The sequence below is a fragment of the Myotis nattereri genome (assembly GCF_964212035.1).
Source record: "Myotis nattereri genome assembly, chromosome: 19".
NCBI classification, from domain to species: domain Eukaryota; kingdom Metazoa; phylum Chordata; class Mammalia; order Chiroptera; family Vespertilionidae; genus Myotis; species Myotis nattereri.
The window spans coordinates 14472108-14540317 of record NC_138095.1 but is presented as its reverse complement, the minus strand read 5'-3'; the positions used below and the strand labels follow the sequence as shown (position 1 = coordinate 14540317).

At 46.0% G+C, this 68210-nt stretch overlaps 2 protein-coding genes across 4 annotated transcripts; one reads left to right on the top strand and one right to left on the bottom strand.

Annotated features, from left to right (window-relative positions):
* Nucleotides 1-27714: 27714 nt before the first annotated feature.
* On the top strand, nt 27715-65543 carry MSANTD2 (Myb/SANT DNA binding domain containing 2; the record flags this gene model as incomplete). Of its 3 annotated transcripts, none has more annotated exons than XM_081113643.1 (4): nt 27715-28194; nt 57548-57647; nt 59402-59462; nt 63170-65543. In XM_081113643.1, 4 exons carry the CDS (start codon nt 27730-27732, stop codon nt 64002-64004), a joined length of 1461 nt encoding a protein of 486 aa, XP_080969769.1. In that variant the 3' UTR covers nt 64005-65543. The 3 variants fall into 3 exon arrangements, with proteins under 3 accessions (XP_080969769.1, XP_080969768.1, XP_080969770.1); XM_081113642.1 differs by having other exon boundaries at nt 57392-57647; XM_081113644.1 differs by lacking the exons at nt 57548-57647; nt 59402-59462; nt 63170-65543 and adding an exon at nt 53738-53873 and having other exon boundaries at nt 27730-28194.
* LOC308534988 (endothelial cell-selective adhesion molecule-like) lies at nt 37468-39037 on the bottom strand (the record flags this gene model as incomplete). Its single annotated transcript, XM_081113709.1, has 3 exons — nt 37468-37697; nt 37874-38084; nt 39002-39037. 3 exons carry the CDS (start codon nt 39035-39037, stop codon nt 37468-37470), a joined length of 477 nt encoding a protein of 158 aa, XP_080969835.1.
* Nucleotides 65544-68210: the final 2667 nt, after the last annotated feature.

Genomic DNA, 68210 nt, shown 5'->3' with positions numbered 1-68210 from the left:
CCAGGGCCCTCCAGCTACATGCACTGTGACTGCAGGGCCCTTACTCTGGCTGGGGTTCCATCCAATTGATTTGAAGTTTCCTCGGGCTGAAGAAAGAATCAGAGTTGAGTTCAGGAGTCCCCTCCTCTCCCCCTGCCTTCTGCTGCCCGGGAAACTGCTTCCTTTCAAGGGTTTTATCCATAACAGTCCGCACTTTAGAAAGGGGAGAAAGGAGAAAAGGAGGGTGTGAAGGGGGGTTGGCAGAAAAAGGAGAGAGTAGCAGGAGGCAGGGTGGCTGGGGAGAGTTGAGTGTGTGGAGGTAGAGGGTAAGTTCATTCTGATAGTGTTATGGCATCTGGGAGGAAGTGTCTGCATGTATGTGTGTGTGTCTTTGTGTGTGTCTGTGTGTGTCTGTGTATGTGCTGGGGGAGAGAACAGTCACCCACCAGGCCAACTTTCCTGTCCCAGTGCCAGCACCCTGGCCAGGGAATGTAGCTGGGAATTTTCAGTGCCCAGGCTGGAGGCTGTGTGGGAGGCTTCTTGGTGGTCCCAAGCCCGCATGCCAGCTGGTAGTGGCTGAAGCTGTTGGCATGTAATTTCCCCAGAGGGCAGTCTGAAGACAATCCTGCCCCCATCTCGTACTGATTACTGCCACTGTCTCTCCCCAACACACACACACACACACACACACACACACACACACACCGCCTAGTCCATTTACATCCCCCTAGACTAGAGCCTGCAGCTTCCCATCACTCTCCCTGCCTGGACCCCTTCCCAGGGCACTGATACACACTGAGCATATGTGTGTATTTTGGTGGGGGCGGGGAGACAAGAAACTAACATCTGTCCCCCACCCTCACTGGGCCATGCCTGTGAATGGGCAGCAGGGTCGCTGGCTTCAGAGTTCTGATGCCAGGGGGCCGTGACCAGCCAGCAAGGGCCAGAGGGCCACACAGGAGGGGGAGTCAGAAAGCAAACAGCATCGGCAGGAAAGCAGACAGCAGGAGCCCGCCCCTGGCCGGAGCCAGGGTCTGTTGGCTCACCCCCTGTAGCTGCTGAGATAAGCAGCCAGCCCTCCCGGCCTAAGAGTTCCCCTGGCCCCACAGGGTTCCGTGGGGGAGCCTCTGGGGAGATACTTTGCAGCTCACTCCAGCAAGTCTGGAAATCTGGAGGCAACTGGGCGGAAGTGTGCACATCCTCGTGCAAACCGAACAGCGGCTGGGAAACAAGAGTGTGCTGGTTCCTTATATAAAACTTGGTACAGAGCAAGCCCTCCATGAAGACTGGTTTAGTGAAAACATCTATGCACTTGTTAGTCCTTACAGCGGGCCCCTCGGAGCCCACTGCCTTCTCTGCCTCTCTCCACCTCCCTGTGAGCACGCCCCTCCAGTCAGTTTCTGGAAGGTGTTCCATCAGCTCTGTGGCCCCTGCCACCTCCCTTGCCACTGCCTTAGTCCAGGTTCTCACCGTCTTTCACTCTGACTATTGCAAACTAACTCTCTGCATCCAGTCTCCCCCGAGAATCCACCCTCTACGCTGCTGCTTTGGGGAGTTGTCCTGTTGTTTGTTCAACCCTGTTTAGGAAGCACCTACTAAGTGCCAGACACTCAGCTACATGCTTATCTCTAATGTTCAGAGCTGATCATGTCACTGACCCACTTAAAATATACTGGCGCCTCAATTCCTGCAGGGTAGACCCCACACATGTGGCAACAAGGATCACCATAGTCTGCATGCTGTCTGCCCTCCCAAGATCTCCTTTCCCCCTCCCCCCTCCCCTCTGGCCATCTATATCCCACCACCAAACAACTTTCTATTATTAATGTGCAGTGCTCTCTCTACTTTTATGCCTTTGCTCATGCCCTTCCCTCTTCCTGAAATCCCTCTCCCTTCCATTCTCCACCCGCTGGCTCCTTCCATCCTGGCAATCCCACTCATGTCACCCGATTAGTGAGTCCTCCCCGACTCTCCCAGACTGTGGGGTCCTCCCAAACCACTTGGTTTATTCCTCTGCTGCATAATTTAGGACGTTTTAATTTTTTGCTTACATGTCTATCTTTCCCATAAGCTGCAACTTCCCCTTCGAGAGCAGAAACGACATCTTATTCCCCATCTGAGGACAACCCTGCCCCTCATCTCATACTAATTACTGCCTGTGGGGGAGCTTGTGGGGGAGCCACTTTGCAACTCACTCCAGCAAATATATATATATTTTTAAATATTTCTATTGATTTCAGAGAGGAAGGGAGAGGGAAAGAGCGACAGAAACATCAATGATGAGAGAGAATCATTGATCGGTTGCCTCCTGCATGCCCCCTGCTGGAGATTGAGCCCCCACAACCAGGGCATTGTGCCCTGACCGGAAATTGAACCGTGACCTCCTGGTTCCTATGTTGATGTTCAACCCCTGAGCCACGCTGGCCAGGCTCTTATTCATCTTTGTACCCCTGGTGCCTGACATGATGTGTAGCATAGAGTCGGTATTCATTTCATGTTAATGAAGATATGAGTTATAGTAGATAACATCTCCTGTGAACTTACTATTGCCAAGGCTGTTCTAACTGGGTTACTCATTTAATTCTCCTAAAAACTCTATGAATAGCTACTGTGGTTACCTTCATTTTACACATGGGGAGAGGGGTGCAGAGTGGTTAAGTAACTAACCCAAAATCACTTGGCTAGTAAATAGGGGGTCCAGAATTTAAATGCAGGCTGACCCTATACCTGTAGGCCTTGTATACCGCATATCTGTGAAAGACCTGCATCTGGGGGTAGCAGAAGGAAGCCTCCCCCTGCTCCCCTCCTCTCCACAACGTTACTCACATATATATAATTCTAGTAACAGAATGACTTCTAGAGTCCTCTGCTGAGTATAATCCACTAAGACCGCCAGATCTTTTTCTATCATTCTGTTTTTAGTTCCTAAATCCCTTAGTCCCTGCTACCCATCAATAATTAAACCTGCTGCTCTTTGCATTTGCTCATTTCTGTGATTGCCGGCACTTTTGTAGTTAGTCAGAAGCGGACTCTATTCTTTATCACTCTCCGTCTCAATTTGTCTGTCTTCATGCCCCCCTTCCTCCCCCTCTCTCTCTATGTAGGTGAGCACCAACTTCACAAAGGAAGAGATGCATTAATATATTCAAATCCCCTACATCCAAAGAAAGATGTCCCCTTCTTCAATTAAAAAGGATATTCCCTCTCCTCCAATGATTTACATTCAAAGGAAGATGCATTTGCATTTAATACATATGTGAAAGGCTTTCCACCCTACACCACTGAGTCTTTAGTCTGTGTTTTTTGGGTTGCTTGTGTGGCTGTTGGAAGATGTATTTGTATTCCTGAACACTGGGCCTATCTCCAGTATCTGCAGGGACCCCTCCGCCCTGGAGTCCCCCTTCCCACATTGACCTTCTTACATCATCAAGGGCTTCCTTACATCATCAAGGGCCTTCTTACATCATCAAGGGCATTGTTTCAACAAAATATCCTGGAGCTAAATTCCTTGAAGTAAAGATGACTCCAAGATATCTCTGGGTTTCCCCAGAGAAGTGCAGTCTGACCTGGAAAAGTTCAGCCTCACTGTGACCTCACCCCCATCAGGACACAACTAGATTTTAGGGTCATGCAGAGGAGTCACTCCTCTGACAAGTCATGGGAACGTGCTTTTCCTTTCCTCCCTTTCTTGTGTCCCTCTCCTTTCCCCATTGCGTCCCTTTCATGTCTCTCCTTCCATCCTCCCTACCCCCATCCTGCTGCCTGTTCATGTTTAAAGCCTTACCTCCTAGGCCCTGATTGCATCGCTCATACATATTCAACATTTCCTAGAAGCAACCTCGGAGTGCTACTTCACCATTCGGTGTGTTCCCCCAACTAATCAGAAACGGGGCTGGGCTTTTCTCAGGGTCGCTTGCCCCCACCCCCTGAGCCCTGCACTCATCAGCGTGGGGCCTTATTTCCTCCCCACGGTCTTAATCATAAAGGGACTGCCCACTGTGGCTTTGGTGCCCCTATGGATTCCCGTCTTGATAGGCCCCGAGACCCTGTCTCTAAATGTGAGAATTTTCAAATATTCTGTGATGAGAAGGTTTACCTACTCCGTGGCAATAACCTGGCGTCTGGAGAGGAGAAAGAAAGCTAGGAATGGATCTGGAGTTATGATTCAGGTAGAAAAATTGTAAGCACTGTACCTGGCACACAGAAGGCATTTAATACACACTTTAGTTGTGCTGAGTGATTTCCTATCTATACTAATAAAAGTGTAATATGCTAATTAGACTGGACGTCTTTCGGACAACCATCTGGACGTCCTTCCTGATAAAGCTGGGCCTGGGCGAAGCCATCCGCCTATGGTCCGGGTGCCAGCGGCTGCAGCTGCAGCCAGGGAGAGGGAGAAGCCGCCCACCCCATGATTCCCTGTGGCTGTGGCCGGCCCGGGCTAAGCTGACCAGAGGGAAGGAAGCCTAGGTCCCGGGTGCCTGTGGCTGGCCGGAGGAGGGAATCCTGGGTCCCAGGTGTGGGGCCGAGGCAGAGGCAGTTAGGGGCGATCAGACAGGCAGGTAGAGAGGTTAGGGGTGATCAGGCAGGCAGGCAGGCGAGCAGTTAGGAGCCAGTGGTCCCGGATTGCGAGAGGCATGTCCGATTGGTCCTAAACTGGCAGTCGGACATCCCCCGTGGGGTCCCAGATTGGAGAGGGTACAGGTCTGGCTGAGGGGCCCCTCCCTTCCTGTGCACAAATTTCATGCACCAGGCCTCTAGTATGCATATAAAAGTGGAAAATACAACCAAAGTGTAATCAGTGGTTGAATTAGATGTGAAGGTATATGTATAATTTTTCCATCTTTCTTTCCCCCATTTAAAAATAGTTTGTTATTAATAATGAAAAATATAAAAGTATCTATTTTAAAGGGTTAATTAGAGAAAGCCGGCAGGCAGCTTATGGGTGGAGGGGTCTCTCTTCAGTACACAGAGCTCGCGCCTCGATGGGCACCTGGAGCAGCTCCAGCCCAGGCAGCACCCAGTCTCTCTGTTCCTCCTTTGGGTTGGAAGAAGGACCAGCAAAGCTGTTTGTGTTGGCGGGGGGCGGGGGAGGCGGGGCGGGGAGGCACAGCGAGGTGGGAACAGGAAGTAAGTGCAGGGCATCAGAGAGTAGAGGTCCCTTTGCAAATATCCTCCCCAAACTCTCTCCTAAGATATTGGAAACAGATCTTAGCTGGGCTGGGCTTGAATCCTTGCAGAGACAGGGAGCTCATACGCTGATGGGGAAGCGGGTACAAGATGAGGCAGCACCAGCGCAGGGAACGGCTCTTGTCCCGGATACCTGTCTCATTTGGGGGGCGTGGTTCTAGTTCTGTCTCTGAGTACAGAATTGGTTGGGAAGTGGGTAGGAGCAGAAGTCAGATCAAGAAACAGAGATGGAGTCCAAGAATGAAGGAAAGGAAAACCTCTTGGTAAGATTCCAATGTGAGTTGAAACATTGGAGACTGAGGACCCAGCGCGTCTTTTAACGCTGCCTTCAGCCAACCCACAGGGGACTTCGACCGGCAGAGGTTGGGGAGGGGTGGGCAGCAATGACTTGGGCCCTTGTCCAAAGGAGCAGCTTCACAACCCCCATGTAGGTCCCATTTCGGCACAGCTTAGGTAGGAGGTGGGCGTGAGGGATATTCCATGGGCTATTTCCAAAGGCCAGGGCTGCTGGCAGAGGAAGCTGCGAAAGTGTGTGTGTGTGTGTGTGTGTGTGTGTGTGTGTGTGTGTTGGAGGGTCGGGGTGGGGACAGGGCCCATGTGTTTTTGGCTCTATTAACTAACTCCCTCCCATCCATCACAGCCTCCCCCCTGGGCTGCTGCAGCCCTGGCAGCTGGGTCACCCCGGGGAGGCTGGGCTGGAGGTCCCTAAAGGGAGCCAGGCTTCGGGCAGAGCAGCGGAGACACATGTGTGCCTGGCTGAGTTGGGGCTGGCGCCTCATTGAGAAGGGGGCTCTCCAAGCTGGGCTTCATTAGGGCAGTGGCACTAATAGGGGAAGGGGTGCAGGGGGCTGGGCTGACAGCCAATTACTTGCTCGTCTGCATTATGGATTAACCCATCTGGGCCTGGGAGATTGGCTCTGAAAGGGGCACAAAAGGGGGGGCGTGACCACAATCACACACTGAATTATCGCGTCTGAGCGCGATTGTCCACCAACAAATGGGCCTCAGGATGGGTGACCCCCTTGGGTTCTGTCCGCGCCCCCCCCCCCCTGCAACCCACCCCTCATCCCACAGGAAGAGCCAGAGATAATCTGCCGCCTGGTTAAGAGGCCAAGGGACAGGGAGAACCAGGATGCCAATTCAGGGGACTCAGGGGAGGGGCTGGCTTGGAGGTGAAGCCAGAGGAGCCAGGAACCAAGACAAAGTTCTTCCAACAGACTTACTACCTCCGCCCTCTTCAGAGGCAGAGCGGTCACGTGAAACTGACCTTCTGGAGAAACTCCTGGGCTGCCCAGCCCAGCCCAGCCCAGCCCAGCCCAGCCCAGCCCAGCCCAGCCCAGCCCAGCCGAGGGGAAAGCAACGGAGGCCCTCAGAGTCAGGGGCTCCTAGCTCACCCACCACCCGCCCGCCCGGGACTAATTGATTCCAGGCATGAGTAAGGGGCCTTGGAGGACCCCTGCCCTGCGCTGGCATCTCTGATGCTCTCCCAGTAGGAGTGCCCGCACCCTCCCCCACACCTCCTCCTTCAGGAATAAGCCCACTGAAGGGCGATGGAGGGGGCGCCAGGGAGCGGGCTCTCTCCTCTGGCTAATCCCCTCATTACCATCTCATAATCAGAGCCACGCTTTCAATGTAAATGGGGATGTTAAATATTGGTTTCTCTAGACACAAGCTCCTTCTCGGAGAAATTATTGATGTGCCCCGTGGTGCCAGCGCTGGCGGCTCCCCCAGGGAGGGGGTGGGCGGTGGGAGTCACTAGTGAGGCCTGGAGACTTCGGAGTTCTGTTGGTGGGGGAGGCGGTGGGGTCTGACAAGAGGCGGGCAGACGGCTGTGTTCTGAGTGGGCCTAGGCAGCCTCGGTTTCCCTGATTCAGCAGGAGGAACTCAGCCAGAGGAAACTGGCTCATTTCGAGCTCATCAAGACATCGTTGGAGCTGATTGGCTTCTGGCCTCAAATGGCTCTTGACTGGAGGTCAATAAATTGTTGCAGATCCTAAAATCAGGGCACTGGGCAGTGTGTGGCGGGGAGGAGATGCGGGGATTGACTGGGCAGCCCAGGCACCTCGCCCTCTCGCCTGTTGGTGGAAACCCCTGGCACACCCCAGGGAAGGGCCCTGGACTGCCCTGCCAACCATTTCTAGACCCAAAGCACAACATCAAGTTACAGTGGCTTTTCACACGCAAAGCTTCATGTTGGACCTTCTGCAGCAGCCGGGGAAGCAGGGATGCAGGTACTCCCAGCCGCCCGGTGAGGCTCAGCCTCATCAAGCGACTCACCAGGTGCACACAGCTGGCCAATCGCTGATCCCATCGGAACACGGTTGGTTCTGGGCCCACACTCGGCCCCATCCCTTGGCACCGAGCTCTATCCTTTCAAATTGAGGCCACTGCTCCTATGGGGACGTGGAGGCTGTTTGGTGTGTCCATAGTCTGACCAGAGGTGTGTGCACGGAGGGTGCATATGGGGGCTCAGGCCGAGGTCATTTTCTGCTTGGATCCCCGACTCGGGTTAGGACACAGCCACAGACTGCCGGAGGGGCACCCTGCTTGTTCTCTCTCTGTTCAGGGCTGGATCCCCCACTGCCTTGGCTAAACACTGGGAATGAAATAAAAGAAGACTGGCTTCTCACATTTACTTAGCATTTACAATTTGCAAAGTCCATTTGGTGGGTTATATGATGAGATCCTTGAAACCTCCTTGTGAAGTAGCACCATGGCTTAAGGATACAAGTTCTGGGGTCACTTCGAGCCCCACTGCTTAGCTGCTGGGTCCCCCAGGCCAGTAGCTGAGTGACTTCATGCAGGTTATGTCACATTCCCTGCCGCAATGTGCTTATCCATGGAATAAAGATGATAATAATACACCCTACCACCTAGACTTTTGGGGAACAGTAAATGAGATTATATGCCAAACGCCTAGAGTAATGTCTGGGACACACTAAGTGGGGTAAGGAGTATGAGCCCATCTGACAGGTGCAGAAACTGAGGCTCAAAGTACTGATAACTTGTCTAAGGTTACTCAGTACCGACAGAGCTGGTTCTTAGTTCAGGTGGGAATGAAATCTGCAGGTGATCTGGGAGCCCTGCCCAGCTTCCTCCAGGTGGAAAGAGGAGGGTGGTCCTGTGCTGTGTCTTCCATGGCAAGGGCATGTTCTTTCTCTGTTTACCCGGGTTAGGCGCTCACGGGGGAAGAAAAGGCGAGTCCCCGCTGCAGCCAGTGCGAGGCGGCACCCCTTCTCTGCTGGGCCAGGGCCTCGCAGAACCAGCGCACCATGTGGCTGCGCTCAGCCTCCCTGAAAAGAAAGGGCGGAGATGCCTTCGGAGCCCCCCAACCCCCCCCTGCTCAGCTCCCTCCGTTTAGCTTTCTCCTCATTAACTCCCTGGCCTCATTAATCAACCCCATGAAACGCACCCCAGGGAACACTGCCTGCCAGCTCTGCAGCTTGGTGCTTTAATTATCCTCCCAGCGGGAGGAGGAGGGTGCCACACACACACACACACACACACACACACACAATCTCCCACACTCATAATCATACACACATACACATGCAGGAACACATGCCATACACATACTAGTACACACACACAGAGCCACAATCTCCCACACTCACATACACATACACATGCAGAAACACGCACCCATACACACACACAGCCACAATCTCATATACACACACACACATGCAGAAACACACACCTATACACACACACACAGCCACAATCTCCCACACTCATATACACATACACATGCAGAAACATGCACCCACCCACACACACACACACAGCCACAATCTCCCACACTCATATAATCATACACACATACATATGCAGAAACACGCACCCATACACATACACACATACACACACACAGCCACAATCTCCCACACTCATATACATATACACATGCAGAAACACACACCCATACCCACACACACCCATACCCACACACACAGCCACAATCACCCACACTCAGCTACACATACACATGCAGAAACACGCACACACACACACACACAGCCATTATCTCCCACACTCATATACATATACACATGCAGAAACACGCACCCATACACAATACACACAGCCACAATCGCCCACACTCATATACACATACACATGCAGAAACATGCACCCATACACAATACACACAGCCACAATCACCCACACTCATATACACATACATATGCAGAAACACGCACCCATACACAATACAAACACACACAATATCCCACACTCATATACATGCAGAAACATACATCTATACACATATACATATGCACACACAGCCACAATCTCCCACACTCATATATACATGCACACATACATATGCAGAAACACACACCCATACACAATACACATACACACACAATATCCCACACTCAGATACACACATACACATGCAGAAACATACATCCATACACATATACATATACACACACACAGCCACAATCTCCCACACTCATATACACACATACACATACACACATACACATGCAGAAACACACATACAGCCACAATCTCCCACACTCATATACACACATACACACATGGAAACATACACCCATACACATGTGCACACACAGCCACAATCTCTCACACTCATGCACACATGCACACATACAAATGCAGACACACACACACACACCGCAAGTGCTGATCTTACAGCAAGCACAGGGTTCGATCTACATGCAGAGCAGGACAACGGATGCCGCCAGAAAAGGTGTACCTGTCAAGCATCGAAGCCTGAAGGGGGAGTCAGCTGGTGCAGGAGTGGGTGCTGCAGGAAGCACCTAGAAAATCCGAAGGACACGATATGGACCGCACTGCACATGGTGCAGCCTGGACGGAGGACAGGGGCTGGGCAAGGGCACAGCATGAGCTACGGGGGCAAATGCGGCAAAGGCCCAGGTCCTGGGGCCTCGTCAGGCGCAAAAGGTTGACTCAGGCCTAACCGAAATGTGAGGAGGAGTTACTGACGGATTTTAAAGCCAGAGAGTGACATGATGAGACTTCTGTTTGGGGAAAAACAATTCTGAGTGAGAAGGATGAATTGGCGAGGGGCAGCCATGGAGGCGGAGAGGCTAATTAGCCGCGAGGTGACTGACTGCGTGTGGGAGGCAAGAGAGGGAGAGGAGTTTGGAATATTCCCAAGCTTCCTCTGCAAAGGGAGTTTTGGGGATTGGGAGGAAGGTTTTCTCGAGGTGTTCCCAGGTCTCTGACTCAACCCACACTGAGGGTCAGGCAGGGTCTGGCTGGTGCTCCCCTGGCGAGGCAGCCAGGAGACTCGTCGTCCTAAGTAGCTTCTTCGTAGTTCCGTCGTCTGTCCGATGAAACACAGATCGAATCTGCGTTATAAACTCACAACTGCAGGGTCCAGGGAGGTAGGAAAGATCTGAGCAGACCAGGGCAGTGCCCTTCCGCCACAGCCTGCTCTAGCCATGCTGGAAGGCGCCCAGGATTGCCAGGCCATCCAGAGGAGAAGCCAGGGCTCAGGATTTTTCATAAGATAACCTCCTAGTTTTAAAATAGCCATGCAGCCCGGCCGGTGTGGCTCAGTGGTTGAGCATCGACCTAGGAACCAGGAGGTCACAGTTCGAATCCTGGTCAGGGCACACGCTCGGGTTGCGGGCTGGATCCCCAGTGTGGGGTGTGCAGGAGGCAGCCCATTAATGATTCTCTCTCATTGTTGATATTTCTATCTCTCCCTCTCCCTTCCTCTCTGAGATCAATAAAAATCTATTTTAAAATAAAATATCCATGGAATCAAAACGCACTTGATGTGAAACACATCAAATATATTCCAATCCATGAGCTCATAATGATGTTTTCAAAAAATCATCGCTCACCTCTGGAGGATGGTAGGGAGTCAACCTATAATTTCGACAAATAACAAGTAAAGGAAAAGAATCGGGTATTTGCCTACCACTCCTACCCCCAAAGGCACCTCAGGATAAACAGTTGGGGGCAGTTTTCTTCAGAGAAGTATTCCAGCGGATCCATGAAAATGGGCCCACAGAAGCAGAACGTCATGATTTGGCCATTTCTAATGAACAAACAGACGTGGGCCACGATCATGCCCGGCTGCTAACACAACAATGAAACAGACAGGCAGGCATCACTCCTGAGACAATACTGCCTGTGGGGTAGTCTTGCAAAAAAAAAAAAAAATCAAATATTAATTGGTCAAGCCTCTTCTACCTAACAACCAATTTACAGGAAATATAGAGGCAGAAGAAGATGTTAAATGACACCACGGGGATATAGTCAACAAAATCCAGACTGTGGAAATGCTGCAGAATAAATGACCCAGCTTCTTCAACAGATAAATTGCAAGGAGAGAGAGAGAGAGAGAGATATTAAGGGGGAAACGTCAGGTTAAAAGAGACATTCCACTCGATGGACGCATTTGGATCCTAACTCGAACAACAGCAATAACAATGAAGACAAAGAATGGAGACAATTGGGGAAGTTTGAAAATGGATTGTACCTTTCAGGGGCGATAATGGTGTTGTTACTCTGTTACTTAGTGAGACCTTCTACCACAGCATTCCAGAGCCCACACAAAGGCATCCACCGCCCAGGAAAAAAAGTAATAATAAAGGCGGGGATCTCCTAGATCAGGCCGGGTCAGAGGAGAGGGCCTCAATGTGAGGAGAAGCATTTGGGGCGGGAAGGGGAGCGAGGGGAAGTCCCCCTCGTCCGCGGGCACCCGGGGACGTGTCAGAGGCGGCCACGGAGCCATTGCTGTTGGGTGTCTTAGGGCGCCCGCCCCCCTCCCCAGTCCGCGACCCTTCCCCGGGCAGTGTCTGCGGCGGGGAGGACGCGGGCGCGGGCGGACAAGAGCCATCCGCGGGGCGGCGGGTCCCTGCACAGCCCCGCGGCCTCTCATCGTCCCTGCTCCTTCTCCCCGGCCGTGGGAGCCCAGGTCAGAGCTGGCCTTCGGGGTTCGGCGCGGGTGGGTTCTTGGCCGCAGACCCGTGGCGCCCCGGGTCCGGCCGCGCCCCCGCCCCTCCCCTTGCGCTCCGCCCTGGGGTCCGCCCGCTGCGCCCGGGCGCTCGGCCCTCCCCGCTCCCGCCCTCTCCATCATCCGCTCCCGGCAGGTCGGCGTAATGAGCCGCCCTTGGCCAGACCCCGCGCCTTTGTCTGCGCGCGGGGGCGAAGCGGGGTCTCCGCGGTGCTCTGGAGGGTGACCGCGCGCGCCGCGGCGAACCCCGCTCCACACCTGCTCCTGCTCCGCTCCCAGCCCGGGGCCGGGGTGGCACGTCCCCTCCCTCCCCGCGGGAGGGGTCTCAGCTGGGGCTGCACTTGGTAAAGAGGCCGTGGAGAGGCCGGCGGCGGCCGGAGGACGAGCTATAAATTTGGAGCAGATGCGACCTGACAGTCACCGGCCGGGGGAGGTGGGGGAGGGGGGGGAGGGGGGAGGGCTCGCGCTAGTCCGCAGCTGAGTTAGAAGGACTCCAGGCCCCGGTGCCCCGGACTTTGGAATCCGGAGCCTGTCTCCCAACACGGGCTTCTGCTCTTTGTGTGGCCAAGTGTGGGGAGGAGGCGCGTGGGGCGGGGAGCTGAGTGAGCTTAGTGCTCCCCCCTATCCTCCTCCGCCCCCTCCTCCTTCTCCCCCCCCCCTTCCCCCTAAAAAGTGGTTTCTTCGGAACAGACTGGCGAAGTCTGCGCCCTGGGCTCTGAGCTGGCACTTTTTGGCAGCGGCTGGAAACAAATCTGAAAGAGAGCAGAAGCATGCTTCGGGTGTTTATTTCACATTGTTAAGTGCCCACTTCAGTGCCAGAGAGAGAGAGAGAGAGAGGCACAGACAGACGGGTGCTGGAGGGTGAGACAGGGTGGCAGGAAAAATACGAAGGAATAGTGCCCGCCTGCAACATTGCGCACTTAAATAGGGACTCCCTTTAGTAAGTAGGGTTTTTTTTGTTTTTGTTTTTCCCTTCAGCGGAGGAGGGAGCAGGGTACAGAGCGATGAAGTTGGTGTTCAGTCCAGGTGTACCCGCCACTGGCGGGGTTTCCACTGCACCACACCGCCGGGGAGGTGAGAGGAGACCTCCATGGTCTGCAAGGCAGTGGAGAGAGTGGGAGCTGAGCGCGGGTGGGGTGGGCATGGCCCTGCTCCATGTTCCCTGCCCTGGGCACTGTGGGACTCCCTCACTGGAGTAGTGTGAATTGAAGGCTGAGTCCCTGTGTCCAGTCTGAAGATCTTGGTTCCATAACCCATCTGACCGAGGGTGAGTTTGAGGGTTACTGTCCAGGCACAAGTGCCAAGCTGAGTTGGCTGAAGCCTCTGCAATGACCGTCATCTCCCCTGCTTCTTCTTACACCCTGTGGGGCGAACTAGTTTGGCCTGTAGGGTCCATTGCTCTTTCCTTGCCTGCAATTCACTCCCCCCAGGCTCCCTGGTCCATATTGACAGGGTTTTCTAGACTAGTGACCCTCAAACTTTAGCATCAAAATCGCCGGGGGTGGGGGGTGAGGGTGGGGTGTTAAAACACTCCCTGGGTGTCTGACTCGCTGGGTCAGGCCGGGCCTGAGGATTTGCATTTCTAACAGTTTCCCAGGTGATGACAGCACTGATGCCCAGGACCACACTCTGGGAGCCTCGATGGGAAGGAGAAGTAAGGGTTGGTGAAAGAGGAAGGAAAGGCAGTGTTTGTAGCGCTGGAGAAGGTTGTCGGAAGCTCCCCAGGGTGCTGGGGGCATCTCCACTCTCCGTGAGGGAGCATAGGCTGAATCCCCAAGGAATTGTGGGCATATCCCAGAATTAGCCCCGTTTGTGTTTCCTTTCTGGAGACTTAGCACGCCCCCTAATGGGCTCTTAGTGATGTTGCCCTCTCCCTTGGCCTTCCCGAGGAAGCAAGAATTATCTAATTTGTCTTCCCAACCTAACATGGTCGTCTACTGTCTCCTTGTCACTAAAGGAGTGTTTGTGTGTGTGAGTGAGTGTGTGTGTGTGTGTGTGTGTGTGTGTTACACATTTCTATTTGTAAATTTATTATTGTCAGTTTGGGGACTCAATAGTGACTCTATGAATGATTGTGTATGAATGAATGAGTTCATGCTTTCTTTCTTCTTTACCTGCCAGTCCCTCCTCCTCCTCACCTTTGTTTCTCCCAGATCTTCCAAAACATTTCAAAGGTGTTTTGAGATGGCTGAGCTCCAGATATTTGGGGAAAAATTCTCCCCAATGTGTCAGTGTCCGTTAGTGGTCTTTGGCTGGTGGTAAACAAACGAGCCCCAAGTCAGAGCCGATGGATGGGTTTGCACAAATGGAATTAAAAATAGTGTAGAGATGAGATGAGGAGAGCTACTGGCATTTCATTTCTTACCGCCAGGTGGCAGAACTTGCCTCGTGAATGAGAATTAACCGAGCCCACACTTGAAGCCAGGCCTAAACTCTACTTCTTTCCCATCAGAACCATGCATGACCAGAGCCTGTTTCTTCTCAACTTCGGCGACCCAGACGTGGAGGCAGGGAGAGCAGTTGCTTGAAGTAACTTTGTAACTTCCACCAAGGTACGGGAGTGGCCCTTACATTCCTGGGTGACAAAGAGCTCGCTGAAACGCTCTAGTTTTTTTTATTCTGAGAAAGAGGTACATCATCTTGTATAGGTAAGACAATGATTACTTATCTAGAAAAAATGCAAAAAATGCAACTTCAGGCTGGAGGCTTCTGACGCCACATGAACACGTGGCAGGCCTGGGCCACTTCACCTGTACGTCACCTGTATTCCTCCTCCAACACCTGTCTGCAGGCAACCTCCTGTTTCCTACCACCCAAGAGTCCTCTGTTCTGTTGCTCATATGGAAGGTTCCCCAAAGTAAGAATAAAAGCTTTGTTCTAATTCTAGAATCTTCTCAGGGGTGATCTTATTAAAGTTCGGTTTGCTATCTAATAGGCATGTGGATGGTTTTTATTATGCCCCAAATGATCATGACCCTCAGTTGATATTCAACATACTATACCTATAGCAAGAGTTACACATGTACATTCTTTTTAAAAAAAATATTTTTATTGATTTTAGAGCAGAAGGGAGAAGGAGAGAGAACTAGAAACACCAGTGATGAGAGAGGATCATTGATCGGTTGCCTCCTGCATACCCCATAGTGGGGATCAAGCCCACAACCTGGGCATGTGCCCTGACTGGGAATCAAACCATGACCTCCTGGCTCATAGGTCGATGCTCAACCATTGAATCACGCCGATTGGACACACATGTACATCCTTATAGAATGGCTCAATGAATGTTCTGGGAGAAGAGGATGTGAAGATGCCTTATACACCTTTCTTATCTCAGGTGTATGTACATCAGATACTGACAATATATTAATATCCACCACAATGCCCAGGTCAGAGCAGATCTATCCCTTGCGTAGAAAACAGGGAATTGTCTGTGCCAATATTAGGTTCTCTAATGCAGGTGGGAAATTACCCTTCTGGGTCATTACTTCTCTCAGTTGATCAGTGCGAGGCCTCCTCCCTCATTTGGGGTGGGCAGATCCCTGGTGCCCACAGACAATCTTAGACGAGGTAAAACTTGCCAGCCCGGAGTGCTTCATTGGGTACCTCTCCTCTGCAGCAGCCCCCCGTTCACCTTACATGCTTATAGATATCTGCACTAAAGACACAGACTCTGAGGAAAAAAAGACAACTGAGATAGCACATATTTGGTTTTTTTTCTCTGTGGGTTGTTAACAGAGTCAGTCAAAACATATTTATGGAATGCCCGCAGGGCACACAGCATGGAACGTCACCCTCCATTGAAAATCCATTAAAACAATGACCAGGTCATGCTTGGAAACTTTTTTTCACGAAGGAATTTGCTTTAGTGACTAGGTTAGCAGGAACTAATTTGAGATGCAAAACTAACAACTCCATTGGCACTGGGAAGCCCTTATGTAAACCATCACACACTGTGAATAATATATGTGAATGTCTTTGTACCTGTGTGAGCATATGAACTTAAAAGCTACAAACCTAACATGACGGTGTCCATATAAGGGAAGAAAAAAAATTTAAAAGTCAGTGAGTCATTTTCTACTAGTGCTCCAAAGTTAAACGTTTACCTGGAAGGTGGTGCCCTGGTTATAGGCCATTAATGACCAGAAGTAAATAAAAATGTGTTCACATCTATAACATCTTCCTGCCTCTCACACCAAGCTCAAAAAACCAAACCAGCTCCACCAGCATGGCTCAGTGGTTGAGCGTCGACCTATGAACCAGGAGATCATGGTTTGATTCCCCATCAGGGCACATGCCCAGGTTTCGGGCTCAATCCTTAGTAGGGGGTGTGCAGGGGGCAGCCGATCAATGATTCTCTCTCATCATTGATATTTCTTTTTAAAAAATATATATATTTATTGATTTCAGAGAGGAAGAGGGAGAGAGAAATAGAAACATCAATGATGAGAGAGAATCATCGACCTGCTGCCTCCCGCTCGCTCCCCGCTGGGGATCAAGCCCACAACCTGGGCAGGTAACCTGCCTGGGAATCAAACCGTGATCTCCTGGTTCATAGGTCAATGCTCAACCACTGAGCCATGCCAGCCAGCCCACTGTAGCTTTTTAAAATGGAATGTGCAAAGAGATTCTCCGTGGCATACACATCTACAACAAACATCACTAACAACCATGGAATCTACTGGTCATGTGGCCACTAAAACTGCAGCCAGAACCTGCTTCAGAGTCTCTTCTCTGGGCTCCCCTCAAAACGTGTATCCTTCAGAGTCTCCCAATATATTGATTGGTGCAGTATTCCCAAGTGTGGTATACGCTGTCTCCATAATCTGAAGAGGCCTACCAGTACTCGGCCTCCGAGGGGTAGGAGCAAGGCACAATAATTGTCCCCAAACTCAGTGGATGTTTTGGCGTGCTTCCGACAACTGGCTCCTACAGCCTTCGCTGGATGGCAGGCCCCTGAATCATTTTAGGGTTTATTTTCTCTCCACTGGTGTTCAAGTGATCCAATTACCATAATGCCACCGAAAGAGGGCAACTTTGTGGTGTTCCATGTTATGTGCACCCAGACTATCAAGGTCTTTGGGGCGATACATTGAGGCTGCTGTGGGAGAGCATCCTTAATATTCTCAGAAGCCCTAGTTGAGAGAGTCCTTTAGGCATTGCCTTAAATCATCCAGGGTTCTTACAGCCATGTCCCTAATTTGACTTTTGATCTCATACTCCTTTAACTTTGAGACATTAGTTCCAGCTGGAAAAACTGGTGATCTTACGAGACAGGTGTATTTGCCAAACCATCGAATCTTTGGGCTTCCGTTTCTTCTCTAAGATTCTGCCTGTAAGTTGAATAGTTCCTTCTTCAGCTCTTCTCTCTCTTCCTGGACATTGAGTTAGAAGAAACACTGTTAACATTCTGTCTGAAGATCTTATCATATTTTTTTAAAGCGTATTAGGTGCATTTTCTTTCAAGTTGCCATTGGCAACATTTTGCCAATGATTACATCACCATATCGCACGAAGTTGTCCTTTCTCCAGCCTCTGCTAACCTTTTTCTCTCTGCATTCCCAGCCTCCAGCAACTGTTTATTCACCATTCCCCCAGTCTTTGCTAACAGCCTCTTTGGTGTTTTTCCAGCTTCTAATCACCAGCTGTTCTAGGGGCAGACTTCCAAGAGCAAGAGAATGGAAGCTACAAGTCTCTAGTGGTTAGGCTCATCTCTTAATGGAAAGAGTGACAAAACATTGTGACAATACTTCTCAATTTATAGCAGACATCTTTGTACTAACATGTGGCTACATCTTTAGAAGAAATTCCAAAGAGTGAACTTGCTGAGTTAAATGCAAATATGTGCTTGTGAAATATTGCGAAGTCACCTTAATAGAGGTTATACCAATTTTGAATCCCACCAACAACCTATGAGGGTGCCAGATGAGGCTTCCAATATATTTTCCTCTGCCAATCTGACAGGCAAAAATGACATCTTCTTGTAGTTTTAATTTGTATTTTGCATACTATCAGTGAAATTGGGTATATTTTACTTATTAGGAGCCAATTGTATTTTTTCCTTGAAACGGCATATTTACATGGTTGCCATTTTCCATTTGGTTTGTAAGCCTGGCTCAATATTTTTTCAATGCTCTCCAGAACTTGTACGTATTAGTAATCGGAGACTTGGATACCAATTCCGGGGCAGGTTCTCTTGAGTCTCTGAACTAAAAATGTCCTTGCTTACCCATTTTTGGTCTTGCTGAAGGTAACAAATTCTCTTCTCCCTTGGAAAGGACCATTCATATAAGGAGCTCTAAGAAATAACGCCTGGTTCTATAGCAGGAAAAGACCTGAGTTTCTACATATTTCACTGTCCCGAAAGGAGAAAATCACAGGGCGGAGGGTGGGAGTAGGGGAGGATCCTGAGTCCTAAGTCCATAGTTGCTTCAGTTTCCCAAGACAGGCTGAAGGAGAGCTGACCATCAAGCTCCCCCTGCACATGTGTGGTCATTGCCTTCTGCAGTGCGTGGGCCCTGCGTAAAGGGCTCTGCATTGAAGTAGAACACCTGTGTTTGAGTCTAGTGACCTTGGACAAGTGTCTTCCCCTTTATTTCAGTTTATTCACCCATAAAAGGAGGGTAACATTACCTGTTTCTTTTTTTTTAATATATTTTATTGATTTTTTACAGAGAGGAAGGGAGAGGGATAGAGAGTTAGAAACATCGATGAGAGAGAAACATCCATCAGCTGCCTCCTGCACATCTCCTACTAGGGATATGCCCGCAACCAAGGTACATGCCCTTGACTGGAATCGAACCTGGGACTTTTCAGTCATCAGGCTGACGCTCTATCCACTGAGCCAAACCGGTTTCGGCAACATTAGCTGTTTTGAAGCTCGCATGTGAAAGAATTTGCAAAGGTAGGTTGTACAAACACTTGGTTCTATGATGTTCACCTCGGGGTCCTGAATACCACCCAGGGCCTAATGCAAGGTGCGGAAACTCAACGCTTCTAAACCACCGTTGCCCACAGATGCCACTGTGTCTCTCAATCCCAGAGACTAGCTATTCCTGTCTAACCTCTTGTAATGCTCCCACGAGCAGTCAAACTCGAGGTTAAGTGCACAGCCTCCAGACTGCCATGGGTGCCCAAAGGCTTTAGGCACCAGCTGCAGTTCAGGGATCCCTGGGTCCCCTCTCACGTCATCCCAGCTGGCTAAAAATGAGGGGACTCCCATGATCACCTTCAAGTTCAGTGATTTGCTAGAATGACTCACAGAACCAAGGACTTCAGATGATAGTTTTATTATAATGAAAGGATACGCATTAGAACCAGCCAAAGGAAGAGACACGTGCGGCAGAACCTAGAACCGAAAGCGTTCCAAATGCAAACTTGTGTGTCCTCAGGAATGTGGGTCCCTCCTGGCTTCCGTGTGTGGTAAGAGGCGGAGTAGTGCCAACCCAAGAAGCTCGTCCATCTGCTGTGTCTGTTCAAAACAGAGCAAGAAGGCCTAGGCGGGAGCAACAGATGAGGTCAGAGAGGTAGCTGGATGGAAGCAGAAAGACCCTCCTAAGCAGTTCTTGAAATAAGCTAGGCAAGAGATCATGGTGACTCAGAACAACAGCGAAAGTGGTAAGAAGTCCAATTTTGGATACATTCTGAATGGGGACCCAACAGGATTGACTGATAGCTTGGAGGGAAGACAAGCCGCTTGAGAAGGCTATGAGGAACCATGCGTAGACGTCGCACAGGCAGTGTATTGCATGAGGGTGCGCTGTGGGAGAGGCAGCCGGCCTGGAGATACAAAGCGGAAATCCATCAGCATGTGGGTGATCATTGAAAACCAGGAGACTGGATGCGATCAAGGAAGTGAGTGTGGATAAAAATGATAAGGGGTCTAAGGACTGGTCCTCAGGCACCCGCAGAGGAGACCGAGGAGAAGTAAGTGTGGTTGGAGGAAAACTAGGGACCGGGACAGTGTCGTGTCCTGAACGCAAAGTGTTGAACGCCTCTGAAGGAGGGAGGTGATGTCAGCTGCGTCAGGCACTGCTGCCAGGCCGAGTCAGAGGGAAATTAGGTTTGGACTCTAGCATGTAGCAACATGGAAGGCGTTGGTGACCTTGACCAAAGAGGTTTCACTGGGCTTGTGGGGGAACAAAGCCTGACTGGAGTTGGCTCAAGAAAGAATTCTGCAGGAGGTGGAAGGAAGATACAGGAAGTGAACATAAAATAGTGACAACATAGCCGAAACCGGTTTGGCTCAGTGGATAGAGTGTCGGCCTGTGGACTGAAAGGTCCTGGGTTCGATTCCGGTCAAGGGCATGTACCTGGGTTGCGGGCACATCCCCAGTAGGAGATGTGCAGGAGGCAGCTGATTGATGTTTCTCTCTCCTCGATGTTTCTAACTCTCTATCTCTCTCCCGTCCTCTCTGTAAAAAATCAATAAAATATATTTTTTAAAAAATGGTGACAAGGCTTTTGAGAGATTATGGTCAAGAGGGAAGGAAACAGAGGATTGCTTCTGGAAGGCAGTGTGAGGAGCACTGCAGACTGTCCAGTGGGACAGCCCTAACTGCTGACATTACTAGACAAACAAGCAAACAAGCTCTCTAAGTCCCTGCAAATTGTTCTCAGGGCGTACAGCAAATGAAGAGATGTTTATTCAAGAAAAATCTGCCCAGCCAGTGTTGCTCAGTGGTTGAGCGTCAACCTATGAACCAGGAGGTCACGGTTCAATTCCCGGTCAGGGCACATGCCTGGGTTGCAGGCTCGATCCCCAGTCTGGGGCGTGCAGGAGGCAGCTGATCAATGATTCTCTCTCATCATTGATGTTTCTATTTCTCTCTCCATCTCCCTTCCTTTCTGAAAGCAATAAAAAAATGTTTTTTAAAAAAAGAAAGAAAAATCTACTAAATCTGTGTGAGCAGGGAGAGTCTGTGGCAGTTAAGCCACAACTCACTCCCTCTTTGGCCTGCTCTCCAGCTCAACATGATAGAAGCTCTGCCCTGGGCAGCAATGCCTTTCCCCCAGCTCCCAGTCACAGACCATGTTATCTCCCCATGCAGGTCAGACCACCAGCATCTCTCATCCCTCCAGGCTCCACGTTACAGAGGCTAAATTGCAGGGAAGTGCTGCCGAGAGGTTGGGGGCTCTTGTTTTCCACCAAGCCTCTACCCAGGCATGACAGGCCCAGAAGACGGGAGCCTAATGGCCCTCAGCCCAGTTCACATGGTAAGAGGCAAGCCAAGACAAGAGGCTTACTACCCCTACCCGGTACCTTCTGAGACGCAGGCTACTCAGAGACATCTTGTCCACTGTCCTTGCCACCAGCTCTGAAGCAACAGAGCAGAGATTCGCCCAGGGGGATGGTAGGCCACAAAAACAGAGAATGCCAAGGCTTTGCACAAGGGAACCAACTTTATTTGCAACAGAGTGTAGGAAAGTTTAAGCCTAAGGGCGCTCTTGAAACTACTGGAGATTTTTGTGGTGAGCAATTAAAAGGAGGCCGGTAGCTCAGGGAGGATAATTAGCTGATGGTAGGCCACCGCGTTTATCAGAGAGAACCAAAGAGACAGGTAAGAGCAGCCCTCCTGGGGGCAGGAGGAGCCTCAGACTGATCTCAAAAACTACCCTGGAAAGAGGACCAGATTGAACTGGTTCCCACTGTGGAGTAATTTGTGCCCCCAATGTCATTGCAGAAAACAGTAGAGCAATCAGCTGGCAGTTAATAGAGCCTAATAGTGGAGTATGAATATAGATGCAGAAATCCTCAAAAAAATAACAACACACACACACCCACACACACACACACACACCCCAACTAACAAACTGAACATAGAAAAGGGATTACCCATCATAACAAAGTGCAATTTATCCCCCAAATGCAAAGTTGTTTAACTAAATATGAAAGTCAATATAATTCATTATATTAATAGACAACAATCGCATGATCATTTTATTTTTTGTTTTGAGTGTGTGTGTCTATTGATTTCAGAGAGGAAGGGAGAGGGAGAGAGAGAGAGAGAAACATCAATGATGAGAGAGAATCATTGATTGGCTGCCTCCTGCATGCACCCTTACTGGGGATCGGGCCCACAACCCAGGCATGTGCTCTTGATCAGAATCAAACCTGGGACCCTTCAGTCTGTAGGCTGATGCTCTACCTACTGAGCCAAACTGGCTAGGGCACATGATCATTTTAAAAGAGGCTGAAAAAATATTTGACAAAATCTAAACACTCCAATATCCCTTTATGAAAAAATAAATACTTAATAAACTAGGATTGTTGAGAATTTTCTCAACCTGATAAAGGACATGTTTGAAACACTCACAGCTAGATCATTCTTTTTTTTATTTTTTATTGTCTCTACTTGACAAAAGACATCATAAAGTCAGTGTGACACATTATTAGGGCAGTGTGATATTGTCACAAGGAACACAAATAGAAAAACAGATAGTCAAAGAGACCAATCTATATATATAAAAGGCTAAGCAACCGGCCAACTGGCTGACCGGCCCATAGGTATGGCACACACTGACCAACAGGGGGCAGACACTCAACGCAAGAGCTGCCGAGCGACAGCAACTTTGCAGAGTGCCCTCTCGCACTCCGGGACCCCTCGGGGGATGTCGGACTGCCGGGTTTGGCCATGCACTGGGCTTCTAGTATAATAGAAAAGCCCAGAAACAGACCCATGTACATATGGGCATTGATTTATGCCTAAGATAGCACTGCCAAAGAGAGAGAGAAAAAGTGGTCTCTACAGTAAATGGAGTTGGGATAATTGAGTGTCCACATGGAAAGAAGGAAGAAGAAAAGGGAGGGGTGGAGGGAAGGAGGAAGGTATACAGTCTGCAGAAATACTTTTACTTCAATGGTGGGATGGAGAAATAAAATGAGATATATTCATAAAATAGAGTATTTTGTCCATAATACAGAATAATCTTAATTAAAAACATAATATGAATGAGGTAAGCCAGACTCAGAACACATTATTTCATTCACAAAACATTCAAAATCAGATACTACTTTGAGTGATGTATAAAAAAGTGATAAATTATAGAGAGGCAAGTCAGGATGGCGGTTATCTGTCTAAAGGAGATAGGGGTTAACACTGGGCAGGGGTTGTAGGATAGGTCTTATAGAGTGCTGGCTAGTCTATTTCTTTACCTGGATGGTAGTTCTGTGGTACCTGCTTTATAATAATTCATAAATTATTATAAATAATAATTTGTTGGTTGGAGCATCATCCCATACACCAAAAGGCTGGGAGTTTAGCTCTCAGTTCAGGGCACATACCTAGGTTGCAGATTCGATTCTCAGTGGGATCATGTACTAGAGGCAACGATCAATGTTCCTCTCTCACATTGTTTCTCTCTCTCTCTCTCTCTCTCTCTCTCTCTCTCTCTCTCTCCCCCCTCTCTCTCCCATCAATAAACATATCCTTGGGGATAAAAAAATTCCTGTAGTAATTGTACATATATGTTTTATATATTTGTGCATGTTATATCTCACAAGAAAAAGTTTCTTAAAACTAAGTTCTCTTTTGTTACTATGTAAGCAGACAAGCGTACAAGCAGGAATTCCAGTTTTCCAGTGCAGACCTGGTGGAGGCCTAGACTAGGGTGAAGCAGTCAGATTTAGGAACATGTTTTAGAGTTAAAGGTAACAGAACCTGATGTAGAGTGTGAAGGAAAAAAAAGACAAAGCAACAAACACGCTGACAGTCATAAAACACAGTAAGAAAGTACGTAACAGAATGAGCTAAGTTTTTAAATGCTAGGCTATGCGAGTGGGTATTAGATGGAGGGCTTCTGTCCAACTGGTTAAGGGAGGCTTCACGGAAAAGCTGGGAAAGCAAACACTTGACACAGACGATGGAGAAAATGGATGCGGGGATAATTCAATGAAAGGGAGCAGCTGAGAGTTTACAGGTAGAATAGTAATATGTATTGTTCTGTACTCTTTTGTACATTTTATTTTTGAGACAATTCATACATCCTCTCTCAAATAGGTTTTTTTTTTAATTAACTTATTGACTATCATTTAAATCCACAATAAAAGGTGTAGTACATGACTTCAGACACAGTGCCATTCCACAAATTCTGATCCAACTATGAAGACCTCAACAAGCATATCACACGATCCTGGAATCCAGGATCAGCCATGCTAAGGCAACACAAAAAATGTGTGATCCTGGTTGCCTATATTACAAGGACTTTACACTATGTAATACACATTAATAACTTTTACAGCATTGGCTTAGTTTTAGCTTCAGGATGTTCCTGGATTTTTAAAATTATTTTGATACAGCTTTTCCTTATTGGGTAGACTGATGGGTGTGGTAATAAAGGGCGTTATATAGAAAAAATATCTAGAAACAGAAGTTTGTGAGAAGGGAGATTTCTCAGTCAACCCACTTTACCTAGGAAGGCTTTCCTCATGAGTCACAGCTGATTTGAGAATCATCCAGAATTCACAAGAGAAGGCGAGAGAATTGTTTTTCTGACTTGTGGGAAAATGAGAACGGGCTACGTAGTGATTTAAAAACTCTCTGGGTTTAGTGTTTGATTTAGGCATGACTCTCCCTTTCCTACACACTAAATATAACATTAAAAAGCGTGCTGTTGGACTGAATGAGACTGAATCTGCTTAGAGAGATGTTTGCGATCCCCCGAGAGCACGTAAGAGAACCGAGAAGGAGAACATTGAAACCAGTGGTGGAGAGAAAGTGACGAAGGGAAGATTCTGTTAACGAGGGCACAGGCCAAGTGAGGTGAATAGCGAGAGATCACCCAGTGTTAACTGTGAACCAGCCACCATTCTAAGGGCTTTGCCTGTTTTCATTCATTTAGTTCTCACAAGAATGCTGTGCGATCATCCTCATCTTATAGATGGAGACACCATGGTACTCAGAGGTGGGGTAAGTAAGTTGGCTGAGATCACAGAACTAGAATTTGAAGCCAGGCATTCTGACTCTAGAAACCATAATCTTATGTTGGACAGTACCTTTTTCTTAGAAAAAAAGGAAAAAATAGCATAAATCCCAGAACTTCTTTGATTCTCCATACTGGTACTTAGAAACTATGGTGGCATCCTATGTAATAAAAGCCTAATATGCTAAGTGTCTGGTCGTCTGGTCAGCGGTTCAACCAATCAAAGCGTAATATGCTAATGATATGCTAAGTCATTCAACTGCTCGGGACTGAGCAGGATGGGTTGGACATGCCCTGGAGCCCTCCCTCGGTCTCTCCCCACCCCGATCCGTGCACTGCTGGGGTCCCTTGGCCAGAATCCAGGACCCCTCAGGGTATGTCGGAGAGCTGGTTTCAGCTTGATCCCACAGGTCAGGCCAAGGGACCCCAGTGGTGCACAAATTCATGCACCAGGCCTCTAGTTTTAATATAACATACTATGACAATTATCTCCTCTACTTTATCATTATTGTATATTCCTTTGGCTTTCCAATGACAGCTATATCATCCTCTTGGATGACTTGCAGAGTTAAAAATGTAGCTGACCTCAGCTCTATATTTTTTAACCTAACACATGTTTGCTATTTTTAAAAGTGTTGCATCGCTTATTCAAATTTGGGGGAGGGGGGGGGAATCTGCTGAGGTTTTTAAGTTAAAGATCCAAGATAAACAACTACATTTTTGGCTTCCAAAAATATTGAAATAACTTACAGCTACGTATTGGATTTGCTGTGCTATGTCCCTTAAATTGTAGCACTTTAAGGAGCCTTCTGGAGCGATTAATACACTAATTACTAGAGGTCACAAAAGCTATCATAACTGAAGTCTTCTTTTTTAATCTCCTGCCAGTTGCCTGATTACATAGTTCTCACAAGAATGCTGTGAGATCATCCTCATCTTATAGATGAAGACACCATGGTACTCAGAGGTTGGGTAAGTAAGTTGGCTGAGATCACAGAACTAGAATTTGAAACCAGGCATTCTGACTCTAGAAACCATAATCTTATGTTGGACAGTATCTTTTTCTTAGAAAAAGAGGAAGAAATAGCATAAGAAAAGCTACGTGCAGCGGGGAGGATATGGCAGGATGGGAATCGCCGGGTATGTGGCCAGTGTGTCTGCCTCCAAGATTAACAAGGGAGTTAATCTTTCATGTCAAAACATCTTGGCCCATTCCCGGGACAAGAATGGTCAGCATTCCTGAGAATGGTCAGCATTCCTGGGGCACACTCCCGAAGCGGGGGGGGGGGGGGGGGGGGGGGTCAGTGTCCAGACACAGCAACCAGGTCAAAGTGCACCGTCTTTGATCAAGACAGAGAAGACACATGCCCTAACTGGTTTGGCTCAGTGGATAGAGCGTCGGCCTGCGGACCCAAAGGTCCCAGGTTCAATTCCGGTCAAGGGCAGGTTGTGGGCACATCCCCAGTAGGTGGTGTGCACAAAGCAGCTGACCCATTTCTCTCTCTCTCTCTCATCAATGTTTCTAACTATCACTCTCTCTTCCTCTCTGTAAAAATCAATAAAGTGTATTTTTTTTAAATATATTTTATTGATTTTTTACAGAGAGGAAGGGAGAGGGACAGAGAGTCAGAAACATCGATGAGAGAGAAACATCGATCAGCTGCCTCCTGCACATCTCCCACCGGGGATGTGCCCGCAACCCAGGTACATGCCCCTGACCGGAATCGAACCCGGGACCTTTCAGTCCGCAGGCCGACGCTCTATCCACTGAGCCAAACCGGTTTTGGCAGTAATAAAGTGTATTTTTAAAAAAAGACAGAGCAGACATGATTTCTATCTAAATATAAATAGTGGCCCACTCTCCCCTCCCTGCCCCCATCACTTGCACTGAAGAGTATGCCAAACAGTGGGAAAACTATTCAGCTTTCAAATCAGGGAGAATGGAGAATGGTGTTGCTGGGAAGCAACTTTTTCCCGAATCCTGACCGATGTGAGCTGCAGATAAACTGCACCAACGCAGCGAGGCATCGAATTCTTCTGCAAAAGGCCAACCCCCACCCGCAAGAGCCTGGAAAAACCTATCATCGTTGGAATCAGAGCTGCTGTTCCTTAAATCATGCGCTTGTGTTTCGGGCAAAGCGACAGGGTCCCTGCTTTTTACAGCCTCCCCGGGAGATGCTCGCCCTCCAGCTCCGGCGCCTCCCTGGATGCAGCTCCGGAAGCTCCCCGGCCTCCGCCTGGACGTCGGCCCAGCGCCCCCGGCCGGGCTGGAGGGAGGGGCGGCCGAGGGGAGGCGAAGAGGAGCGCCGGCCCCAGTCCCCCTTCACCGCGGCCCCGCGCGCGCCCTCCCTCGCGGGGGCTGAGGTTGGAGAGGAAGCGGGGAGGCTCCGCTCGGTCCGCTCGGTCCGCACCGCGGCGCCCTCATGCCCCCTCCGTTCTCCTCCGCGCGGGGCCCCGGCGCGCCTCCTCCCTGGCCCTCGCCCCAGGAGAGGAGCGGGCGGCGCGGGCGGGCCCGCGGGGAGAGGCCGCGGGGAGCCGAAGGCCCGCGCCCGGCCGCGGAGACCCCGAGGCGCGCGGCTCCGGGCGAGCCAGGGCCCAGGGCGGCCCCCGGGAGCGCGGCGGCCGGAAGCGCGGGCGCGTCACTTCCGGGCGGTGCGGTGGCGGCCGCTAGGAAGATGGCTGCGCCCTGTGGCTCGGAGCGGCCCGCCAACTCGCCGCTCAAAATCCCAAAGATGGAGGTGCTCTCCCCGGCCTCTCCCGGTGGCCTGAGCGACGGGAACCCTTCGCTGTCCGACCCGTCCACGCCTCGGGGCGCCTCCCCGCTCGGGCCGGGCAGCGCGGCGGGCTCGGGGGCGGCGGCGTCCGGGGGTCTCGGGCTGGGGGGCCGCAGCGCCGCCTCGTCCTGGGGCGCCCCCGCGGCCGCCTGCCGCGGCATGTCGTGGACGCCGGCCGAGACCAACGCGCTCATCGCCGTGTGGGGCAACGAGCGGCTGGTGGAGGCGCGGTACCAGCAGCTGGAGGGAGCCGGCACGGTGTTCGGCAGCAAGGCCCCCGGGCCGGCCATGTACGAGCGCGTGTCCCGGGCCCTGGCCGAGCTGGGCTACGAGCGGACCCCGTCCCAGTGCCGGGAGCGCATCAAGGTAACCGGCCGCCCGGCCCGGGGCAGCGAACCCGAGGCGGAGAGGAGGCGGGGAGCGGACCTCGGGGGCGGGGCCGGTCCCAGCGCGGGGCTCCCTCCGGAGCCCGGTGGGCAGTCGACTCGCATCTCTCTCGCCTTTTTCTTCTCTCCCTGGGAAGGGTTTTTTCTCCCAGATGGCCGCCAGCCCGTAGGTTTCCTGAGTTTGAAGTTGGGCGTGCCTGCCGCCGCCCCTCTTTCTTGCCAATGGAAGGCGTTCCTGCGCCCTCAAGTTGCTGGTTTCTCCTCGCGCGCGCGGAGGGCATCCCCGAGCCCGGCGCCTCTCCCCCCGCCGCCGGGGCCTCGCTTTGTTCCAGGCCGAGGGGGCGCCCAGGCTGAGGTTACCCGGCGAGATTGAGGCCGGGTAGCGGGGCGGGGGCGGGGGGCCGGGGGGCCCCCAGTGTAGGGATTCTCCGATGAGCGCAGTGGCACAGCCAGACGCCAAGCGCCTTCAGATGCCGGGCCTTTGTGCCGGTCGCCTTGCTTCTACCTGGAGGTGCTCTGGAGACTTGGAAAGGCCGGATGGGAGCCAGGTAGCGCTGGTGCTGGTGCTGGTGCAGTTCGCGTGGCTGGAAGTTGGTCGAGAATTTGGGGTGTCCGTGCCTCCAGAGTTGGATTGGCTTGAGTCGCGTTTCTGACCTAGCTCCTTCGGGAAAGCCCGTTTCCCCCTGATCCGGTTGTTGGGACCAGTGAAGCGCTCAGTGTGCAGCTAGCTCTATCCTTGTGCACGTGAATGTGGTTATCGTTTTGCTGTTTTTACCGACTTCTCGCCCAGGCATTCCAGTTTGCATGTGTATTGTAAGTTGATGCGGAGTTGTGTTTTAGAGGCAAGTTAGGCAAGTTAGACCCTAGTCGCAGGGTCTGCTGAAAGGTTCTGGTAGGGTTCCAGTCTTCGCTGAACCCCCTCTCCTTCATAGGCATGGTATCTCTGTACTTCTTTTCTGATAGGGATGGCACTGTTTTCGGAACTCCTGGGGGGGGGGGGGGGCGTAAAAAGCAAGTAAGGACAATGGTAATCACCCTGAAGGAGGAGATGGCTCCAAAATGTAAGAGGTCTTGGCTCAAGTAGTGTTTGTCTGGGGACATTGTTTCTTAGAAAATTTAGTCCAGAAACTAAGACATTTCAAACTTATTAACTGTTGAACTTGACACCCATTTCTCAATTACAAAATTAAATTGGCTTACTTGATAACATGGACCTTTGGGTCTTATGACACCCCCCCCCTTTTTTTAAAAAAAAAACAGGAATGTCATAATGGCAGTTTATAGACAGGATTTGAATTGTGCAGGTCCACTTATATGCGTATTTTTTCAATAAATATAGAGTCGGTCTCCATATCACCAAGGTTCGCATTCCCAGATTCAACCAACCCTGATTAAAAACGGTGTTTTATTTTCGCATTCCCCACCGTCGGTTGGTTGAGTCCGCAGGTGCAAAGGGCCTACTGTAGTTGAGGTTTTGGGGAGTCAAAAGTTTTTTTCTGGATTTCCGCTGTATATGGGGTCAGTGCTCCTCACCTCTGGGTTTTTAAAAGATCAACTATAGTAGCTAATAGTAGTCACTGTTCTCTGAATCTCAGTCATTCTTTTATTCAAGGACTGTAAGGTTCAGGGGGGGCAGAGTTTTTGCACTGTGCCGACTAGCTTCTATCTGTGAACTTTTCTTGAGTTTAGAGGTGCACCTGAGGCATTTGTGACTGTTTTAACTTGATTGATTTTTGCCCATAGAATTTCCCAATCAACAGGGAAAAGTGTTATGCTCTCAGAAATTCACTGAATATAAACGTACTTATGAAATTGTTTCTCAGATGACTAGGAAATCTCTAGTTGGGTTGTGTCTTTGTCCAGTTATGAGAAACTATAACCTAAAGCAAGGAAAGGAGATTGAGCTTCTCTGAAGAATATTTTTAAAGGATCAGTTTACCTATCTCCAAACAGATAAGACCAAATTGACCTCAAGCTCTTAGAATATTTAGAGCATATGTAGATGATGATAATGGGTTCTGTGATCCACAATAGCAGTTGACAAGGAGGGCAGATAACTGTTCAGGGCTGTACTCCTTAAGTGACTTCAGCGAAGGAACAGACTTCTTCATTAACAGTGTCGGGCTTTCCTGTCAGATCATAAGCTCTGTAAGGGCAAGTTCTAGTCACTATTCTCTACTGTATCTCCAGTGCCTAGCACAGGGGTGGGGAACCTCGTTTTCTTCCAAGGGCCACTTGGATATTTATAGCAGCTTTTGCAGGCCACTCAAAATTATCAACTTAAAAATTAGCCTGCTACCACTAATAGATGTGTTTCTCTCACATTGATATTTCTGTCTTTCCCTCTCTCTTCCAACCATCTCTAAAAATCTATGGAATATCCTCAGATGAGGATTTAAAAAAATAAAAAGCAATTTAAAAAACTAGCCTGCTATACTAGGACAAACATTTAAGTAACTCACTCCTAATGCCTTGGCAGGGCCAGACCTAATGATTTCGCAGGCCTTATACAGTCTTCAGGCCGGATGTTCCCCACCCCTGACCTAGCATATAGTAGGCTCTGGAAACATATTTATTAAATTCACCAAATAAAGTCTAAAGAATAATTTTGGAAAGTATAAAAATCTAGAGCAGCCCTAGCCTGTTTTGCTCAGTGGATAGAGCGTCAGCCTTCGGACCAAAGGGTCCAGGTTCGATTCCGGTCAAGGGCATATACCTTGGTTGCAGGGTCTTCCCCAGCCTGGGCCATGGTCGGGGTGCAGGTAGGAGGCAACCAATTGATGTGTCTTTCTCACATCGATGTTTCTGTCTTTCCCTCTCTCTTCCACTCTCTCTAAAAATCCATGGAAAAATATCCTCGGATGAGGATTAACAACAATAAAAAATCTAGAGCAATGTTACTTAAACTTTAACCTAAAAATAGAGACTTTGAAACCCAGTTTGAAAGCTAAGCTCTGTCCCTCTAGGAGACTTAGTATGAATTTAATTTTAAGCATAGAAGCAAATGTGGTCAGTGAAATCATAGCCTTACACAATTATGAGGTGGATGTCCCAAGTAATCCAGATTATGCTTATGAAAATAAAAACCTTAAAAAAGTCTCGGAGAATCCCAAACCCTTGAAAGTAAACCTTTAGATTCCAGTTTCAGAAATGCCGATTTAGAACAGGTAATTCAGAAAAAACTTTCACTTTATTGTTTTGATGAGACCTGCAAAAAGGAATTCAATAATCTCTTTTGCTTTAGATTTTACAAAATAGACATAAAGTAGTGCAGTAAAATGGACTATGAGGAATTCTTAATCAGACTAATATAATGTGCTCACTTCAATGTGAATTCTGTCAGAGGCCCACAGGGAATAAGTAGATAATGATAATGGCTCATCCCAGTGTGCATCAGTTACATTTCTGGTCTAATGTATATGAAATACCTATCAAACTTCAATTATGAAAATGCTAATAATTTCTTCTAAGTTTGAAAAGAGGGAGGAGATATATAGTAACTTAAATTTGTTTTTTTCAAGAAACTTTCCCCTAATCATAGTTTCAACATGTTGATAGCAGCTTTCATCTCATCATGTGAAGGCATCAGAAAGCTGGATCCTGTCCCGCCTCTTTCCCAACCACCTTCCCGAATAACCTAAAAGCACATCAACTCCCCTTCTCTGGGCTCTGCCTCATTCCTCTTACGTATACACTAGAGGCCCAATACACAAAATTCGTGCACTGGGGGGTCTCTCAGCCAGGCCTGCGCCCTCTTGCAGTCTGGGAGCCCTGGGGGGATGTCCGACTGACGGCAGTCAGACATCCTTAGCGCTGCTGTGGAGGCAGGAGAGGCTCCCACCACCGCTCCTGCGCTCGCCAGTGGTGACCCCAGCTTCTGGCTGAGCGGCACTCCCCCTGTGGGAGCACACTGACCACCAGGATGCAGCTCCTGCATTGAGCATCTGCCACATGGTGGTCAGTGTAAATCATAGCGACCAGTTGTTCTGCCATTTGGTTAATTTGCATATTAGCCTTTTATTATATAGGATGGAAGTATTAAAATTGTAAACATTGAAATTAAATTAAGAGCTTTTGGATTTAGGTACCAAAGTACAATTTTTAAATACCAGCCAAGTGATTATGTATATCTCTAAGCACATAGGATTTTAACTTAAAGTCAGATATAAACATTTGTTTATTGCTGCAAAGAATTTCATTGAGAAGTCTGTCTGACATGTCGTTATTAATATTTGTTCAGTCATTTGGATAAAATGGATGTGTTTGAGACTGTGTTGCTGCCTACGCTATTGTTTGGCTCTGATGTCTTGTTGCTTTTTGTTTGTTTGCCAGAAGAAAATTTGTCTGCTACCAATTCCAGCCCAATTTTGGAGCCAGGTAACAAATAGGTTTTTTTGTGTGTGTAGTCATTACATGATATTTTATCCTTTTGTTTACTAGGCCTTTTCTTCATATGTCCATTCAGCAAATACTCGAGCGCTTAACTATGTGCAAGGTTGTCTGCCAGATGTTAGGCTGAATAAAAGAACTGTAATATACAGTCTGAGAGCTTACAATGCAGGTGAAGTTTGTGTACATACATCAGAGAGTTAAAAGCTGTACAAGACAACACAAGGAATGGTATATAATGCAGTACTTGCTTAAGTGTCATTGCTAAAATGCTTTAGTGTCATACTAAAGCAGACAATAGGTGTGATGGCTTCAAAGGAGGGAGAGAGAGAGCACATCACAGTTGATGCTGTGGTAGTGGAGAGATCTCTCTAGATTTGGAATTCATGAAAACATTGCCTTCTGAGCCACATGCCATATTCACACTTCCCTCGATTAATCTGACGCACTACAAAACCCATTCTCAAGTCCCATATTTTGGGGTTTTCTCCAACAATTTGCCTCTTGAGAGTTGGCTTTATGTCTTTGAAACAGATGTGTTCTTCTAGGTTTACCTGAAGATGAAATGCAAAGTGACTGCATGATCTAAAACACTTTTGCTGAATCAGTGCTGGTGCTCATCAGACCTATTTACAAGAGGTAGGCAGACTTCTACCCAGCAAACACAGTGACTGAATTTTTAGAGACATTGCTTAGATTTATTCACCAGTAATTGTCATAATGTTTGGAACAAATTTCATACTTTAGCAGACCAATCACAGTATAGTATATTTGGTCTTTTTTTAGTTAGTATTATTTTTTCATCTTCACCCAAGGATTATTGAAGAGAGAGAGAGAGAGAGAGAGAGAGAGAGAGAGAGAGAGAGAGAGAGAGAAACTTCAATATAAGAGAAGCATGGATTGGTTGCCTCCCATATGCACCCTGACCGGTGATCAAACCCACAACCTTTTTTGGTTTACAGGACGATGTTCCAGCCAACTGAACCACCCTGTCCAGTCTAGTCATTATTTTTGAGAACCAACAGGGCAAAGGTAACTTGGACCCAAATGCTTGTTTCTGTATAAGCATTTTAATAGACTCTTCCCACCTCTGAGGACTTTTCTCTTGTGTTTGCAGACAAGACTTTTCCTTTGCATTATCGTTGAAAGGTTTCCAAAAAATATGGTATACTATCAAATAGTTCATAAGAAAGATTTAGTCAGACTTGATTCCTTCCATTTTTTACATATTCAGTTTCTGTTGTTCCCATGCCACTGTTATCCAGAAGCTTGTGTGTTTCAGTTTGCTTGTCTCTTAGTGAATCTGACAGGGGTTGATGTGTATCTTAAAAGAATATAGTCACACACCCCATAACGACATTTCAGTCCACAGTGGACCGCATATCTGATGGTGGTGTACCATTTCGCCTGTGTATATGAACAGTAGTAGCAGGCTGTAGTACATCAGGTTTGTGTAAGTGCACTCACTCTGATTTTTTCACAATGAGGAAATCGCCTAAAAACATTATTTCTAACAACATTATTTCTCAGAGCGTATCTTCATCGTTAAGCTGCGCATGACTGTAGACTTAGATTACCAACCATGTACTACTTATATTTAGGCTTTCCGTTTTGGAGGTAAGGGATTTAACAAGCACATGTTGAAACTGGATGAATAGGCTTCCAAGTTTCATTTTAATTAATTTCATTTTAAATTATAAGTAGGCACATGTTGTTAGTGCCTACCATATTGAATAGTGTAGGAGAAAACGTGTTATTCAGAGTATTAAAAGTCTTTATATTATGAAAGGATTCGCTTGGGATTCACCCACAAACCTCTGGGGAGTTCAAGATTCCTTCTTGCACTCTCTGCCACTTTACCCCTGAGTAGGAGGAACCTTGATAGAAGTCAAGAAAAATGCTCCGCCATTCTAGGAGGAAGAGCTTTAGTGCAAGGAATAAAATGCTGTGACCTCAGTTGGCTGGGGCATGTCATACTCTTGGTTCTCTAGGACAGTGCTGTCCATAGCACTTTCTGTGATGATAGGAGTTTCTATGTTTGCACTGCCCAATAGCCACTGTGCAGTAGCCCCTAGCCACAGGTGGCTGTTGAACATATGAAATGTGGCTAGAATGACTGTGAAACTGAATTTTTAACTAAATTTAAATATTCATGTGTGGCTAGTGGTTAATGTATTGGCCAAATTTTTTGCTCATGTATTCCCAGAAGAGTTTTGAAATCCATGTACTTTCTTGAACATTTTAAAGCTGAAATTAAAAATGTTTTCCTAATATGTTTGAAAGTTTACAGGATATAGAAAATGTTAAATCTTAAAATGTAAAATGAGTAAGATGAGGATTAGTCATAAAATTTATTGAATAGTATACTCTGAATGTGGTGAGAAGTTCATCCGAAGTTCTGATCTGTAGGTTCTATTAAATGTATCTTGAAAATGTTGATGATCAGACACCATTCCACTTACTTTTTTGTTTTGTTTTATTCTCACCTGAGGATATTTTTTCCATTGATTTTTGAGAGTAAAGCGGAGGCAGGGGGAGGGAGGGAGGAGAAAAAGAGAAATACCAATGTGAGAGAGACACATCGACTGGTGGCCTCCCACAGTTACCCCGTGGATGGAATCTGCAACCCAGGCATGTGCCCCTGAGATGTGGGGCCGAAGCTCTAACCATATAGCAACACCAGCCAGGACTCCCCTTACATTTAAACAAAACAATATTACTAACCTATATTGCTTTGGTTATTCTAAATTAAGGAGCCAAGCTTCACACCTGAAAAATGCAAGACTGGAAATGACAGGAATCCCTAAGGTTTTAAGGTTCCTTGATCAGTCATTAAAGAAGGTGTGTGGATACCCCAGCTGAAGACCACCGCTTTAGAACTCTGAGTTCTTTCTTGACTGATTAGTGAGCCCTTGAATTCCACTGCCCTTAGGAATGGAAAAGGTGTGCAGCTTAACTCTTAGCTAAAGTCCAAGCTTCTGGGGGAGGGCTTGGAGATCATGCTCATTCCCTTTTATCACACTCGATTGACAGAATCATCTTGGGGTTTCTATACTAGTAAGTACTAAGGTCTGAAATAAGGACTTTGTTTTTTAATTATTTACCAGTACATATTTGAGTGCCTTCTGCAGTAGGTCCTAGGACTACAGCAGTGTACCACTTACCCTCACTGTGTCCACCTTCCGTGGAGAGTCAGACCACTCACACACCAGTCTCAGTACTGCTCATGGTGCTATAGGTGCCCACAGGAAGGGCATCTCATAGGCTTTCAGGAGGTGGATCCTGAAGGTGAGTGAGGTGGGACTGAATTGGCAGAAGGAGTAGAGACAGATGAGCAGTTGGGGTAAAGGCCCAGGGGCCGTATAACTTAAAATGGTACAAACTGCAAATTCAGTAAAATACATTTTGTTCAAGAATCCAAAACAGCCAAAACCGGTTTGGCTCAGTGGATAGAGCGTCGGCTTGTGGACTGAAAGGTCCCAGGTTCGATTCCGGTCAAGGGCATGTACCTGGGTTGCGGGCACATCCCCAGTAGGAGATGTGCAGGAGGCGGCTGATCGATGTTTCTCTCTCATCGATGTTTCTAACTCTCTATCTCTCTCCCTTCCTCTCTGTAAAAAATCAATAAAATATATTTAAAAAAAAAAATCCAAAACAACCCATCCAATAATGCCCTTGTTCCAAGCAGTTTATACACGATCAGCTGCTTAAAAGTCATGCCTTTCGCCCTAGCTGGTTTGGCTCAATGAGTAGAGCATTGGCTCATGGACTGAAGGGTTCCGGGTTCAATTCCGGTCAAGGGCACATACCTCGGTTGCAGGTTTGAGCCCCAGCCCTAGTCAGGGCATGTGCAGATGGCAACCAATCAATGTTTCTCTCTGTGTGTCTCTCCCCCTCCCTTCCACTCTCTCTAAAAATCAATGGAAAAATATCCTTGGGTGAGGATTAATGAAAAAATAAATAAATATAAATAAATAAAAGTCATGCCTTTCAAATGAAGAAAAATTTGGCATAGAGTGGCATTTGGTGAAGGTATGACTTACAAGCTACAAATGTATGGTTGGTGGTGTCGTAAAGAAACATGCGAAAGGGTGGGAAAGATAGTTTGGCACAGAATAGTGCCAGTTCCAGATAATTTATATGTTTTGCTAAATAACATTTTTATAGTGTTGAATTGCAATCATGCAAATATCCATGATACATCTCTTTCTGTAATTTATGTACTAAAAGAAAAACCACAGCAGTGCACCTTTTTGAACATATAACAAGAATATATTTTACCCTGTGGCCTAGTACTCACATAATATATCTGTGTAACTGAAACAAATATCACAAAATAATAATGAATATAGCTCACACTTCTATAGCCCTCACTGTGCCGTGCACTGTTCTAAGTGCTTTACAAATATTAATCTATTCAGTCCACGCAATGACACTATACTTAACTATGTTCAATACACTCTGCTATGTTCTAGTCTATTTGAATACAGGTAATCTAGCTCCTGAATCACTAGGCCAGTGGTCGGCAAACTGCGGCTCGTGAGCCACATGTGGCTCTTTGGCCCCTTGAGTGTGGCTCTTCCACAAAATACCACATGCGGGCACGCATGTACAGTGCGATTGGAACTTCGTGGCCCATCTGCAGAAGTGGATATTTTGTGGAAGAGCCACACTCAAGGGGCCAAAGAGCCGCATGTGGCTTGCGAGCCGCAGTTTGCTGACCACTGCACTAGGCCATAGATCCTCTTTAGTAACATCGTTATACGTGAAAGCACCAACACCAGCTTGCACCTGGTAGCCCTCTTTCTCCACCACTGCCCGCACCCTCCTCCTCCCCAGTACTTTTCAGCACTGTCTTTCCTTTTCACCCCAGTCCCTCTGGTACCTCATCTTTCCCCAGCGCCAACCCCAGCCTCTGTGTCTCCAGAAGTTCCTCACCTAAAACTGGTGCAAAGAAAACCTCACCAGATGGGTGCAACCGCTCCCACTGGTACAGGGCAGCGGGCTTACTCCTTGGGGACTTGCAGCTCAGGGTCACATTGGTCCCCACATGGGGTGCACCCAAGAGATGGCAGGATGGAGGAGCTGGAGGAACTGGGGAAGGGGAGACAGGTTAAAAACTCACACCCAAGAGACCAATAGACACACACACACACCAACTTCTACACACACACCCTTCAGTCACTCCATTTAACCCTCCTCCAACCTGTACACTCAGCCACTGGGGAGAGAGACCTGCCTGATCTCTCATGGGGGTTGGGGGGAGGTACTGGGAAGGGTGTGCTTCTTACCCCTTGAAGTTTTGCTGTCGTGGCCCCTGCTTGTGCCTTGCTTGTCTTGCACGTTCACAGAGCAGCGGTAGGACCCGGAGTCTTTCTCCTGGAGGCCCTGCAGCCTCAGGGACACATTCCGGGAGGGCCTGGGGTAGACCAGGGACACTTCAGGTTGGCTTGTTGTGGTCCCACTGATGTGCGCCAACACCTGGTGTGGGCATAACCCCTGCCCATTATCACATGCCTGCACTGTGCCCACAGGCTCAGCCAATCTCCCTCCCCTAAACTGTCAAACCTCAGATGCCCCTCACCTGCACCGTCCCCTCTAACCTGTACCAGCTCCCCTCCACCCCTTATCCCTGGCCACCCTCTCACCACCCCAGGTCCTCTTCACCAGAACGGTTCTTGATCCCCTGTATATTGTTTCTTCATCTCCCACTTGGGGTGTTTAGAAAGGTGGTCACAGCCCACAAAATCGACTTCCCAACCCACTAGTGAGTCATACCTTCAGTTACATAAAAGAGGGTTAGAAAATAATGAGGTGAGATCGATCTTTTTTCAGTCATTGTGCTCTATAGACTTAAGATATTAAAACTCCAGGAACATTAATTATATCCTGGTGAAATGTGTTATGCTATGTAGTTCGAGATAGCTGGAGCCTAGGGTTTGAGGGGAGAGGGTGAGAGGAGGTGGGAAGTTGTAGGAAGTGAGACTGGAGACATAATAAGCAAGAGATCGGATGATGTGCCAAGGAGTTGGGACTTCATCCTAATTATCAAGAGATTTTAAGCTGGAGAGCGGCATGGTTAGTCTTAGGTTCTAGAACTGGCTCTAATGTGGGAAATGAATTGGAAAGGTTAAGACTGGAAGCCCAAGGATCATTTGAAGGCTTCTTGCAGTACTATAGACAGGCAGTGAATAAAACAGCGGCAATGAAAATGGAGAGAAGAGAACCGATTTCAAATGTATCAATATCCATGGGGCTGCTGGGAGAATCTGAAAATTCAAATTTATAGGATTTGTTAGATCTTAACCTGTCACAGAATTCACTGTTTGCTGCTGTACCAACTCCCACAGGATTCTTTGTTGTGTCCTCAAGGATCATCACAATATTTCATAGCTTACGTTTTTAGAACCAGTGAGATCCAACTCAAACACCATTTAGAACAGCCCTGCCTCCGTTACCTCTATGAAATAGTCTCTACAGACGCTTGGATTCTGATCTGCTCCCCAGTCTTCAGAAGTGATCGTCCTGCCTTTTTTCTCTTTTTTAACATGGTCAGAGGGCAGGCACTAAAATTCAGATCTAAAGTTTCAGATGTTCATTGTCTGAGGGTACTCTGAAGTACATGCTCCAGGTTAAGGGAGGATAGCAGTCCTTGCCCCCTTGGGAAGGTTGTAAGTGTAATGTTTAAAAATGTTTTGAAAAACGGGAGGAAAAAACTTCTTGAGCTTCAAACACAAAGACCAGTACCATAAAGACCTTTAGATTTTAAACAATTGATTGTTAGGTACTTTTTACATTTATTTCTGTTGTGTGCTTCATGCAATGTGTTCTCCTTGCTCTTTACCGTTGCAGAAACTTTATTCACTGTTCAAAATGAAGGCCTCACGGATCTGAGCCTCATATGCATATGTTACAGATTATTTGGAGTTTATAATCTATGTGGAGTCTTACTCCCTATGGTTCTGAATAATTGAAAAGTGCCTGCATATTGGAAAAAGACATCTATTTAAATCTGTGTAATACTTAGCTCATTTTGGGAGGGGCCTTGAGAGCCAATGGAATTTTTTTTTTTTTTTTTTGGCACTAATGGAATTTTTTTCCCCTTGGCAAAAAAAAAGAAAATCAAGTGAGTGTTATCTTGTCACTTGGTAGCTTGTGTTATTCCTTAGGGAAATGCAAACCTGTATTTATTCTCAGACATTTTAGGCATAACAGCCATCATTTTTTTATATATGTGTTCTCAGCTTGTATTCATAAATTACATATTTCGAGCTACCAAATAGCACTTCATTCAAAATAAATTGATACAGTAGAATGAAAGTTATTCATTTAGATGTTTTCTAGTTGCATTTTCTCAGCCTGTGTAAGATTACTTTGTTGTAATAGCCTAAATATTTGAAACTCACTTTATTGCTTCTCTACTACCTACTTTCAGATTACTTCATTTATCAAAAAACTCAATTATGTTTGTAATTGATATTAATAAAACCGGAATAAAGTCTATATCTACCCCAAACTGTTTTTATTATTATTACTTTGAATCTGAAAATACCTTTCTCTAAATGGAAAGGTCTGGTTTATGATTTAGAAAAAAGAGTATGACAGGTTAGAAAGTACTCTAGCTTGCCCTGGCCACTGTGGCTCAGTGGTTAGAATGCCAGCCTGCACACTGAAGGGTTGCGGGTTCGATTCCCAGTCAAGGGCCCTGCCCTCGTTTGGGAGGCAGCTAGTTGATATGTCTCACATCAATGTTTTTCTCTTTCCCCCTCCCCTCCCCTCCCACTTTCTGAAAAGCAATGGAAAAAATATCCTCAGGTGAAGATTAACAACAACAAAAGTACTTCAATCTTATTTTGAAGTACTTATCTCTTAACTGCCATATATAATCTTAGGGAATTTTTATTCGTTTCACTTATTCATTCATTCATTTAGCAGAAATCTATTGGGCCACTTCGGCATGCCAGGCATTGATTTAGGTGCTGTGGATACATCAGTGAACAGAACCGGAAAAAAAAGAATAACTGTCTTCAAAGACTTTATATTCTGATAGAAAACGATATGCTACTTAAAATAAATTAATTCACAACAATTAACACAATTAGAAAGCCCCTTAAATATGATATTTCTTGGTATCAGCTTTATTGACCTTAGAAAGGTCGAGTTCTCTATCTCACATTATGCACAAGAAATAGAAATACACTTGCCTTTGCTTTGATAAAAATGATTTACATGATTCTATATTGTGCCTTTTTATTGTGATATGTCCAGTTGTCCCTGAGGTTCATCTCACCAAGCGGCAGAGTGCAGCGTTGTTAGAATTCATTCACTCATTAGGTAATGAGCACCCCTGTGCTGGGTTCCTAGGTGCAGCCTTTAGCAAAACCAGGGAATGTGCCCTCTCTCTCCTGCAACTTAGGGAACATAGTTAATAGTTGGAGTAGAATAGACTAGTTGTGCCAATTTTTAAAAATTCTTTTAAAAATATTTTTATTGATTTCAGAGAGAGGAAAACAGAGGGAGAGACAGAGACATCAATGATGAGAGAGAATCATCGATTGGCTGCCTCCTGCATGCCCCCTACTTGGGATTGAGCCCTGACCAGGAATGGAACTATGACCTCCTGGTTCATGGGTCGATCCTCAACCACTGAGGCACAGTATAAAATAATATTTTTATATAAATAATATAAACCACATTAAAAATGAAGAAAAACCAATGGAAAAATTTAACTTCATCATAACCACATATTCATGAAGCATTTTTTGAAAAGTGATGGTGAATTTGATTTTAATTCCAGTACATTTCCATTCACCAAAAAGTGAATGAGAGGTCTACATACTTTTTGTTGTAGTGAACTCTTAAGAAAATATATGGGGCGTTCAAACTTTTTCTTTGATTCATGCTGAGTGTTGCCTGCCTCTTGCTTCTTGTGAACACATTGCCCAGGAAGCAAGGTCAAATCCTCACTCTGGATTCCTTTTTTCTCCCGTTTTTTTTTTTTTTTTTTTAAATATATTTTATTGATTTTTTACAGAGAGGAAGGGAGAGAGATAGAGAGTCAGAAACATCGATGAGAGAGAAACATCGATCAGCTGCCTCCTGCACATCTCCTACTGGGGATATGCCTGCAACCCAGGTACATGCCCTTGACCGGAATCGAACCTGGGACCCTTCAGTCTGCAGGCCGACGCTCTATCCACTGAGCCAAACCGGTTTCGGCATCTCCCGTTTTTTTATGTCAGTGTTTTAGTCACCATATTCCTGCCAAGACTGTAAACCTTTGAAAATGGTTAAATGATTGCTTTTATCTGTGAATGAAGAAATATGACCAAAAAGTTGAAGAAGCTGTGATGATATAGCCAGGTGTTTCCGAAACTTGAATAATAATGTGTGAACAAAAACATGTATATAACAGTGTAACTTACTATGTGACAAACCTAAATCTGTAGTTCTCACATGTTATCAAATAAAAACAACTTTATAAAATACTTTAAATATGAATAAAATACAAATAAAATTAGGTTATATTCCTTTAGTATTGGAGGACATGGGCTAGCTGGAACCTGTTTACTTTTCCAAACAAGATCTTGATACTGAGTGCTGCAGTTAGGTTCTTCGAGTTTGTTATTCCTACCATTAGCTTTATGATAAAACTTTGCTGCTAATTTTTCTCTACTTGAACTGACCTTTATTCATAAGGCACCTTGGTCTCCATATTGTGTGACAGTTATTTTTGTAATAATAATGGCTAATATTTACAGAGTGTGAGCTATTGGGCAGACACTGTTTTAAATGCATTACTTATATTTTTCATTTAATGCTCATAAGTCTATGAATGAGGTACTGTCATTAGCCTCACCTTACAGGTGGGGAAGTTGAGGCACCAGAGCGATTAATTTGTCTAATGTCACAAAGCTGGTAGATAGGGAAGCTAAACTAAGCAGTCTGACTCCATACTCTTAACTACTTGGTCTTATATATTGCTCCCTTATCATCAGCACAACTTTATGAAATTTTGACAATTGAAGTAATATTTTAGCAACAGTCAGCACAAACAGTCATAAATGCAACACCAAGATCACATAGCAACACCCAGATGGATATCATTATGTTCATACATGTTTTGTATCATAGAAATGAAAACATAAATTTTAAAAATTCTGGCAGCCCTGGCCAGTGTGGTTCAGTATGTTGAACGTCATCCTGTGCACCAAAAGGTCACCGGGTCAATTCCTGGTCAGAGCACATGCCCAGGTTGGGGTTTGTGTGGGAGGCAGCTGATCGATGTTTCTGTCTCACATTGATGTTTCTCCCTCTCTCCCTCTCTCTCTCTAAAATCAATAAAAACATTTTAAATAATAATAAATAAATTGCCGAAACCGGTTTGGCTCAGTGGATAGAGCGTCGGCCTGCGGCCTGCGTGCGGACTGAAAGGTCCCAGGTTCGATTCCGGTCAAGGGCATGTACCTGGGTTGCGGGCATATCCCCAGTAGGAGATGTGCAGGAGGCAGCTGATCGATGTTTCTCTCTCATCGATGTTTCTAACTCTCTATCTCTCTCCCTTCCTCTCTGTAAAAAATCAATAAAATATATTAAAAAAAAATAATAATAATAATAAATAAATTATTGCAGATAGTTCATGGTGTCCTAAAATAACAAATACAATGAGATAAGAAAACAAAAAAAAATTTTTTTAATAGAAACTAAAATAATAAATACAGTGAGAAACCTTGATATGGAAGTCCCTCTCAAGGATTTAAAACAGGTGTTGAAACAAAACTTTATATATATCTATAATAATAGAATGATAATATGCTAATTAGACCGGACGTCCTTCCAGACGAAGCTGGGCCTGTGAGGGAAGCCCGGGTCCCGGGTGCCAGAGGAAAGCTGGTGCCAGCAGCCAGGGGAAGGAAGGCCTACTCTTGCATGAATTTTGTGCATTGGGCCTCTAGTGTGTGTGTGTGTCTCCAGATTATGATGACAATCCCATCAGTACTTCATTGACACTTCCAAAAATACTGAATATTGAAAACTTTCTAAGCAAATACTCTCAAGCTTTTATTATTATTTGCATAACTAACTCACTTCATTGTACTGATGGGGTGGTCATAATAATAGGCCGGTCATAATAATCTGGCTACTCTGTGTGTGTGTGTGTGTGTGTGTGTGTGTATGTATATATATAATTGATTTCAGAGAAGTAGGGAGAGGTAAAGAGATAGAAACATCAATGATGAGAGAGAATCATGGATCATGGCCTCCTGCATGCTCCCTACCAGGGAATGAGCCCGCAACCGGGGCATGTGCCCTTGACCGGAATCAAACTCCGGACGCTTCAGTCGCAGGCCGAAGCTCTAGTCACTGAGCCAAACCGGCTAGAGCGAAACAAACAAAACTTTTTTTTTTTAAATATATTTTATTGATTTTTTACAGAGAGGAAGGGAGAGAGATAGAGAGCTAGAAACATCGATGAGAGAGAAACATCGATCAGCTGCCTCCTGCACATCTCCTACTGGGGATATGCCCGCAACCCAGGTACATGCCCTTGACCGGAATCGAACCTGGGACCTTTCAGTCCGCAGGCCGACGCTCTATCCACTGACCCAAACCGGTTTCGGCGAAACAAACAAAACTTTTATTGTAGAAGACATTCAATCATTCATTCAAGTCTTTATAAAACTGATGGTATTTATTGGACTCCCAACTCCTCTTAAAGGAGTTGCATTATAGAAAGAGTTGCATTATAGGAGCTTGCATTATAGAAAGAGAAACGTTTACAAAGTAGAATTACCTTTTGACAGTCAAAGCAGGTAGGTTGTGGCCATGGAGTGTCCATTACCTTATGCCTGCCATTGTCCCCCTTTTCCTAAGAGGTGACGGGGATGAGATGGACTGTTTTGTAATAAAGCACATGAAGGTACCAACAAAAGTGATATGCATGTGAAGAAAGCTAAATAAGAATCAGAAAAGAAATCAGTGCAGAGTATAGTAATAATCCGTGTAAATATGGTTACTTTAGCTAAATATTAAAATGAGCTATAGCCCTAACCGGTCTGGTTCAGAGGATAGAGCGTTGGCCTGCGGACTGAAGGGTCCCAGGTTCGATTCCAGTCAAGGGCATGTACCTTGGTGGCGGGTGCATCCCCAGAAGGGGGTGTGCAGGAGGCAGCTGGTCGATGTTTCTCTCTTATCGATGTTTCTCTCTGTCCCTCTCCCTTCCTCTCTGTAAAAAATCAAAATATATTTTTAAAAATGAGCTATAGACTTCTCAGCAGAAAGGTAAATACTTTTCAGTGTCTGCTGAAGAGAAGCATCCCAGGTTCTAGTTTTGAGACCAAGGATTAATTTACATTTGAATACACTCTGATAGCGACCTTGAATAAGTTGCTACCTCTTAGTTCTCTTTTTGTTAAATAAGGATGCTTCACAAATCCCTTGTGCTTATGTGATAACACTGCCCAGATCCCTCCTCCAGGAATGAGACGTGAGTCAGTCCCCCCAGCTGCCAGAGCGCTGATGGATGATGGCTTCTGGTTGGATTCCTCCTGGTTGGATTCCTCCGGGGAATTTCTCTTTGCCCGAGGGAGCTGTCTTCCCCAAGGTTAGGCTCCCTGTCCTGTGGCGGCCCGAGTCCACTGACTGGTCAGTGCTGAAATACGAAGGGACAGCCTCCGTGCCTCAGTTCAGGACAGCTCTGAAGGGCCATCGAAGTTCCGTACCCCACTCTGGGCTTAGCCCAAGCCTCTGTTCCCACTTCAGCTTCTGTGCCCGGTGCTGCTCCTCAATCTCACAAGTAAGCCTCCTGCACACAGTCTCCTCAGGGTGTTTTCCGGGACGCTCTCTTTTAGCTTTATAATCAAAATTAGGAATCATAAATTTACACTGTTTAGCCCGTCTCAGCGCACAGTAGGCACTGAGAAAATAGTAATGGTTTCCTTTCATTACATGGGACATTAAGCCGTATGTGGAAAATGTTTGATTTGTGTAGAAGTATAGACATTGTTTTCATCTGGCCGTTGCTTTTAGCAATCCTCATAAAGATAAGAATAAACTATTACAGTGCTACCAAATGAGCTATAAAAAGTGTGATTGACCTGGCCTAGTGGCTTAGTTGGAGCATCATCCCATACACCAAGAGGTAGCCGGTTTGATTCCCCGTCGGGAGCAAATAGGGGAGCAACCGATTGATGTTTCTCACATCAATGATATTCTCTCTCTCTCTCTCTCTCTCTATCAATGAATATGTCCTTGGGTGAAGATTTTTAAAAAACCATGTATAATGATTACTTGAATTTCTAACAACTTTCTAAATAAGTTCAGGTTGCCCAAGAATAAGTGCATAAACTTAAAACATGCTTATTTTCAGGTTTTCCTAGGAAGGTATGTGTCAGATGTGTTCTTTTCACACATTTATGACCTGTAGTTTATATCATGTAAATGCAAAAATACCCCACACTTTTTTAAGTAATTCAGTATTTGCCCTTTTTTAAAACACACACACATAAAAACACACAATTGACTAAATCTTGACTTAATGCTTTTCCCTAGATATCTTGATGGAGGATTTATGAAACCTTAATTTTTACATGATTTTATCCAAGTGTCAAGATTATTTTTTTCACAAACAACACTTAAAATTTACTAACAGAAAAATCTGTATTATAGGTTATTTTTGCACTATAGATGGTAGGGGTTTTTTTGTTCTTGTTTTTTTCAGTATATATTTTGATTGATCTCAGAGAGGAAGGGAGAAGGAGAGAGAGATAGAAACATCGATGATGAGAGAGAATCATTGTTCGGCTGCCTCTTGCACACCCCACACTGGGGATGGAGCCCGCAACCTGGGCATATGCCATCTCTGGGAATCGAACCGTGACCTCCTGGTGCATAGGTCAGCACTCAACCGCTGGGCTAGATAGTAATTTTCAGCGTCATCAAAGGTCAGGTCATTGGCGTCAGTTCAACACCAACAGAAATCCCCAGGTTGGATGCAGTGAAGGAAACTTTATTTAGTGCAAACAGCTCAGTTGTGACACAGCATGTCTGTGAAAATAGAACTGCTGTTAGGAGGCCCTGAGGCAAGGCCCCTGTCCAGCTAGACTGCTCTGCCTGTGTATGCCTGCCTCGTCTGCTCCAGAGAGATCTTTGGTGTTTCAGCCAAGGAGAGGCAGTCCTAAATGGAAAGGGAACGTGCACTTCCAGAATCAGAGGTGAGCTGACTTACATAGACAAAAGTCCCTGCTCCTGGTCCCTGATTGGTCTGTCCTCATGCAAGTTAGGACTCTAAATCCTCACAGTTTGATTGGTCCAAAGGACGTTGTCCTGATTGGTCAGAATGGAGCCGCCTCTGATTTATGAAGAAGCTGATGGGGATATAGCTGTGTATCTCTAGGTGGAGGAAGTCTCAGTCCTACTGGTTGAAATAGGATTCTGAGAACTTCATAAAGGCCGGCTCAGATGGCAGGAACACAGTGCAGGCAAGCCGCTCTGTGAGGGTGCAGGCAGCTAGTGCAGGCTTCTCCCTCAGGCCTGCATGGAAATGGTGCTAGGCTCTGTTTTCTCCCCCCTCTCCCCAGTCCCCTCCCCCTCTCCCCTTTCCCCTCCCCCCTCCCCCTCCCCCCTGCCCCCTCCCCCTCCCCTCCCTGTATAGAAATGGCTGCTAGGTTCTGTTTCCTTCCTTCCTTCCTTCCTTCCTTCCTTCCTTCCTTCCTTCCTTCCTTCCTTCCTTCCTTCTTAATGTATTTGAGGGTGGGGAGGGGGGAGAAAGAAAGAGGGAGAGACACCACTTATTTGTGCATTCATTGATTGGTTGCTTCTCATATGTGCCCTGACCAGAGATGGAACCTGGAGCTTTGGTGTATCCAGGTAATGCTCTGACCAACTGAGCTACCTGGCCAGGATCTGTTTTGTTTTTAATTTGAGCCCCATTAACCATTGGGAGCCCTTCTTAGTAGGTATCTTCTCTCTCAGGATCCACATTAATAAGAAAATAACTACAAAACTGAGAGAATAACATCATCAGCATATGAAAGGAATAGAATAGCCTACTATTGGGGCCGGGGGGGGGGGGGGGGGGCTGCTCTGCACAGTTTCCCTTTTAAACATTGGTCTCATGAATAGAAGAATGTACCATCGTGTTTGGGAAGCAATACAATACAATACAATACACATATTGTAATGATACAGGTGTGGAGTTTTTTGTATGTGTGTACATGCTTGTGCATGTGTAAGTCTTAACATTTAGACATGGTTGACTAGGGAACAGTTAGTGCGTGATGCAGGCCGTTTGTATGGGAGGCCTTTAAAGATGAGTGATTCTTCTCTGCTATCCTGGAAATATTTTAGATAATTCTCTTGAATGTGTTGTTCAGTTATAAGATACTACTAAAAGTTAACATTTTTTAAAAATATATTTTATTGATTTTTTACAGAGAGGAAGGGAGAAGGATAGAGAGCTAGAAACATTGATGAGAGAGAAACATCGATCAGCTGCCTCTTGCACACCCCCTATTGGGGATGTGCCCGCAACCAAAGCACATGCCCTTGACCGAATCGAACCTGGGACCCTTGAGTCCGCAGGCTGATGCTCTATCCACTTAGCCAAACTGGTCAGGGCTAAAAGTTAACATTCTTAATATCATCTTAAATACCACTTTGAGGTGGTGCCCGAGAGTGTGAAGTACTGAGAAAAAAATTAAACAGAGATGCTGATGTAGCAACTGTAGAGGTGATATAGGAGGTCAGATGGAAATAACTTCTAATGCAAGTCAGTTCTTTACCAAATAACTGATTTTTTTCCCCTTTATGGGAAAGAAGTTCTAGACAAGTAGTGTTATCTGACACTCTTTGATGACTGTAGCCACTTGTTGCTGCCTATGGCAGAAATGGTTAAGTAATTCAATATACCCTAATTTTTTTAACCTGTCTTGTTTTAAATAGAAAAACACTTGATTCCATGTCTAGAAGGATTCTTGTATCCCAAAGAAACCCTTGAACATGACCACGCATATTAGGTATGGCTTTTATAATATTGTTGGCAGTATGAGCTGTTGTCTGAGTATTGTATGATTTACCCACAGTGGAAGGTTGAAAGCTTTATGGCCATGTGAATATAGTTCCTTCAGCAATGAAAGATGTTTGTTTTTTAAGTATTGTCCTCTTTGACACAAGACCCTCGCTGCTAGTGTGGAGGACCCAGAAAACTTAGGGGCTGATACTCACTGAAAATCAACATTTCCCGAATTATTTGTTCTATGCAAGAATCTTGTCTTTCGTGAAGATCGTACTGACCAGTTATAGGCATAAAAATGAGTTGCTGAGCCCGGCTGGCGTGGCTCAGTGGTTGAGCATCAACCTATGAACCAGGAGGTCACTGTTTGATTCCCAATCAGGGCACATGCCTGGGTTACAGGCTTGATCCTCAGTGTGGGACCTGCAGGAGGTAGCCAATCAATGATTCTCATCATTGATGTTTCTATCTCTCCCTCTCCCTTCCCTTCTGAAATCAGTAAAAACAATATATATATATATGTATGTATATATATACACACACACACACACACACACACACACACACACACACTTTTGTAATGAGTTGTTGACAGCCAGGTTCAGGAGGAAGTGCAAGCTGGTAGAACTCAGTCTGGGACAGTTCCCCAGAGAGGGGGGAGGAGACTGAGGGGATGGGCTTCCGGAGAGGGAAGATCTCAGTTTCCAGGGGTCATTCTTCCGATCACCCCATTAAAGTCCAGGAAACGCCTCCAGTCTTTTTCTTTTTCTATCTTTGACCGAACTACTCTATATTTTAGAAATATTTTTTATGATTTGTAGGGCATAAGAAATAATAAACTTTGGACAAGGCTGCAGAGCTTCATTTGGCAGGTGACCCCCACCTCCAAGAAAAATATGAGAATGATAGATATTTTTATTATTTTTTGTTGTTAATCCTCACCCAAAGGTATTTTTTCCATTGATTTTTTTTAGAGAGAGTGGAAGGGAGCGAGGGAGGGAGGACAGCCATGTGAGAGAGAAACACCAATTGGTTGCCTCCTGCACACACCCCAACTGGGCCAGGGATCAAACCTACAACCCAGGTAAGTGCTCGGGAATCAAACCTATGACCTTTCAGTGTGTGGGCGGGTGCTCTAACCATTGAGCCACTGACCAGGGCAGTATGCTAGATATTTTTAAAGTAGCCTTGACCTTTGCAGTTAGTCTGCCTTTGTTACAAAGAAATTAATTTGCTTTGCTAATTATAGCACTGTATTTTTTTAAATACCCTTTCTGTTTCTGATTTTTTTAAAAGATTTTAGGAGCCCTACCTGCTTTGATTTATTGATTTTATAAATAAAATCTACCATCATGGTTAAATGAGTTCCTGATTTTCTTTGCTAAGAAAATTTCATTTTTTTAAAAAAAATATATTTTATTGATTTTTCACAGAGAGGAAGGGAGAGGGATAGAGAGCTGGAAACATTGATGAGAGAGAAACATCGATCCTGCACACCCCGTACTGGGAATGTGCCCGCAACCAAGGTACATGTCCTTGACCAGAATCGAACCTGGGACCCTTGAGTCCGCAGGCCGACGCTCTATCCACTGAGCCAAGCCGGCTAGGGCTTCATTTTCTTGCTAAGTGGTTTACTACTTCAAAGTTAGTTCAACCCAGGCAGTGTGGCTCCGTGGTTGAACCAGGTGGTCACGGTTCAGTTCCTGGTCAGGGCACATGTCAGGGTACATGTCAGGGTTGTGGACCCTATTCCCAATAGGGGGTGTGCAGGAGTCAGCTAAGTAATGATTCTCTCTCATCATTGATGTTTCTATCTCTCTCTTCCTTTCTGAAATCAATAAAAAAATGTATTTTTTAAAAAGTTACAGTAATTTATTTACTTAATAAATATATTGACCAGTCCTTATCTGATAGGTGCTTTTCTGGGCTCAGAGAAACTGAACAGGAAGACATAATCCCTACCTCATGGAGCTCACAATCTAGAGGAAACATTCAACATTTTGTGGGTGGCACTTGGTAATATATATATATATATATTTTATTTTTTTCATTGATTTCAGAGAGGAAGGGAGAGGGATAGAGAGATGGAAACATCAAAGATGAGAGAGAATCATTGATGAGCTACCTCCTGCATGCCCCCCACTGGGGATTGAGCTGCAACCCCAGTATGTGCCCTGGCTGGGAACCAAACTGTGACCTCCTGGTTCGTAGATTGATGCTCAACCATGAGCCACGCCGGTCAGCCGGCACCTGGTGGTTTTTATATGCCAGGTCTCTTTTGAAGGAATACTTATTTGTCTTGGGGCCTTGGCTCCTCACTGGCTAGGTAATCTCTAAGATTCTTTCCATTTTAGAACTTCCATAAGATTTTGGAAGTTGGGAACTGGTTTGTCATTAGAGCCTTAGGCAGCTCCAACAACCTCCAGTCAATCAGTAGATTACAGAAAGGTTTTTTAAAAATATATTTTTATTAATTTTAGAGAGGAAGGAGAGGGAGAGACATTAGTGATAAGAGAGAATCATTGGTCGCAACCCAGGCATGTGCCCTGACCGGAAATCGAACAGTGATCGCCCATAGGTCAATGCTCAACCACTGAGCCACGCCAGTCAGGCTGTTATAGAAAGTTTTATAAGAGATAGTTGGCAAGGATAGGAACACAGATAATGAATAGTATTAAATGCTCAGGAAACTAAAATGAGTTAAGGACTAAGTTTGAGGACCATTTTTCTTAATTAAGAAGACATTGCTGACCATAATATGAACAGTTTCAACGGAATAATCCCATTGGGTTAAGGATTGAGTAAGTAGGTGGTGCCTAATCCTTTGAGACCCCTTTAGTGTTAAAATGGGAAGATGTTAAAGCTTGGCCATTGTGACTACTAAGACTTAATTTCATGTCCGTGCTTGTTTCTAGATATGGGAATGTCCCTGTTTTAAGTTGTTATCTTGGGAGATTTATCTAGCATCGATATTGATGTTTATCAGATACTGAATGCTCCAGTACGATGTGATACAGTCGGAACAGGTAACCAGCATAACTCTGAGTTATGTAGTATTGCTTAACTGCCACTTCAGAAAAAGATTTCTTTCCCAGGAAATAGAAAAAGTACTATATTTTGTTAAAGAGTAAATTGATAACCTTGAATGCTTCTTTCAAGAAACAGGAGAATTTGGCTAGTTTACCTTTTAAAGGAAATATTAATGGTGATTTATCTAAATGAACAGAATAGTGAGTAAGATGGGTAAATTGTACTTAAACTGGATGCCCCAATTCTTAGACTCTCTTGTAAAATGTAAGACTTGAATGAAATCTACCTTATCTTAGGATTTCTGGCTACTTCCTCTTACATTCTTTTGTGGAGGAAACAACCACATGGTACAGAGCAGTTTTTTAACACGAGGTTCTTGTATGGGCTCTTCAGAGAGTCCATGTTCCCCTTGAAATTGTCTTGTGTGTATTTTTTTAAAAAATATATTTTATTGATTTTTCACAGAGAGGAAGGGAGAGAGATAGAGAGTTAGAAACATCGATGAGAGAGAAACATCAATCAGCTGCCTCCTGCACATCCCCCACTGGGGATGTGCCCGCAACCCAGGTACATGCCCTTGACCGGAATCGAACCTGGGACCTTTCAGTCTGCAGGCCGACGCTCTGTCCACTGAGCCAAACCGGTTTCGGCTTGTGTGTATTTTTATGGGGAGGAAATCCATGACTCAAAACAGTTAAGACTCTTCTCTGGAGAGGAAAAGGAAAAGGAAAATTTAAGAATAGAGCTTTCATTTGCCAGAACGTCCTCTGTTTCCCTAAGAACTATGGGAGTGTGGAACAAGAAATGTATTTCTGTGGGTGTGCTTTTCTGGGGGGAAGGGGTGTTTGGTTGATTTTAAAGGATTTAGATGATTTGGCAAGTCAGTTTGCCAGATTTTAATGTATAAAACCCTGAGAAAATAGAGTGAAGTTCTGCTGGCCCCAGATGGATGGATTTTGCCTTAGATGATGCCCTAATCATTAGTTACATCTAGATAGATAGATAGATGATAGATAGATAGATAGATAGATAGATGATAGATATTCATACTATAGTCTTAATATCCCTCTTACTGTGCACAGAAATGTTTCTTTCAGGTTTTTTTCCTTTCCTACCTTTGTACTCACAGTCAGAAAATAAAACTAATTAAATAAATTTTGAGTCTTAAAGATTTTGAATGAACTCGGTGTTGGTTTTTTTGCCTCAATTAACTAAGAGTAACTAATTACAATAAAGTGGTAATTAAACTTTAAAGGAAGAAGATAGATCTGTTTCACAAAGACATTTTTGCTTCAAAATACACATCTGCGTAGGCAGAGGAATTGTTCTCAACACTTTTACAATCAGTCACTGGAGAATTACTCCCAGTAATTTCCCCCTTTCCGGTGGAACATAATATATGACTTTTAAGACTTTGTTTGCAAATAAGTATATTCTTTACTTAATCAGTTGGGTTAAAAGGATCTCAAACGTGTCATAGTTAGTTGGCAGAGTGTTAAGATAAACTACGTGACCCATTTCTAGAATGGCCAGTTTGGCAGCTCCATTTGGAAATCTGTTTCACTGCTTGTTTTTTCTTATAACATTGTTTCCTGCTGTTATAACCGAGCTGTCCTTCCAGGGTCGGACTTGAGTTTTCATCCGACATCTCAGACTACACGATCCGTTCACATGGCTGTTGTGCCCGTTGCTCTCCCTCCTCGTTGTATGCCGTCCCACCCGCAGTCAGTTCTGTTAGAACAGTGGTTTTGTCATGCTGCTTACTTTATGATTGAATGAAATGGGGGTACATTTTGAGAAAACAGTTGAGCCAGTAGCAGAATTAGTTGGCACATGCCCATACGATTGGCTTAGCTTGCTTCCGACCTTGCCACACCACGGAAGAATGCAGTTCTTCCCACTTCCTGACAGTCAGAGGAGGAACTGGAGGACACTGAGGCAAAAGAAACCTTGTCTGGATCCCCAAAGTAGCTTCTGTGATGGCAGAAAAGGCTTTGATGAAACCACTGGCCCTACTTACAGATCTTATTTTCCAAGCCTTTCGTTATATTATTTGCCCTTTTCTGAACTCTACAATTTCCCTCTCTTGTAGCTGGTTCGATGCCCAGAACTGAATGCTGTGCTCCAGCTGTGGCCTCACCGGTGCTGACTAGAGAGGAAGAGCCACCTTCATAGCTTACATGTGATTCCTCTGCTTATCCAACCCAATACTGGATTTACTTACTTTGGCAAGATAGCTGCATTGTGCACTGTATTTAATGTTCCGTGTACTGTAACCCTGGGTCTCTCTCTGCATTGCTGCGTGAAACCCCAACCCCGCCCATCTCAAATCCCTGCCTTCGTTTACCTGCCCTCCCCCCACCCCCGTAGACTCCCCTTACATTCATCCACAATGAATGTTATCTTTATTCTCTCGTTTCTTTTCAGTCTAATCTTAAACTCGGGCAACACTTTCCCTCTGTCTATAAATTGTCGGTTGTCGGCCTTCTGATTTGTCTCCCTGCTTTGGTAATGGGACACCTTTAAGTCTTCTCTCTGGTTCTTTTTCTTCTGTGGTTATTGTACAGCTGGCACGGGATTCAGTAAGCATTCGCCTGGCGTTGCTTCGCGATCAATACCTGGGAAGTCCTCTGATTTGATCACCGACTCAAGTTGTTACCTACACTCTTGGGCCTCTGTTCAGGTTTCCTTAGCTCCTCCTGACCTCCATCCCTGTGACCTCATTCAAGATGCCCTGTATCTCACAGCTCTTCCCCGGGGGAGGGGTCCGGAGGCTTGTTTACCATGGAAATTTCTAACAAGGAAAGCCGTCTTCTTAATTGTGAATAGAATGGTCTTTAATAATTTTAAGCAAATTCTTTCCCCCCTAAGATATTCATTGCTGTTGTTGCTTTTAATGCTAGAGCTTAAAAAAAAATAGAACCTAAGTCACTATAAATTTCTCAGAGGAGTGAGGTAAAGGAAGAAGGAAGGAAAGCAAGGCGATTGTTCTGAGCAGGAAATAGGAACTGGTTCTCCAGGAAAAGCTAACGTGGGTATCTCACTGGGTTTGGTGCAGCTGTCAGAAATGGGAGGCGAAACTTTGTTTTTTCTAGATTCTGGAGCATTGTCTTAACTTCAGATTTAGAGTAGGTGTTTAAGCTGGTCTGCGCAGGACTACAGACACCGTTGTTTCAGCGTATGCTTTGGTTACCCATTGAGAGTGTGGAAGGTGTCACCTGTCTGGTTTGTGGGAGGTAAGAACTGGGAGGACACCTCCCTGTGTCCTTTCGATCCATTTCTAATCCCTCTGGTTTCTTGCGGTAGCGGTCAGCTGAAGTTTGAGCTCTTACTTTTTTTCCTATGTCCTATTTCAACAGCTTCTCCTTAGATCTGTAATCTTTGCTGAACCTACAAGACACCTCATATGTATTTATGTTTTGAGAGTTAAAATCAATTTGGAAATCTTTTTCACATTTCAGGACATCAAATTTTATCATAACGATTGAGAATCACCAAGCATTTTTCCTTCAGACCCTACTAGACGTTTTACATACCAGCATGTTAGCTATTAAAGTGTATTTCACAAGTACACTACCATGCGAGACAGCAAATGCATCATCTGACCGTGCTTCCCTACCTAAGCCCATTCGATACGGCTGGTTTTCTTATGCACAGTTACATCGCGAATGCAAGCTCACTTTGGTGGTTTCAGTCTCCTGTGGTTTCCCACTGTAGGGTCAGAAAGCGGTGGCTTTGTTTATGCCCACGTCACGGCCTGATAAGTGTGGCCCCTTTCTTCAGAGGAACATGGTTGTGTTTCCTGACTTCGGGACTAGCCCTCAGTGACAGCCCACGGGTCCCTTCCTTGTGCCGGGAGCTTTTCTCAGGCAGCCAGGCGGCGGTGGCACGGTTCCCACATCCATTTATGGCCCTGGAGGGTGAAAGGGACACGGCTGGGACTCTCCATGTACGGTCCTTGAGGAGTCAAAAAGCGTGGTTGGGGTGTTCTTGGAGGCAGCAACTAGACGTTGTGAGATAAAAATAAATTGGCAGGAGATGTTTGCAATTCCAGTTCCCGTCTCTGCCAGGAGGGCAGAGAGCATGGGGGGAGAGAGCAGAGAATCCACGGATCTCTGTGCAGGCATCTGTGTCCTTCCCCTGGAGGGCTGCCCGTGACTCCTCCCCCGTTCACTTGTGCTAGAGAGTTTGAGCTGCTACTTGTGACCATCCCTGATGAAGAGAAACCTCAGTTCTTTGAGGCACCAGTGGAGGCAGAAGAGATCTCGAGAGAGGAAGAGGGAGGAAGGTGCTCATGCAGGGGCAGGCTGGCTGGTTTGGGGACAGGGTGATGCTGGCCACCACTCTGTTTGTGTCTGAGGAATGTCGTCCTAAGTGCCATGCTCTTATTCTTCCTTTTGCCCATCTGGGTTTCCGGCATCAAGAGAAGATCTGCAGAGTATTTTATGGAGTGTCTTGTGGTTTGTCAACTGCGATTTAGAGACACTGAACTTCCATGGAGGTTCTGCAAAGGCTTTTGGTGGGAACAGGTGTTGTGTTGGCTTATGGGACGCCATCTCACATGTAGGAGACATTTATAGTCTGGCAAGTGCACATATTGAAGTCTGAGGCGAACTGCTTTTGCGCAGGCGTGTTAGAAAGTATTTGGGAGCCACCAGAGAAAAAGGGTCTTGTCTCAAGGAAACTCAGGGTGAAACCCAGTCAAGTAGAAGGAACGTGGAGGCAGAGATGGGAGAGAGACTGAGAGCAACTAAACTAAATTTGGAAGCTGGGACCAAGTCCTTGATGTAGCCTTTGCAATATCATTCAACTAAGGAAACTGAGCTAATAATAAGAACTGTGCCTTAGAAGACCATGAAGAAAATGGAAGGGTTGTGTAAGATGATAAAGTTATCCAGGTTTTATATGTGGGCTTGCAGAATGATATTTATTTGCTGTGCGTTAAAAGGCAGAGAGAGAAATGAAGTAACACCCCTCTACCTCACTTTCCCCCAAAAAGGAAATTAGTGGCCTCATGTGTTGGTTTGTTTGGCTGGCAGTTTGAGTTGGTAGAATAGGTGAGTCTTACTGGCTAATTTTTAGATGTAGGTATATTGTTTCTTGATAATTGATGTTTGAGACAGGGAATCGGTAGCATGATTGACTTGACCTCTCTTAAATCTCAGCAACTTCCCCAAAGACAGTGCGTTAGTGAGGGACATGGCCCATCTGAGTAATACGGTTTCCTACTCGCTTCATGTAGGGGGTTGTTTTTACCCTGGATCCCTTCTTAATCAAGAGTAAGGAAGGTTATATTCTTTGCTTCAGGGAACTCTCCTTTCTGTCCTCCCTCCCTCACTTTTTCCCAATTCTGGCCCCAAAGCAGCTCTATCTCTTCTGTGGCAGGTGTGCATCCTATTGGCTGGCTGGTATTTCTTGTTTTCCTTTTTTTTTCTTTCCTTATTCTTTTTAAGTGGGGAGGGGGGTATAAAAATATGTGTATGGGGTACATGCAATAATGTTGTAATGATTCTTGTTTAATGGATAATTAATTGCAAAGTAATTGTTTGAATGATAACATGTTTGAGTAAATGCTAAATTAGTAATTTTTTTTCTAATATAATAATGATTTTGAAATCTAGCATTCCTGTAACAATGTGTCTGTGTTTGTCTGTCTGTGTCTGTCTCATAGTAATTAATATCTGTGGTCCGTACCTGGAAGAGGAAGGACAGCTTTAAAGGAATAACAAAAGACTTTGTGTCTTAGACCCTTCGCAGGTGTTACAGTCGGGTGAAAGAACATGGTGTTGGGAAAAGAAAGAGCAGTTACACATTTGAACAGTTGGAACAGGTGTTTGGTCAGGGAGGATGGGATGCTCAGCCCTGCCAGCCTGTACTTATTAACAGTAGTGGCTTGTACCAGGAGCTGGAGTCAGATGGCAGCACTCTGGAGGAGTATTCACAGGAGGACTGGGGAAACCACAGTCAGGATCTCCATGGCTACCCAACAGATCAGGAATTGGGTAAGAAAGCCGACGTATCTGCTCCTCGTCTGTGTCTGTGTGTGTGTGTGTGCCTTCGTATGTGCACCGGGACTGGTACTGTCCCTACTGTCAGCACAAGGCATGTAGCCCGTTTATCTGGGGCACTCTGGGCGGCCTTGATTTAGCCTTAAACGACCAGCTAGTGCTTGGTGTTGGTCATTTGCTGATTTGGGTGCCAGCAAACATCCTAAATCCACAGAAGAATTCCTCATTCTGAGCTACACAGGAAGCTTGGTGGCCGAATCCTATGCAGTTGGAAATACCCCGCAGCTCTTAGCTCTACGGTGACTGCCACGAGTACTGACTCTTGGCTCAACTGCTAGAGATGAACTATCTTTTTTCCTTTTCTGTTTGTGATTTGGAAATGGTCCCCTCCCAGACTTCGGTCTGAACAAAATATGAAGGGAAGCCTCGATTTATCTTAAAAAGGGCTCATATTTGAGCTTTCTCGGCAGTTATTTTCCTTCAGACTTCACAAAGGATTCCAGCAATAGCTGAAATGATTGACCATAGTCTTAACGTTTAGAATGGAAATGAAACTCCTGGCCATCAAAGCCGAGCTTGTGTGACCTCATTGAGAGGGTCTGTGTAAGTGTCTTTTTGTAGTAAATGCCCCACTTTTGATTTTCATGATGTGGAAGTCCTACCCACGTTTCTGCTGCAGCCATTATAGCTTAATGGCGAGTTGTGTGATGAGTACTCACTTACAAGTAAATGTTGTTACTCGCCAGTGAGAAAGTATAGTAGGATTGGCACTATCCGTGTACTTCTCCAGCTCAAGATAAATAGCATTACTCAATCATCATTCCTGATGCTAATTCAAAAGAAACAGTATTAAATGCTTGTGTTTCTCATGAATGCTGTTTTTGTTTGTTTGTTTGTTTAATCTCAAATATTGGAAGAGAGAGGGAGAGAAGAAAGAGGCTATATAACTGTAGGACTAACACAATTTAAGAGAGAGACTTTAAGATTGGAAGAATAAGCCCTGGCCGGTGTGGCTCGGTTGAGTGTCGTGCCATGCACCAGAAGGTTGCTGGTTGGATTGCCAGTCAGGGCACATGCCCAGTGTGGCCTCGGTCCCTGGTGGGGGGTGTGCAGGAGGCAGCCCATTGATGTTGTGCTCTCACATCAATGTTTCTTTCTCCCTCTTCCTTCCTCTCTCTTTAAAAATCAATCAATTATTCTTTAAAAAGAAAGATCAGAAGAACAAACAGGGCAGATGCTAAGCGATTACTATCTCTTCGTTTCAAAACAGTCACAAGGTCTGAATTACTTTGGCATCCCATAACTCGGGTTTTGCCAGAGAGATTTAAGTCACCCAAATCTTTGGGAGAAAAATAACATGCGGAATATGTGGATCCTGATACTGGGGAAATAATTCCTCTGTAAAACCTACATAGAAAATCTAAGTCTCGCAGAATTATTTTCATTCTTGTTCCTTTAAAAATCATGTTTGTGGAGAAATTAAGCTTTAAGCTCCCAGCTAGAAATCTACTGGTGACCTTGAAGAATTTTATACTTGTAGAGCTGGTTTCTGATCTTGCATATAAATGTATGCATCTCATTATAAAAGAGTTATATTTATAAATCTGGCATTGGGCAGCATTTGAGACTAGAATCAAGTCCTCGAATTGGGATGTGTGGATGAACAGTAAACATATAGCTACTTATCTACATAAATGTATGCCACCTCTTAGGAGAATATAACCTGTTTCCAAAACTTTGCTTTTCAGATGAAATACCTGTCACAAAGAGAACATTAAAAATCAAACAAGAGTCTTCTGAAGAAGCACAGTAAGTGGACGCTTCCCCTCTCTACAAATGTATTCATCTCGGTGTAATGGGAAGGTGCTTCCTCCGCCATCTCACTGAGGAAGCCTGTCTAGTCATTCTTCCTCACTCCCTTAGCCTCAGCTTCCCAGTGGTTAACCTAAAATGGTGAGAGTTTTATACACAACAAGAAGAAATAAATATGTTACATGAAAAGAAGCCTGTGGGTGGATCTGGATACCTGGATGTTTTACTAAGATGGAAAGATGAGTCACAGAACCCTGAGTTTATCTGATGTTAGGCAAAATGACAGGAGGGCTAGAGGACACATAAATTTCTTGGATTACATTCTGGGAATCAAAAAGCACGCGCTTGTCCGGCTGGCATGGCTCAGTGGTTGAATGTCGACCTAGGAACCAGGAGGTCACAGCTCGATTCCCAGGCAGGGCACAGGCCCAGGTTGCGGACTCGATCCCCAGTGGGGGGCAAGCAGGAGGCAATTCATTAATGATTCTCTCTCATCATTGAAGTTTCTATCTCTCCCTCTCTCTGAAATCAATAAAAATACATTTAAAATAAAATAAAATTATGATATCAAAATATTCCAAAGGAAGGGTAACTTTGATGCGTATTTTAAAAAATGAGGCTACCAGTCCAGACCTTCAGAGCCCTTTTCTCCAAAGAGGCCATCGTGTCTTTCACTACGATGTCCCATCTCTCCCTTTACCACTCAGGACCTTCAGAGGAAGCCCGGTTGGTGTAACTGGGGATGAACTTGAACTGCACAGTACTGGGGTCACCAACCCCAAACCACCCAAACTTTTCCTGTGGTTGGGATTTTAAAAATCGGGAAATGTGACAGTTCTGAAGGACCAGTTCAACAACTGGGTCTCATTCTCATTGTGCCCCATAGCGTCGAAGAGTCGATCTGAGTCTTTAGCCCAGGGAGCTGCAGGCTGATCAGCAGGGAAGAAGCTGAGCGGGCTCTGCAGAAACATTCAGCCTGTGCTGCCTCCTCTCCAGGCTCCCATCTCAGGGTGAGGGCTTTGAGAGGTTCCCAACAGGCAGTTTATTTTCCAGTGCAAGTTTCCTCGGCGCTGTTCCTTGCTGATGACTTAGGCCTGTGACAGTGCTGAGTACAATGGTTCATTTGGGCGTTGGATTTCTTCCTCTGTGTGTTGCAGGTGGCATCAGCCTGAACTCGCTGACATAACCTGTAGTAAAATACCATCCTTCAGCCATGAGGAAGAGTCACTATTCTGCTCATTTGTTCAACATTTATATCAAGTACCTACTGTAGGTCAGGCATTGGGGTGCATCAGCGAGCAGACAAAAGTCTCTGCCTTCCATCCCAACTCCTTAGCTTAGTCCTTCTTGAGATCAGTAAAATATTTCAAAAGAGGCCCGGCCAGTGTGGCTCAGTGGTTGAGTATCAACCCATGAACCAGAAGGTCACTGTTCTATTCCCGGGCAGGGCACATGCCTGGGCTGTGGGCTCGATCCCCAGTGTGGGGTGTGTAGGAGGCAGCCAATCATTGATTCTCTCTGATCATTGATGTTTCTCTCTCCCTCTTCCTTCCGTTCTGAAGTCAATAAAAATATATTTTAAAAGAATATGTCAAAAGAGGACAAGGAAGGATGGTGGCTCTGAAATAAGTTTTGGGGTGCGTGTTTTTTAAGCATTGACCCATGGAGAAACATGGTCCTATATCTTAACCTCACAAGGAGCATGTTATAAATACTAGAAAAGTGGCCACGTGCCTTTGTGTCCTCTGAGAAGAGGGACACGTTCCCAGGAACACAGTGGTTTCATCTCGATGGCCACTCTGACGCTTGAGAAGCTCTCAAGGCACCCTGGAGGGCGGAGGAAAATCCAGGGCACTTTTTGGCCTCAAGAAGCAGCTGATAGCAAAATATGTCACATCTTTGTCATCTCGCAAAGAAAGTCAAGGAGAGTAAGAGGTCAGACTGAGAATGACTGCATGCAGATCCCTCAGTGTTGCGAAAGCTTTTCCCCTGGAAGATTTGAGAATTTAATAGGAAGTTTCCAGGGTCTGTCTCCACTCAAGAAGCTAATAAACGGCACGTACACCCTCTTTCTTGCATACATTTGATGGTATGTGAGTGGTTAGTTGAGTATTTTTGTAGCTTAAGTCTATACTTGTTGTAGAGGGTAATAGTTGGTTGCTAAGTTAATATTTAACAAACTTCAATCTTCCAATATCAAAGATTTGCCATACCTGAGAAGCAAACTTATAATTGCATATGCCCACACATATATGAATCATGGGATATCAGTTAAGTTATATGAGTTCAGCAGCATATGCAGAAAGAATTCCCTGCCTTTTCTGTCATAACTCTGTTAATTATCCAAATCAAAATTTCTTTACTTTTTCCCTTTATAAAATATTTTCTAGAACAGTCTCAATTCATTATCTTGAATTTTTTTTAATCCTCACTCAAGGACATGTTCTTTTATTGATTTTAGAAAAGGAGGAAAAGAGAGAGAGATCAATTGGTTACTTCCTGTGAGAGAGAGAGAGAGAGAGAGAGAGAGAGAGAGAGAGAGAGATCAATTGGTTGCTTCCTGTACGTGCCCCAACTGGGGATCGAACTTGAAATGTAGGTATGTGCCCTAACTATGAATGGAACCCATAACCTTTTGGTGTACAGGACGACACTTCAACCAACTGAGCCAATCAGGTCTCATTATCTTAAATTTTTATCTCTTAAAAGCTAAGCGTAATATGGACCTTTTACATCTGAATTCTCAGATCTTAAATCTGTGTTGAACTAACAGTTCTCAGTTTGGAAGAGGTAATGAATTTCTTCTATAAATAGAAGAAAATGTCATTTTCTTTTTGCAAGCATGTATCTGCCAAAATTATTGCACTTTCAGAATTTCCAGCTTTGAAATTAAGATCTTCATTATTTTAAATGATACTGTTTACCTTTCTCTTTTTTTTTGACTTATTGGGATGACACTGGTCACCATGATCATATAGGTTTCAGGTGTGCAGGTGTGGGTTTCTGTGTTACAAAATCTGCATATTGCACCGTGTGCCCACCACCCTAAGCCAAAGCTTCTCCTCTCACCTTATATTAGGACTCCCTTCTACTCCCACCCCCTTCCCTCTGGCAACCAACATACGCTGTTTGTGTTCACGAGTTTCAGTTTTATATCCCACATATGAGTGAAATCACACGGTCCTTAGCTTTTTCTGACTGACATATTTCACTTGGCATAATGTTCTCAAGGTGGATACCTTTCTGACTACAGCTTTCTCCACTTGCTCTTGGTTAGGTCTGAAGGCCATCGTGCGCATTGTAATAGTCACTTAAAACAATTCATGCCCCTTGGGTTCTGAAGTCCTAGGGTCTTACTAGTACGTAGCAATAGTTGCGAAGGTTAATACGGCCAGCCTGTATAAGTAACGGAAAGCAGCTTATCATTCATTCCTAGAAACTTCCTAGGGGAGAGTGTTCTCAGATTTTATACTATGGTTATCTCAACCTGCCCCGACCCATATGGAAGCTACTAATCACATGTTTATTGAACCATAATTTCAAATTATAATGAAAAATACCTCACTCACACTGGCCACAATCTGTGTGCTGATGCTAGCATACTGGACAGCACAGATATAGAATACTTCCATCATTGCAGGAAGTGCTGATGGACAGTGCTCATCTAGACCCCTGAGGAATTTGCTTTTTATTTCTCGTTCTAGGAAGAGAGACATCATGCAGAATATCGTCCAGATTTTGGAATCAGTGCAGTTGAAATGGGAACTGTTTCAGAGCTGGACGGACTTTTCAAGGCTTCATCTTTCTAATAAACTGGCCATTTTCGGGATCGGTTATAACACCCGTTGGAAAGAGGATATCCGCTACCATTATGCAGAGATCAGCTCCCAGGTGCCCCTTGGCAAACGGCTCCGGGAGTACTTCAACTCCGAGAAGCCCGAGGGGCGGATCGTTATGACCCGCGTGCAGAAAATGAACTGGAAGAATGTCTACTACAAGTTCTTAGAGATCACTATCAGCGAGGCCAGGTGCCTGGAGCTGCACATGGAAATTGACTGGATCCCCATTGCCCACTCCAAACCAACTGGTGGCAACGTCGTTCAGTATTTATTGCCGGGAGGCATTCCCAAGAGCCCGGGCCTGTACGCCATTGGCTATGAAGAATGTCTGAAGAGGCCCTCCTCCCCCCACATGGAGCAGAGTTCCCTGGACCCAGGAAAGGAGGGCAGGGTTGACCTGGAAACCCTTTCCGCACCCATAGAACCCGCCCGGATCACCTATTGCTACCTCGGGATCGCTGAGGTCAGGACTCTGCAGCAGTGCTTGTTTCTACACTTCCAAGCCAATACCAAAACCTTCAGCAAAGACTGGGTTGGTATTAATGGGTTTTTGTCTCAGAACTGCATTGTGGATCCCGGAGTCTCCCCCAAATCCATCTACATCAAGTTTGTGGAAGTAGAGAGGGATTTCCTTTCCGCGGGCTCTTTAGTGGAGTGCCTGGAAAAAGCCATCGGGTACCGCTTAAAATTTAACAACTGAATGTCATCCTTCATAAGGATTTGGGCTCTTACCTCCCTCTTCTCACTTCCCGTGACCCAGACTGTCCCTCATCCAGATGCTGCCATCAGACCCTCCATGGAAACTCTTTCCACCATTGGGCCAGTACAATCTTTAAAGGATCACACTAGACTTTGAGCAAACAACACAGACCTCACCTAAAAATGCTCACTTTGAGCAGACGAGATTTACAGCGAACTTGCATGGTGGGTCGACTGTTTTTTAAAAACAAAACATTTTTAAACGGATATTAGAGCCCTAATATAAACAAACATAGCTACATTCCATATTGGACAAAACTTATACTTTGAGTTTCATATAAAATTGAAAATTTGTATTTTTTCCACAACGTTTCATTTTTACACATCTCTATGTCTCTATATAAGTATTATTTACAACCCTGAATAAATAAGCAATAGATAATGGCAAGTTAAATCTCAAGTCACAGTAAATAAGACTGTTTTTCAATATCACCTTTAGCTACTATTGTATATAATTTAGAGTTCATTTTTTCACCAACTCAGTGTTTTGCTATTCCCAATCAGTGTTGCCTGCAAAGACCTTTGTTTCTGTGATGTACCAACTTGACGGTGTGTTGCCGTTTAAACTTTTTTTAAAAAAAAAATTAAAGTAATCCCTGGCCTCTTGGTGTAGTAGTTGAGCTTTTTGTAGCAGAGTGTGGCCATGCTGGCAGTGGGCGCTGTGCTCCGACTTCGAGCAAACAGCAGATCTTCACTTTCTTGCACTCTCTGCACCCAGTGTCATTATTTCTTGTCAGAGTGTACCCAAGGTCATTGGACATTGCATTTTGTATTTATTTTTTAAAAAACGACTAGGATATTCCTTCTGACCCTGAGTACATTAAAGTATAAGAGACTTTCCTTCCTCATCTTTATACTCAGTAACCAGGGGCAGCTCTCTCAAGGAGTAAAGTGGAGAATGGGCGTCATCATATTGCCTATAAAAAAGAAAGAAAAGGAAGAAGAACCCAGCTGGCGTGGCTCAGTGGTTGAGCTTCAGCCCATGAACCTGGAGGTCACGGTTCAATTCCCGATCAGGGCACACGCCGGGGTTGCAGGCTAACTCCCCAGTAGGGGGAGTGCAGGAGGCAGCCCATCAATGATTCTCTCTCATCATTGATGTCTCTATATCTCCCTCTCCCTTCCTCTCTCTGAAATCAATAAAAATATATTCTTTTAAAAGAGAGAAGAGCCGACAGAAACATCCAAAAAAGTTTTTAAGTGATCCGTAGGCTAGGAAACTGGGAGGTGTCAGTCCATTAGAAAGATAACTATCACATTTCGATCTTCCCGAGATTTCTGCGGGTCAGCTAGCACTCCACCTAGAGGTCGGGACTTGTGACTAAGAGCCAGCTTACTAGTAGGGTCGTCAGAGTTCACTCTGGTGTCACGGTGGAGACGTGTTAGATTGGTTATCTGTAATGATTCCCTAGCAGCTCTCAGGTGCTCGACTTTAAGTGGGCTGCAAATCCAGGTAAGAGCTATAATTCTCCCTGTTTTTCTATACAATTGAAGATAAAATTACAAATTGATAAAAAATATATATATTACTTCCCACACCAGTGATTTTTCTCATTCTGGTATCTCTTGGTTGGTTGGTACTTATTTTTCTAGTGGCTAGAGAGTTTATAATCAATGTCATTTGGGTCTAGATTTGTGGAGTCGGCTGTTTTCTTATGTGAGCTGCTAAAAACAGGTGCTAGTGCCTAACTGGTTTGGCTCAGTGGATAGAGCGTCAGCCTGCGGACTCAAGGGTCCCAGGTTCGATTCCGGTCAAGGGCATGTGCCTTGGTTGTGGGCACATCCCCACTAGGGGGTGTGCAGAAAGCTGCTGGTCAGTGTTTCTCTCTCATCGATGTTTCTAACTTTCTATCCCTCTCCCTTCCTCTATGTAAAAAAAATCAATAAAATATATTTTTAAAAAATTAAAAAAAAACACACAGGTGCTAGTTCAGGAAGAGTATAAATATTATGGGATGCTTGAGTGTAGCACCTCCTTTCCCCGGGCACAGTCTGCAGGGACAGGCCTTGGGAAATTCTCATGCGTTTGCCCTTCTCTGCGACTTGAAATTGTAGTCCAAGCATGTTAAACTCGCGGTGGGCTTGTGTAGTCCTACAGTCCTATAGTCCTTCCTTGAGGGGGCCGCAGCCTCCAGGGAGTGCAGGGGTGTAGGGGGTCGGAGAGGGGCAGTTAAATTGGCCGGAATGAAGCTCCATTCACCATCTTGTAGCAATAACCCTACAGTCTTCAGTGCTAAGAGCTGCAGGGGGAAAGCATTATTACCAGTACTACATTCCTAAAACTTGGCCACTGATCCACCCCAAAACTAGTTATGCTTCACTTTCCATTCACTTTCCATCGCTGTTAAGTACTTAGCTCCAGCGGAGCATTTTGTGAGCCTTGCTTGAGATGGTTCGGATGTACCCCCCATGACAGGGAATGGCACTGCCAGACCGCTGTGAGCAGCGAGGGGAAATGGCGAGACTGGCCCAGGCCATGAGTCCACCATTGGGCTTGGGATGGGTGAGGGATGGCGGCAAGAGGACAAAGCCGAGCACTGAGGAATGGAGACCTGGAAAGAAAGTAGCTTGTAGATACTGAATATCCAGTCTCTTTGGCCAGAGCATTCTAGAAAAGAGGGCATCCGGGTGTCAGAAAACAACATGTGCACTGCTAAAAAAACAAACAGTGGACTATTTAGACCTTAATGAAGCTTTGTAATGGGTAAGGGGGAGTGGGGTGGAGGCACTATATTCACCCCTAAGAATCTGCATTAGAAAATACTTAGAGATGCGGGATGAGGTATGACTGGAGAAACGCTAGTCCCCTGCAGGTCTCTTACATGGAACTGTGAACTTGGCTCCTGCACACAACATGGTTCCCAGGCAGCTCCCAGGCCATCGGTGCCAGTGTTCTCACTTGACACCAGAGAGCAATGTTCGCCCTAAAGTGCATCTTGGCAAAAACTTAAAGTAATGGAGCTGCTGTGCGAAACTTCTACCGCTTGACAGCCTCAGGCTCCGAAAAAGAAGGGGTTGGGACAGGAGACGCGGTGGAAATTCTTTGGGGCGAGGGCAGAGGGAGAGTCCTGAAGGACTGGTGCTGTGTCACATGGAAACAGCCACTGCCCACCAGTGTTGGGCTGCAGCTTGGCTTTTCAATGGTGCACATTATTTGGGGTCTGAATTACAAAGAAAAAATGAGCTGCAGAGAATGAGCGTTGAGACTATACCGTGGATGAGCACAGCCTATGTGATTGGATGCTCTGGTGTTCCTGGGATATACAACCAAGAGACTTTGTGCTGCGTTTCTGGGGTTACTTATTTTGGGAGACAGCCCTCATCTGGAAAAAAAGGAGGGAAATGTTTACAAGAGGGGTTTGCAATGTTAACTAAAGTCAAGAAAAATTTGAGTGCGATACAATAGAAAGAACAAACCAACACTCCCCCCCCCACCACCCCACACACACATAATCTACGTGACAATTTCAAGTGTGCAGGTCGCTGCCTAAGGGTATGAGGTGGGCAGTTATCTATGTCTGTTGCCTTGGCTGCCACTGAGTTGCCAGCTTCTAGGCTCCAGAGTGGACACGGGCAGTGTAGTGTTCGCACAGGCATTTCTCAGCCACTGCCCCGCAGGCATTTAAAGAGCAGCCAGGCAAGTCACACTGGGACGCAGCCGCCGGGAGGGTCTGTGTGCAGCGCAGGCACCGGGCACACACTCAGTGTTACAGCAGAACTCTGGATCAGTGGAATCCAGGAGGCCTGGCTGCTTTTCTCCCCAGACCACAGCCACCCAGAGCAGGCGGCGCCAGGAGTTCGCGGTTGCGCTTTGGGTCCTCGGTGGCCTTTGCGCGGAGGTTGAGCTGCGCCGGGATGTTTGAAGCATCTTTGTTCTGGATGTTGGACTGAGAAGCAGGAACAGGTGCGTGCGCTTCCTGGAGGGGCCGCGGCCGCCAGGGGGCGCAGGGGGAGGGGGAGGGGGAGGGTCGGTTACTAAATTCGCAGGAAAGCGACCTAGTCCGGGGAATAAAGCCTCAGGGGCTCCGTGCAGCCTCCCCGCAGCCCCTTCCTCCCCAGGCAGCACACGGCCCAGGGGAGGATGTTTGCAAAGGTGAGTATTGAGTGTCCCGCGCTACTCCCGGGCGTCCTCCCGCCAGCCTTTCCC